Source organism: Danio aesculapii, chromosome 22 (assembly GCF_903798145.1).
Source record: "Danio aesculapii chromosome 22, fDanAes4.1, whole genome shotgun sequence".
NCBI classification, from domain to species: domain Eukaryota; kingdom Metazoa; phylum Chordata; class Actinopteri; order Cypriniformes; family Danionidae; genus Danio; species Danio aesculapii.
The window spans coordinates 32211181-32283269 of record NC_079456.1 but is presented as its reverse complement, the minus strand read 5'-3'; the positions used below and the strand labels follow the sequence as shown (position 1 = coordinate 32283269).

General features: G+C 38.3%; 1 protein-coding gene across 14 annotated transcripts; it reads left to right on the top strand.

The window, feature by feature from the left end:
• The first annotated feature begins 30961 nt into the window (after positions 1-30961).
• Positions 30962-64269, top strand: abi3bpb (ABI family, member 3 (NESH) binding protein b). Of its 14 annotated transcripts, XM_056447910.1 has the most exons (22): positions 30962-31181; positions 40403-40582; positions 44365-44433; positions 44638-44770; positions 45497-45678; positions 45774-45826; positions 47120-47153; positions 47658-47729; positions 47944-48018; positions 50284-50484; positions 52461-52628; positions 53069-53134; positions 56333-56401; positions 56551-56667; positions 56795-56884; positions 56972-57181; positions 58279-58384; positions 58944-59023; positions 60820-60849; positions 61463-61621; positions 61705-61827; positions 62956-64269. In XM_056447910.1, the coding sequence occupies exons 1-22, from the start codon at positions 31091-31093 to the stop codon at positions 63069-63071; spliced, it is 2424 nt and encodes an 807-aa protein (XP_056303885.1). In that variant the 5' UTR covers positions 30962-31090; the 3' UTR covers positions 63072-64269. The 14 variants fall into 14 exon arrangements, with proteins under 14 accessions (XP_056303885.1, XP_056303887.1, XP_056303890.1 ...); XM_056447912.1 differs by lacking the exon at positions 47944-48018; XM_056447915.1 differs by lacking the exon at positions 50284-50484.
• Positions 64270-72089: the final 7820 nt, after the last annotated feature.

Below are 72089 nucleotides of genomic sequence, written 5' to 3'. Positions count from 1 at the left end.
TCTTGGTTTTGATTTAGTATAAATAATCACGTAATTGGTTGCATTTTTATTGTATTTTTTTCATGCATTGATTTGGAAATTAAAAGTGTCAACACACTGACCATAAATTTCCTCACATACTGTAACAAGAAAAGTCTAACAGTCTTATCACTGTTTGGCTTATGAAACAACAGGCTTTTATTCATAGAGGTGTTTTTATCAGTCACTCCAGGAGATCAGCTCTTATGTAATGTCGGATTACACCGAGACTCAATGTAAACCTCATGCTGGGGAATAAAGAACGGGCCAGTTTTCATCCAGCGATTGCTGTTGTTCGTTACCGCTCCCTCTGTGACTGATATTTGTGGTATCTCAGCGTGCTTTGGCTATGATCTCACTCCATACAATTCACAAGTTGTTGGGGTTTGATACGTTTTCGAAACTTTGTCACACACAACTGACCAAACCGGTCCACACATCTAGATCCTAGATGCAAGATACTATTTCATACACAGTGCTCCAAAAAGACAAAACACCACAGTAAGTTGAAATGAAAGCCAAATATTTGGTAAGGAACTTAAACACACGATTGCGTAACAGACTTTGATCTGCTGTGCCTTGCTATTGGGATCGATCCAGTCCGGGGCGGCCATAATGGCTCCTGCAGACTCCGCTATAAACTGCTAGCCGAAGTGCGCCAAACTTCTGGAGCTCTAGCTGACCGTAAAACCCACCGAGCTGGCAGCACATTGGCCTGTCAGAAAAGCATAAATGATGAGGAAAGAGAGATGGAAATGAAGGTAAGGTATAGATAGATGTGAAAAGCTACAAAGAGTTTCAACTGATTTCATTGTTTTTTTTTTTGTGCGTAAGATATTAGCCAAAAATTGAACTTTGCACAAGTCCTAAGCCATACATGGTCTTACTTCAAAAGTAACTGGATCCTTGCGCTATACACGATATCCCCATAAATCAAGTGTGAACTCATCTCTGGAGAGGCGTTTCAGCTTGGCATTGATATGCCAGATTCTCTTAACAGAAATCATATCCTTAAGGAAGCAGTTCTTCCAAAAAGAACATTCTGGCATCATTTACTAACCATTGTGTCATCCTAAACCTGTGTAAAAGACAAAAACTTTACGCAAATGACTGTCAATATCAGGGGTCAACACAGATACCTGGAAGTTTCAAGTATAGGTCTTTGCACACTGAAGTCCAAAATTTTCGTATGCGGTTTTTTTTTTCCGTAGTATAATGCAAAAAAAATTGTCACATACATAAATCTTGCACACTGAGTCCGATGCGTAATAATTAATCCAGCATGAACAAAACGCAAAACATTTCAGAGTCAGTTCAAGCAGTGATACTTTGTTCCAAAGTAGAAAAGGAAAGTGGAATAGGCTACAAATTGTGTTCATTCAATATTGGATAGAGAGAAAGGAGAGTTCTGCTCATTAACAAAAAAAGCTGTGCAGGATTATCCTGAAATGCAAAGTTTATTTCATGAAATCTGTGGAATTTTGATACATTGCTTGTGGTACTTCACGCATATACTTACATAATCAAATCCTGAACAGAGACTGGCAGACAGTGTATCTTTTGGTCGTTGGATTTTCATTTTAAAAACGGATATTGGAAAATGAAAAATGAGGCGCTTTTTGATTTCGTTTTAAAATTAAAAAAACGAATATTAAATTACGAGGCGTTTTTTTTTTCATGGTGAAATACAGAAAAACTAAATTCAAAAATGATTTGATTTTCAGTTTTTATTTCAAATAAAAAAAAATAAAACCCCCAGAAAACAAAAACAAATAAAGGCTTGTTTTTATATACCGAAACCAGATAGGCCGACTCATTCACGGTGACGTAATGCTGCCACACACAGGCTAGCCTACTATAGACAATTTTTTTCCACATTATAGCCGGTTGTATATATAATATTGTATATATTATTTTAATATATACATATTTTGGTTATATATGATATATAAATATCAAATAATCATTGATCCTGCCACCGTAAAGGTTTCTTAACAAATTAAGTTAAATAAAAGTTAAAAAAAAAAATTTTCCTGTCAAGCCACTTATGCACAAGTTTTAAAAATGACATTGATGTACCTGCTCTTTCTGGGAAACCTATGCTTAAAGTGTAGCTCACTTTTTTTGGGAATGTCCTTTTGTTCAATCTTTTTGGATTAAAGTGCTTTTTTAAAAATGCTTTCATTATACAAAATAATCTTAATCATTGTTTTGGGTTTAACACTAATATATATTTGAAAATATCATATCTTTAAATGTAAACCCATTTTTAGCATATTTAAACAAGAAGAATTAGCCTAAAGAGTGATGTTTAAACTCATAAAATTTGTGCTTATTGCTTTGTATTTAATAGGCCTATTCGTTTATGTTTATATTACCCTCTCTTTTCCGCTTATTACTCTCATGCGTTTGTTATATATTTAATTCATAATTCCCTTGTTGTTTAAATATGAACTATAGTTTGTAGGGACTGTATTCTGTTTTATTTGTAAATCGTTTGTTGTTATAAATAAAAAAATGATGATGATGCCATGTGATCGGTCATCATGACTGTCGCAACTTTGAGCCCCGAAGCTTCGAAGTTGACGGCTACATTTTCAACTCTGCCCACGCCTGCGCTCGGCTAATCTCGTTGATCACCGGCAGCAGCCATGGTTAAAGCCGAACACACCTATTAAAAAGCGAGTGATTGGTCCATTTTTTAAATTTGTTTAATCCCCTCTTTTCACAGCGCAATAGAACAGAATTTCGCATGCTCAAACTTTTGTGTGACCATGGCATAAGTAGGATCTGAAGGAGCACTCGCTAATTAAAGACAGGTGTGTTTGATCAAGGTTGCAGCTGAACTCTGCTGGTATCTCCATGAACAGAGTTGAGCTATAGCAGGGGTGTCCAAACTTGGAGTGCCGCTGTCTCTGGCAAGTGTGTTGAAGCAAGTTGAAGCTAAACTCTAAAGAACACCGACCCTCCAGGACCGATTTTGAACACCCCTGGCCCAAAGCAACAATATAACAATTGTAATTAACTGGTCAAATCAGGGACGCCATATTAAATATTTAAAGATATTGTTATTAGTTTTGTAGGGCACTGTACACACATGTTTCTTATCACTATTAGTTACAATTTATATGATATATGCGATGGTTTAATATCTAGGTGAACTAATTATGGATTCCAAAATAAATCATTAACACTTGGAGCAATGTCATTGTCATGGTTCATAGTGACCACTTTTGAGTTCAAGACTTTCCAACACTAGACACTAGAGGGATGACAGTTTAAGACAGAGTGTTTGATGGTTTCCTCCAATCTCTTGGCTTTAAAGCTGATGTTTAATCTAAGGACTACATCTGTGCATTTAATTTCCTGCTTACTTCAGTTCAGCTCAGGCCTCGCATTGCTGCTTACAACTCCTTTTTTTTGAAAAGCAATAAATTATGGGCAGCTTGGCAAGCTACATTTCAAATTAGCTTCCCTAAGGCTAATAGCTGTCCTTGATTAACTTTGATTAAGTATAACAAGTACCTCATTCTGCGAAACACAATTTTTCAAGCTAGTCTGACTATCTTTAGAAAGAGACCTGGCAATAGCAACGAAAACCCTATTGCGCAGCAGCAGCAGGAAAATCAAAATCACATGAGCTGAGAAAACATCAGCTGTGTAAATACATACAGGACATCTCTGTGGAATGAAGGCATTACTGAAACTTGGCTCTCAAGGAAATGTTTTTTGGAGACCACCATTTTTTTTCAGGTTAAGTTGTTTTCGTTGGCGTTAGCCATATATAACATTATGTTCTGCGGTTGTCATATAAGGTTGTATGGTTTTGTAAGATTACTTTGCAATACATCTACAGGGCCTCTTTAATTGTGACACAGAAACAACTGCAATCTTAACATTTGATATATGACGTTACCTTACATTACTAAAAATAATAATACATTTATTTGTAAATAGCGCCTTTAAAACTTATTTCTCAATGCACTTTACACTTAAAAACAATCAAGACAAAAAAAGAAAAAAGAAAAAATGTGTTAAAGGAAAAACCTGACCCGAGACACACTGTAAAAAATACTGGGTTCCACACAATTCCTTCAAGCTAACATAGTCAGTTTTACAAATTTAAGTTGATTGAACATAAAACATTTAAGTTGTCCCAAAAGAACCATAAGAATTGTGTTGTTTCAACTGATTTTAAATAAGTAGTTTGAACAAGCAACAAAAGTCGTTTTTTGAGTGCAGATATAATGAATTTCAAGAGTTCACACTTAGCCAATGATTGCTTGTTTGGCATGTTGTCTTGGGAGAGAGCCCTGGCCTTATAAGATCCTGGAGCCCTGGGATCCCTCCCATTAGCAGGGTGAGAGGAGAGTTTGAGCTCAGTTAGATCTCGATTCCCCGACTAGTTAATGGCTAATGACAGATTGTAGGGATAGCTATACTGCTTACTAAGGGCTTGTCTATAGTGCCAATCTGGTGTGGTCAAATTACTTATATTGCATGTTTTTGGACTGTGGGAGGAAACCGGGACACCTTGGGGAAACCCACTCGAGCACGGGGAGAACATGCAAACTATGCACAAAAATGTTGACTGGTCCAGTAAGGACTTTAAACTAATTACATTTTTGCTGTGAGTCAACAGTGCTAATCACTGGGCCGCCGTGTCGCCCAATCTAGGAGGGAGGAGTAGGGGTGGAAGGGGGTATTCTTCGAAGATACTGAGGTGAGAAACTGGTTATTCATAGTGAGTTAGGAGTCTTCTGATTGGTGAATCATGCGTTAGCACGCGATCTCTTGAAATTCGCTTATAAATAAATTTCACTTAGTCCCAAGTCTGACCTGAACTATATTGTCTGACTCTGAACTATATTTATTGTTGAATCTGACTAGATCCAAAAGTCAATGTCGTTGACGGGTCCACTTGGAAAAAGTACATTTATTTAAAATTATCTGAGACCCAAGGCAACACAAAAAGTTTTGGACCCAACCCCACTTTGGTCGTAGGCTAGACCAGGGATTTTCAGATCCAAGTGGACGCATGAAGACCTCTAAGAATAGTTTAGAAGTATTTACTAATGCTCTGGTTTAAAGGGAAGATGCACAGATCAATCATTTAACTCCTTAAGGCCTCAAGGTATTATAGGAGCCACGGGTGTTCATTTTGTTTTGCCTGTATATGTTTCCTTTGACTCTCAACGTGATGGTAGACTTGTACGTAAGATCAATGTTTTCAGCTAAAAATCTTCTTTGATGTTCTGCTGAAGAAAACTAAATGTCACCTAAATCACGGTCAGCCTGAGGGAAAGTAAGTTAACAACTAACCAGTTAAGTAGATGAACGATCCTTTCATCTGTTGAAAAAGCCTCAAGCTGAAAACAAAGTAAGGTAATTGCTGTTCTGGTGTTCTGTTGCATGTATGTTTGATGACATGAATGAAATATTCCTGTGGCTTGGTTAACAGCTTTACAAGTGGTTCAATTTGAGATCTTACAAGCAAACAGTCCTTCTTGACATTTACAGAACAATACATCCTGGTGTGTTTCCAATTCACTGACCTTTCTGCTTTTTTATACAGTACATATCCAGTTATATATAAAGACTGTTTATTTCTGTTTACCTGCAGAAAGAGCCACCTGCAAACTCTCATTTCAGCCATGGTTTTCTTGTCCAATAAATACATCCACATCCAAACGTCTGGTACCTGTAAAGTGTGATAAGTCTTGTATTGATTGTTTTCCATTTGGCAGGTTTCACGTCTGAGATCACTGCAAGCATATGGTTTCCAGATGCACTTCATTTATCTTATACAGTGCAACGAGTGGGGAAAATCTTGAACCATTTCCAAAGATCACATATGAGATGAACACCTTTCACGAGGCCTCGCCAACCAGCCACATCTATCTATCAGACACTGACAGTGGCTACTGTTGAAACAGGATTGAGAATTTAAGTAAAAAGATACAATTCACTGGTATGAGCAGGTGCTGCGTTTGGATCTTACATAGGTCAGAAACTATCTTTGACTGGCATGCTGTGTTGTTTGGAGAAGCAAAAAAATGGAACTAGAGAAAACAAGTGTCCCTCTACACCCTCACCCTGGTTATCATTAAAAAAAAACTGTATAAGAGTCAAAACCCTGTCAGCGAGCTTCAACTGTGTCGTCACTTGGTGCCATAATTGAATCACCTCTTCTATTGAAATTCAATCACTCGGAGGGTTTTCTCTACCAGGTTCTTGTACTCTTTCATTGAAAAACACTGTTACATAACCGTTGGTGCCTCAATCAAACAACAGAAATATGCCAGACAACTTATTAACACCATCTGTGCAGGAGATCCTTTTGCTGATGTGAATTGGAACCTTGGAATTACTGAAACCTTGGAGTTATAGATGAAAATAAGTTGTAGTTCACCCCGATTTCAAAAATGATGTCATCATGTCATGATCACATCCATCTGAACCCAAAAGACTCATTCATCTTTGTAAAACAAATTGTATTTGTAATCAGATTTTTTTTTGTACCTCCATTGCCTGCACCCAAAACTCAATAAAATGTAAATCCATATGAATAAAGCAGTTTATTCCAGGTATTTTGAGTTTTGTGTGAATAGATTTTCAATGGAGGGACTAAAACTCTCAGATTTCATTACAAATATTTTCATGATTTATCTGAAAGATGTATGTACAACTGAGAGTTGATTCCAAAATCAATTCCTCAATTCCAAGGTTTTGAGAACTGAGAGTCAATTCTAATGTTTGGACTTGATTTCACAAGGGGAAATAGACTGCTCTTTTTATCTTAAATGAACTAATTCATAATTTGACTCTATTTTGCTAGTATTGATCAGAAGTCACTTGCTATTAGATATTTTTCAATTCAATTCAATTCACCTTTATTTGTATAGCGCTTTTTACAATGTAGATTGTGTCAAAGCAGCTTTACATAGAAGATCATAGTAAATTAGTAAATAGTTCAGTTTTCAGAGTTTAAGTTCAGTTCAGTTAAGCGTAGTTCAGTGTGGTTTATTAATCACTACTGAGAGTCCAAACACTGAAGAGTAAATCCATCGATGCGCAGCTATACAGATCCCAACCATGCAAGCCAGTGTCTGAGCCTCGGACATTATCACGAAGGCTATTCCAGAGTTTAGGAGCCATAAATGAAGGCTCAACCTTCTTTACTCAACTTTGCTATTCTAGGTTCTACCAGAAGCCCTGAGTTTTGAGATCTTAAAGAGCGCGTTGGATTGTAGCGAGACAGAAGGTTGGTTAGATAAACAGGAGCTAGATTATTTAAAGCTTTATAGGTAAGAAGCAATATTTTCAGTTCAATACGAAACTTAACAGGCAGCCAGTGTAAGGAGGATAAAATTGTGGAGATATGATCATATATTCTAGACCTGGAAAGAACTCTGGCAGCTGCATTTTGTACTAGCTGAAATTTATTAATAGAGGATGCTGGGCAACCAGCAAACAGTGCATTACAGTAGTCCAGCCTAGTAGTCATAAAAGCATTGACTAGCTTTTCTGCATCTGACATGGATAGCATATTTCGTAACTTAGCAATATTTCTCAGATGAAAGAAGGCAGTTTGGTAACACTTTATAATAACTACACACTATTAATCATTTATTAAGCATTAGCATCTAGTGAATATATTATTTGTTAAGCATTAACTGTACATTAATAAACGTTAGAAAGCAGTTTATAACTGCAGCTACAAATGCTGTATTCTTGACTTATAAGCACCTATATAATGTGCTTAATAATTGTATTTTCATACTTAGTTAATGATTTATTTTTCATTACTAAATTAAGTATCGCATTATTTACAAACCAGTTGTATTTAAGAGTAGTTGAGGGTTTTTAGGATAATTCAGAATGAGTTAGTAAATGATTAATAAACTATTGAAATCAACATTTATATATCTTATTATTCGGGCATATACTAATAGTTAACTAATATGTTAATAAATGCTTTATTAACTCAACTTCACGCAATTTTATGACCTAATCTAAAGTGAGGACTATTTATGCTTTATAAATCCCTTATAAATGACAATTAAAGGCTCAGAATCAAATGAACAATAATCTTTGCAATCTTATCTAAAAAATAAAATTACTGTTAAGTTTAAACATTGCTGAAGAACAGGAGTGTCAAAATACGACATAAAACTGGATAAAACAACAACAAACAATATAATAATTTAACAATATAATAAGATGCAATGTTTAAACTCTACAGTTATTGTATTTTAGATAAGGTTGCAAAGATTTATTTTCATTTGAAGTACAGTTTCATTTGTGTATCTTTAAATGAAAAGGAATGAATAATGTTATTTTTCCTGTTTAAAATTTAACTGAGCCTTTATTTGTCATTTATAAGGGATTTATAAAGCATAAATAGTCCTCACTTTAGATTAGGTCACAGAACTGGATGAAGTTGAGTTAATAAAGCATTTATTAACATACATAGTAACGCTTAACATATGCCTGAATAATAAGACACATAAACGTTGATTTCAATAGTTTATTAATCATTTACTAACTCATTCTGAATGCTCCTAAAAACCCTCAACTACTTTTAAATACAAATGGTTTGTAAATAATGCGATACTTAATTTAGTAATGAAAAATAAATTATTAACAAAGTATGAAAGTACAATTATTAAGCACATTATAAATATGTTTGTAAGTCAAGAGTAGAGCATTTGTAGCTGCACTAACGCTTATTAATGTAGAGTTAATGCTTAACAGATAATGAATTAACTATTTGTTAATGCTTAATAAATGATTTATAGTGTGTAGTTATTATAATGTGTTACCAGCAGTTTTTGTGACATGGGATATATAATTTTCAAAAGTTAAATTGCTGTCTAATATGACACACAGATCTTTTATAGAAGAGCTAACTTTGTATCCCTCTAGTTGTAGGTCGAGTTGTGAGATCTGCTGTGTACACGATTTAGGCCCAATAAGTAATAATTCTGTTTTGTCTGAGTTTAAGAGAAGAAAATTGTTAATACATTCAGTTAGCTTAGACAGTATATACATCTCATCAGGTTTAGTTGAACATATACAATTGAGTATCATCTGCATAGCAGTGAAAGCTGATCCCATGTCTTCTAATAATGTCTCCCAGGGGTAGCATGTATATTGTAAACAACAAAGGGCCTAAAACGGATCCTTGAGGCTCCCCATACTTTACTGGCCTGACTTGTGAAGGCTGTCCATTAATATTGTCCCTGGACACCTGTAGAATTTAAGTGATTTATGAGGATACTGTGGTCAATGTTGTCAAATGCGGCACTAAGATCGAGTAAAACTAATAGCGAGATGCACCCTTGGTCAGCAGCTAAGGGTAAATTGTTGATTATTTTTACGACTGCAGTTTCTGTACTGTGATGAGCCCTGAAACCTGTCTGAAACACTTCAAAAACACTGTTTGTCTGCAGAAAGGAGAATGATTGGGCAGAAACAACTTTTTTCTAGTATTTTAGACATAAATGGAAGATTTGAAACAGGTCTATAAAGTTTCTGGGGTCCAGTTGTGATTTCTTAATAACAGGCTTAATAACAGCTAGCTTGTAAGAATTTGGAACATGGCCTAAAGATAAAGATTTTTCTGCAAACAGATTCAGATAGTTTGCTTCAGTTAATTGGTTCAAATAACAATTGACTTAACGGTTGACTTACCATTCCTTGATTTAAACAGCTTATTATGGTATATCATGCTGAAATATCCAAATTTTAGACTTTTTAAACATGCATTCTGTCACAGTCAGGCCAGATTCTCCCCACTCACATTCACCCAAAGCCCCCGGCTCATAGCCACCACAATCATCTAGATCCCTCTTAATAATCACCCCTGCACCTGCATGTAATCCCCAGTCATCACTCCAGCCCCATAAAACACTGAACTCTGTTTCATTCAGTGTTTGGCCTTGTTGCATCAAGAAGGACAATCTCTCATGGTCAGTGAAACCTTATATGAGTATGAGTAAGCTGTACTTACTCATTTATTTTTTTTTTCAAGTTTATATAACTACTACTGTAAGAAAATATCAGCATTTGGTACATACTTTAAGTATTACTTTTTCTTAAAATTAGCTGATTTAATTCCGTTTATATGAAAAAGCCTGTTCCAGAGCTGGTTTGAGCTACAAGAACTGTTGCTATGACAACTCTTGGATGAGTTTGAAGAATGAAATAATCCTGGATCATGTCAAATCGTCAATAACCAAATCTAGCTAATTGAGTAATCCACGTACGAAGAACTAGTCTCAGTCTCCGATCTGTGACACATTCCTGCTTGTGTTTAATTCGTTTAAATAAATGGTAGTTTTTAAGCTAATTCCTGTACCTAATACATTTATACACATCTGGTTTTGTTGTAAGTGCCTTAAAAGGATTTACCATACATGTGTTGCCCTTTAAGAAGCTTCACTTTAAAATATCTTCTTTAAATATTTTAAATGCATATATTCCCTTTGTTAAAATGTGAAATTCATAATTTAATTAATTTACTTCACTTGTGAAAAGGAATACTTTTATTTTATGTTATAAGTTACTTTCTGTTTAGTCACTTCCTGTTAGTGTTCCTGGCTCTGTGTGGAAGCCATGTCAGACATGTGCTCTCTCGGACAATCTGAAGCATCTGCTTAAAATCATCATAGAGGCAATGCCGTAAGTTTATGTTTTGCACATTAGACATGTTAAAGACATTATGTCAGTGATTGTTTTGTAAAAAATACAACATTTTATAAGTTTGTTTGCTAGTGTAATTACAACTGCAAGGAGAACTGTAGTCTGTTTATGTTATGGAAAATAAGTGCAAATACCTGTCAAAACACAATTTCCAAGAATTGTTTAACTATTTTATTGCAGTTTTCACCATAAATGCTAATAAGAAGAGTGACATTAAATGACCAACCTTACTACGACTCTGTCTTTATTGGCTATGGTTTAACTCGTTGTTTAGTCAATCACAACACGCTGCACGAGAAAGCTACAATACAGAAAATTAATTATAGTCACCAACAGAATGTTTTGAGCTACACTCTCAATAAATAAAAACATAAACGATGCATGAAATCAAGGTTTTTTACTTTATGCTAGATTGAACTTCCTTTTAGCTCATTTACTAATAACATTTTTAAGTATAAAGTATTGAAAATGAAAGCGAGGAATCGATTATCGGAATTGAGTCCATTGATTCCAGAACTTGGGAACTTCAGTACTTGGTATTGATTCAATTCTCATTTCTATAGTGCGTTTACAATGTAAATTGTGTCAAAGCAGCTTAACATAGAAGTTCTGGTTAATCAAAATCGCGTCAGTCAAGTTTTTTTTATTTTTTTAGAGAAGTTTAGTTCAATGTGGTTTAAATTTCACTGCTTAAAGTCCAAACACTGAAGAGCAAATCTATCGATGCGCAGCTCCACAAGTCCCAAACCAAGCAAGCCAGTGGCCACAATGGTGAGGAACACACTTCACTAATTGACAAAAGTGAAGGGACCATTTCTCCTCTGGCCAAACGTTTTGTGCAGAGCTGCAGTCTAGGCACTGGAGGCTTGAAGCTGGACCTCAGCGAAGACTCGTATGTGCCTGGAGCGTCACAGGAATCAGTCTCATCCTCTCCACAAATCCAAGAACTGGAGAACTGCAGTCTAGGCGCCAGAGGCTGGAAAACACTGGATGTCCATTGTACAAAAACTTTGTAATAAAACAGCTCTTGACTTGTGGAATTGAAATGACATGACAATGAATAGCCAAGGGAATTCTTTGAGAGAATTGACACTTTAAACTTCCCAAATGATTGTTACGGAGTATATATATATGTATTTTCTGGTTAAAAATCTAAATAGAACTGAATTACAATGCAAAATCGTCTTTGCAAAAATGTGGATTTGTTCAAGCGCACCCACCACATCAAACATCTACTCTAGAAATAGCAACAAAAGCTGGACTGTAATTCAATTAATAAATTTGTCAAGAAACTAGGCTTTACCACAGCACACACACCCATTGACGTTCACTTACATAACTTTCTGGACGCGCTGTAGGGAAATCTATGATAGCTAATCGTAATCCAAACCCTGATCTACAGCTGCAAGTCAGTCTACAGCTGTGGAACAGTTAGTCATGCCTGTAGATAAGAAAAACACACATGATGAGGCGAATCCACCTTTACTCAAAAACCCTTCAACAATTTGCTTCTGTTTTCAAGACTTAAAAGAGACCCTCCAAAAATGATCATTTTGTAATCATTTACTAAACCTTATGTGATTTCAAACCTGAATGAAGCAGAATTTTATGATATGAATGTGATTAGACGATGAAACATTCTCAGACTAGAAATAACCACATTGTTAGGTTAATTGGGCATCATTGTACAGTAAGCTAACTAATAAACATAGGCACTTTTTACAAGCATTGCACACAGAAGCTCAACTTCAACGCAGCAGGCATTTAACAAGCTTTTGACAAACAAAGCCCACTTAGTGACGTGAACCTGCATCACTTTCTGGATGCGTTGCAAGGAAATCTGTGATAGCTAATCGGAATCCAAGTACTGCACTACATCTGCAGGTCAGCCTACAGTGGCTGAGGGGTTAGTCAGGATTGTAGATAAGAAAAACACACACCGTAGCAATGAACAAAAAAAAAAAAACACTTTGAGATAAAGCAGCTTTAAATGTAGGGCCAGTATTGTTGATGGCAGAGAGATTAAAATCACTGCTTCTGTTTTTCAGGCTAAGAAATTAAGTTCCTCCATCTCGTCTTTATTTGTATTTTGTTCCAAACTAAAATCTTTTTTATGTACAGGATCAGAAAACTTAGTAATGCACAAGTCATATTCTACTTTTTGACATATGTACTCAATCTTCAAAAGGTCTAGATAGGGGCTTCTGCACCAGAAGGTTGTTTACATAGTTCTTAGAACTAGTTAAAAGTACAAGGTGATTCAAAATGAATACCACAATTTTAAAAATCGAGAACCCTGCAAAGAAGAAAAGAACAGGTAAGCTCTTTCTGTCATCGATTTAAGGAAGCTCTGAAGTTTCACACTGAGAAACTAAAAGAACGAATAACTGCAGCTAATCTAAACTGTTACACCCGAGATGCTACAGAGAGTGTGGAACGAGTTCGAGTATCGGGTGGATGTCACTCGAGTGTCTGGAGGGGGTCATATTGAACATCTATGAACTTGTTTTCTACTGAAAAAAACTTTTAAGTACTACCATTGATTAGTTACCCAAGGTTCCATCATGTTTCTTTTATTAAATACTGATTTTGTTGTGGTATTCTTTTTGAATCACCCTGTACAATAGTATCCAAAATATTCTCAGACAAGAAACTAGAAAGGATTTTAGTTATACACTCTCAGAAATACCTCTTCAAAAGGTACAAATTTGTACCTATAAGGTCCATATTAATAGGACCAAGGGTACAAATTAGTACCTTAAAAGTACAAAAGTGTTCCTCTCAAAATTTTAGGTACCTTCTGAAAAGGTACCACCCCAGTGACAGCTCGCGTTCCTTTATTTTTGAGAGTGTAGAAACCTCTTTTAGGGAAACTAAATTAGCTCTTGCTTCAGAGTATGGCCTAACCTGGGATGATAGGAACTACTTGTAACGTACAGTAAATTACTGTGTAAAAACATGCCATACCAATTACCTGAACATCAAGAGCTAAATTAGTTTTCCAAAAAGAAGTTCCTAAACTAAAATCCTTTCTAGTTTCTAGTCTGTGGTGTGAATATGGTATGAGTCGAGTTTTTCATTCATTCCTCACTTATGCAGTACAGCAATTTGCTATATGTGACATCATTTAGCCCTCCTTTTTCTATGTAAAGCCCAACTCGCATTGTGCACTTTTTAATAATCCTAAATGAGTGTAGCATGTTAGACTGCACAAACATGACACCCATGTCACACAGTATGATTTCAGTTGTCATAATATTAGGCTAAATGACAATTAAGGTGATTTATGTTATTATAAGAACCTCTTTTAGGGAAACTAAATTAGCTCTTGCTTCAGAGAAGGGCCTAATCTAGGATGATAGGAAGTACCTGTAATGTAAAAGCACAATTTTACCTGTACAATTGCCATACAAAAGCCATACAAATCACCTAAACAGTGTTACACAATATTCACATATAGAAAGCTAATATTAGCAGCCTTTACTCATCATATTTGTCAAGTTCTTTATTAATTCCTTACTTATGCAGAACAGCAAGTCATAAAATTGGACTGAACAACAATAAAGATGCACCAAACAGGAGATGCACCATCCATCTGTGATACATTCACTATCCCACATTCTGACAAGATACCTCACAGCAAACATAAACAAACTGTAGCTGTAATTTTGGTTCAATAATAAAACCAGGAAAACAACTGTTTTGTCATTTCCCTGCAGTGGTTTGAAATTGCTGCGCTGATTGTATCATCAGAATCCGCAGCTGAAGTCACACTACACAAAAATATCTAAAACCTTCTGACACTGCCAGAACTTTAGAGAGGAAATGTAATTGCAACAACTATTAAGCAACTGTTGCTTTATCTGCTTAAATTTGTCTCAGATAACTGTACCGGGCCTGAAATTTCATAGTGTTAGCATGACTTACGTCTTGACTTTTTTGTCAACACATCATCCTTGTTATCAAAGAACCTATGGCACACAATGAAAACACAGCTTTGATCATGCCATCTTCTGTTCTTCAGTTGCTGATTTACTCGAATGTCATGAAGTCATACAAGAGGCTGATCAAGGATTGGATTCAGTTTCCTTATCAGCCAAACTTCAGCCTGGCAATTAATACCATCATTCCTTACATTCTCCTGTCCGAATTAACCATCCATCAGTGGATATTTCACTTTCTAACAGACAGACAGCTGTAATTGAGGATGGGAAAATTTACAGCGAACACCTGCGCAATTAGCACTTGTAACACCCCCCCCCCCCCATCACCTCACCCCAGGAGTGTGTGCTCTCCCCACTGCTCTTCTTCCTCTGCAACAGGCATCCCAGACGCATTATAGATGCATACCCCTACAAACTTTTCTGGACAGCACAAAATCTGTCCCAGGAGGTAAGTTTTTTGCAGTTTTTGTTTAGGGAATTCACCAGAGGCCGTTGTGTATGCTTTTTCAGATCTCAAATTTCTTTTGTGAGTGCCATTCGCGTAAATCCATTAGAGGCCGCTGTCGACTGACTGACTGACTGACCAACTGACTGACTGACGATAACCCCCCCACCTACCCCCTTCCATGAACCCAACCAAAAGTGTTTTCAAAAGCACAGATTGACCCACCCACCGCCTTCCCTAAACCCAACCAACAGTGTTTTCAAAAGCAATCCAGAAAACAAAAAGCCCTAGCAGCCACCTGATTTTTACAACGATTTCAGATCTAACCATATTCTCACCCTGTTATTTACTTGTTTAATTTTTTTTGGCCTTTAGTTTTTGTTTTACCTGCTTTCTAGAACTGTTCTTTGCCGCACTCAAACCCTGTCGTTGTGGTCAACTCCACTTTGCGTCTCAAGTCCGCCGACAAACGCGTCGAGCCACTGGACAAACTGGTAACAATGGAAAAGCCGTCCACACGGAGGTAAGTGGTCAGCTGGAAGCGAAAAAAGAAATAGAAGCCATTGGTGGCATCATACCGTCCTGTAGTGTCCGTTTTAAAGACAAAATGCAGCCACACGTAGCTCCCGCTATATAATTTGTGCTCTCCAGAAAAGCATGCGAGGTTTAACAATGAGTCTGTGTTGGGAATCAACAAATCTGTTCCTTGAAGGACACTATACTCATACAGAGTTTTGCTACTAATTAAACACATTTGGTCCAGCTATTCAAATTCTTCATACTCATTAGAAACTTCTACATAAAGCCATGATTTCGTTGTCTGAGACAAATACAGGAAATCCTAAAAGATCCCTATAATCCTAGGCTTAAATCTGTAGTCTTTGATTGTTAATTTGACATGTTCACCGACAACCACTTAATGGCCATTGCAATTGTATTGAAATTCTGGCAAATTGTCAGAAGATTTCACTCTGACTGCTTTGGGACTTCAGCTATGACAGCCATTAAACCAAGAAACAATACGATTTCCAAATTTGATCAGCTCTACAACTTCAAACCACCTCGGGGAAATGTAAAAACAGCTTCTTTCTGGTTTTATTATTAAGGCAGTGTGAGTCTGTGTTGTGAATCTGGTTGGAGTTAACTCTACAGGATATTGTCACTACAGGAGCACCCCTGCTTTAGACCTATGAATGCACAACAAAAGACCACTCTGTCAAGGTGCTCATCACCACAGTCATTGGCATCATTCAGGACAGTGATAAGTTAGCATACAGAGCAGGGTTGGATGACTTCAGTGTTGGAGGTTCAGCTCCATCCCTAATCAAACACACCTGAAAATATATAACCTGTCTTCAGGATATCATGACAATTACAGGCAGATGTGTTTGATTAGAGATGGAGCTAAACTCTGAAGGATAGCGACCCTTCAGCACCAGAGTTTCCCACTGTTGAAACACAAGGTATGTTGAGTACTGTAGATGGCTGTCTAGAAACTTTGGCCTGAACACATCCTCAAACAAGTCAGGATAGTGACCTTCAGAAGGTTTGAACACACCTTTATGAACAGCAATGTGACAGCAGTGTCATTCAAGTTGCTGATCACTGCCATCTCTCATATGAATAGGAGTTTTACAGATTGATAACATTGAACCTGCATGGAAGCTGCAAAAACTTCGCAACCAAATCAGATATCAGAAGACTCTAAAGAACAGCCTTACCTCTGATTTGAATATTTTTGCTCTTTTGCACACATGTCAGGACTTGTGTGAGAGGGGAAGAAAGCAGGCAAAATCATCACCTCCACTTACCCTGGCTACAAATGATTTGAACTTCTGCCATCTGGCGTGTGACTCAGAACACCGGGCACTAGAACATCTAGGCACAGGAACAACTTCTTCCCGTTCAACCATCTTCCTCCTGAACTGTTAAATGGCTCCCAAGGCTCCTCTTGGTGAAACTCTTTAGTGGAATATTACAAAACATCTCTCTTATTTGTTAATATTATTATCCACAATTCTGTAAACATGTATAAAAGAAATGTTTCAACTCTGACTTTTAATTTTTTTTTAATATACTGCTGTGTTGATGCATACTGAAAGATTTGTTTAAAAAACTTTTTGGCAATTAAGATCTTTCTTATGTCTTGCTATTTTGTGAAAATTACATTAAACAGCCAACTACTTGTTCCATCATTATTTGTTGCAGCATGGAAATAGAATACCAAGACAATAAATCAATGTGCACCTATTGTATTAAGCTTTTAGCCTTTTTAGAAAGTCAAAATAAAATAAGTTTTTATTTAAACACAAACCCCTTGAACAAACAAGTGGTTACTCTCACAAGTAGAAAACACTATTAGATTACAAATTCCTTAATTCCCTAAACATATTTTTAATCTATCTTCTGACATATACCTTAAAAGCAGGAGTGTCCAAACTCTGTCCTGTAGGGCCGGTGTCCTGCATAGTTTAGCTCTAACTTCCTTCAACACACCTGCCTGAAAGTTTGTAGTATACCTAGACAGCTTGATTAGCTGGTTCAGGTGTGTTTAATTGGGGTTGGAACTAAAATATGCCCTCCAGGATCGAGTTTTGGCACCTCTGCCTTAAAGAGTTAGTAACAACTTCATTCAACAGTTTTGTCTCATCAGTGTCACCTGAAATACTGATTTATCGGACAACAGTACACGTTTCCACTGGGTGATGGTCTATCCAAGATGCCTTCAAGCCCAGAGAAGTTGACAGCCCTTCTGGACACTGTTCATATAGGGCTTCTTTTTGAAACAGTACAGTTTTGACTGGGTCAAACCTAAATTTAGAAATCGCTACTTTCTTTGCGTTTTTCATACTGCCCCAACCTTTTCTGATTTGGGGTTGTACATTTTTGTTTTATGCATAACAATTCTACATTTCGCATATCATAACAGATCATTTTAACAAGCAGTACTGGCAGTACCACTCATGCCCAGATGCTTATCCTGTTAAATGTAAATGTAAACTAACAAGTAGAAATGTGAACTGTGAGTGAGAGCATTCTGTCCTTGGCCGTGTCTTTGTTTATGGATCGTCAAAAATAGTTTAGTGTAATAGCTACGCTTTACAACATTCAGTGTTTGCTTCCACAAAAAAAAAAGAATACTTGGGTTACTACCAATGATAAAATCTACACCATATCTTTAACTACAAACTGATGTTCAATAACAATGTACTGAAATTGATAGAGGTCTGCTCTAGTACAACGTGACGTACCCCCAAAAAATTCCTCGAAGTTGCTCCAGACAAGACATTTCTGTGTTTTTAGTACTTCAAGACACTTGGAGAGGAAACCTAATCTTTTTGTGAACCTTGGTTGTAACATGGGAACATGGATGAAACTTCAACAGTACACAACACTGAAAAGCAGAAATGATCAGTGGAAAATTACAGTGGAATGTAATGAAAACAGATTTTAATTAAACCCAAAATATATTTATAAGGTGTGTATCCTTCATGTTCTGAATTAACATAAAACTTGTATAAAAATATTTAAAATGCTGCCAGATTACAATAACATGACTGGAATTCTTCAGCAATCAGAGTTTGTGTATATGTTTAAGAAAGGTTTTTAGATCCATTCAACATGTGGACATTACAGTTGGATTTAGAAACCTTGTCAGCGCTTGGCTGAGAGACTGGTACAATCTAGTGGAACATATTTTTAAACGTTTGGATCAGGAAACAATGTTCTGTATTTCTAACCATCTAAATACTAACCAGCTACTTTATTAGGTACGGATTGCTAGTAAAGGGTTGGAGCCCATTCTGACTCAATTCCTGGCATAGATTCAACTTGGCAATGATATAGTGAATCATAACACAAAGCTAAGTTTATTTAATCATAAACTTATGATGTAAATCTCTTGTTCCAGCACATCCCAAAGGTGCTTTAGACCTGGTGATGTGTGGAGGGTTTTAAGTACAGTATAGTGAACTCACTGCCTTGTTGTTACAGAAACCAGTTTCAGATGATTTGATCTTTGTGCACACTGTGGTCCTCTAAAGAGCTTGTAGTGTTTAAATGATGTTCATCCGTTACACCATCAGGAGCATCAACTTTTGATAAAATGCAGGATGAACCTATGCTCGCATGTTCCCATGCAAACTGTAGCATCCGTTTCTTGACCTTGGTGTGCTTTTCTGCTTCTGTTGCTCGTCTGCTTCAAGGTCTGAGGTATCGTCCATTCACAGATGCTTTGATGTAGACAATGAGTTGTTTCGATCAGCTTGAAACAGTCAGCTCATTCTCTGCAATCACTGGAATCAACAATACATTATTACAAAGGAACTGCCACTCGCTGGATATTTCTTTCTTTCAGACAATTTTCTGTAAACGCTAAAGATGTTTTTGTGAAGCTTCAAGTTGATCAGCAGTTTCTGAAATACTTAAACCATCACATATGGTACGACCAACTATGCCATGTTTAAAGTTATTTCAGTCTTCTGTCTTTATTCTGATGCTCAGTTTGGCCATGTCTGCTTGCCTAAATGCATGGATACAGTCATACCCTGCATTACAACAAGCCACTGAACAGGTGTACCTAATAAAGTTGCAGTAAGAGCATATTTTTTGGTATTGTGCTTATGTTTGTTAGAGAAAACTAAAATAAAAATGATTAAGTAGATGTTTTTTATATAGCGTAGACATTCTGATGGGCTTTTAAAAATGTCCTCATATATTAAGCTGCGTTTACACAAAAAACTTTTCTCTTACAAAGAGTTATCAAAATGATCCACATTTACACATCTGCCAAACCAACATCCTTATAACCAATCCCAGGCTAGTATTTGGAGCTGTCACATTGTTAGTAAACATTACCTGTATGTAAGTGAAGACCTGTCTGTCCATGTGTATGTAGAATTTGTAGTGTGTATAAGATTGATTTCCGCAGTTGGTTGTAATGTGATTTAAATCCAAACTTTGCTGATGAATCGATAGCAAACACTTGGGCTACAACAAGTTACACTACCATGTACTCCACCATTGTGTGTTTAGCCACGGACACACTGCACTTTTCAACACATAGACTTCCATTCATATGGATGCGAATGTGGCAGACTGTAAACGCAAGTTTGTGTGACAGGTTTCGTAAAGTTAAAGCTTGGTGAACTCATCGGACAATAGATCAAAACATGACCTCTCAGTACAAATGTTTTAAACATGGAGCAATCGCTTGCTTTTTTTTAAATGTCTAATCATCTTGTTTAATCCTACCCCTTTTCACAGCGCTGTAAGAGTTTTGCAAGATCAAACTATAGTGTGACCGCAGTGACTTTTGTTTGTGCTCCCTCCAGGGGTGGCACTAATTGTGAAATGTTAAAATGGATTTTTATCATACAATGTGCTATCCCTACTGAAAAATCCAGCTTAAACCAGCCTAGGCTGGTTGGCTGGTTTTAGCTGGTTGACCAGCCTGGTTTTAGAGGGGTTTTGGCCATTTCCAGGCTGGTTTCCAGCCATTTCCAGCCTGGTCTTAGCTGGTCAGGCTGGAAAATGACCAGCTAAAACCAGCTTGACCACCTAGACAGGCTGGGAGCCCAGCCAAAACCAGCTATGTCCATCTTAAACCAGCTAAGACCAGGCTGGAAAAGGCTGGTAACCAGCCTGGAAATGGCCAAAACCCCTCTAAAACCAGGCTGGTCAACCAGCTAAAACCAGCCAACCAGCCTAGGCTGGATTTTTCAGCAGGGATTGAGAAATAAAATTTACCAAGTTTATCTTCTTGGAGTGAAAAAATGAGCTAAAATAGCCATACAGTAGTCAACATTCATAATGAATAATTATTTTTTTCAAAATTGTCCTAAAGCCAGAATGGGTGATAGGTTTTAGGATATCTTAGATGAAAGGTGATAATCCACTTCAAATGTTGACTACTATATTTTCATTAAGGACAGTCTGTTAATCAAGTTCAATCTTTTAATTGGTGTTTAAGTACTGTATGCTTCCCCAATGCTTTGCAAAATAGGTGAGAAAAGGTGGGGTTAACTATTTTTATGACAGTTTCAATTGTTAGTCAAAGTTGTCAGGTTATTAATTTGTTAAGGTTGGCAAGGTGACTCAATGGTTAGCACTGTCACCTCACAACAAGGTCACTGGTTTGAATCCCAGTTGTGCCAGTTGGTGTTTCTGTGTGGAGTTTGCATGTTCTCCTCATGTTCGTATGGGTTTCCTCAGAGTGCTCCGGTTTCCCAAGGGCAACTTGGTGCAGACCAAGAGCAACAAATGATACATTGTAGCATTTTTCTGCCGTTTTTGGGTCCTTTTCACACCACACTAATTGCTTTGTGACTATCCATAGCACTCATTGGCCAGATGTTATTGAATGTATTTCCTAACCTGCTTTTCGATTGGTCAGAATTAACGTGCGGGAAAATGTCAATGGAACTCCTGCAAGTAAACAAACCAGCAGACACAAAAGACGACTGTGCTTGCTGGTTGTATCCCTGGTCATAGTATACTATATTGTTTGTATACATCACTTTAGACAAACTATAAATTTTGAGAATGAAGCGCATCTGTGGCTGGAAAACAATGTTTTAATGCATTGCAAACAGCAAAGGCACATTGCAAGCCACTTCAGGAGGAGGCGTGAATTAATTTAGCTAAACTGCGACATGGTAATCTTCTGGAAATATTACCAATGATCTATCAGGTAAAGTTTTCCCTCTCTCTCTCACTTTGTTTAAAATTGTAGGTAAAGCACTGTCAACAAATATTTTTCCTTCACAGCCCATAAGATGGAACAGTTCATCGGGCTACAGCAGCTGGATTAGTCCTAAAATATGCAGTACTTTTTGCGGTTGGGTCTGTTTTAGTTTGGATCATGTTCTAATCACAAACAAACTGCTCCAGGGTTTGTTTAAAAGGGTGCCAAGACAACCTCTTCAAGGAGGTCTCGCTTTTAGTGCGCACTCGAGTGCGATTTGCTACATTCACACCTGCCCAAATGAACCGCACTTATTTTCCAATAAGTACAGTAGGTACAGACGTGTGTGTGTGTGTGTGCTTGTTTTTATGTGTATAAGATGTTGTTTTTATGTGTGTAAGATGTGTTTAGACTGTTAAGATTGTCATCTGCACATTGTGTAACTAGACACAATATATGTTGCTACTTTTAGCTTTATCTGCTTTCATGTTATTGACCCCTCTTGGCCTATCCGACACCCCATGTCCAAACTGCCTTTCTGTAACCAGTTTTCAGATTCATTCATTTGCAGTCCCAAAAAATGGCATTGTCATGTAAACAAACAGAAAAACGCATAACATTTTCTTGTTATTGGCTAAAAAAAATGCTGTCGTGTAAACGGCCCCTTGGTGTCATATTTAGAGTACTAGCATATTTCCGGATCTTCTTCTTTCTGGTCCATCTAACAGAAATACAACCCCAGGCCTGCAGCGCTCTTGTGGATGGTCATGGGTGATGGCCGAGGTCACCGTGAATGAAGACTTGGAACATTTAACAAGGAAAGGTAGAAATCTGAGTTGAGGGAAACTTTCCATGAAACCGTAAAATGGCCGCAGTGGCTTTGTTGAGAGCATCATCAGACAATGTGATTTATTACTCTCAGAAACCACCACAGCTTCTGCAAGATGAAGAGGTTTTGGCAATGGATCCTAGATAAGGAATTTCACAACGTGGGAAATGTGGGAAGAGTGCATATTTGAGGCTAGATTTGGTGTCAGTTCTTCCACAGAGCTTCTGTATTTGAGGACGGTTTGAGCTCATGTTTCAGAGTAGGCTGAAATCAAGATCTGATCATTAAATAGCACTTTATTGCTTGAAAGTATCTTGGGATGGCTGTGGCTTGGTGGTAGTTGGTTAGTGAATAGTTGTAGGTGATGCATAAGATATCATCATTGTCGTTTTTTTTAGCTAGATATTTGTTTAATGGCAAAAGGTCTGGTCAAGATTTTGGATCAATTATGACATGGTTTGATTAAAGCTACTCCTATTTCAGCAGTCCTCTGCTGTTATGAGTGTGTTTAAATGTGTAAAAAGTGCAAAATGCAAAAACCTTCAAGTGTCATCTAAATTTCTTCTAAAGTTAACATTTTTTTCTCAGGTTCCTGTCTGTATGTTCTGTAAGTTAACTTTTATGGCAAAGCTTTTTATTGCTTTTAAAGTGAAATAACCCAACAAAAACATGAGAAAATGTGAGACATTTAAGCTAATTTAAGAAGAATATACAGTTGAGGTCAGAATTATTAGCCCCTCTTTGAATGATGTTTCACAGAGCAAGGAAATTTTCACAGTATGTCTGATAATATTTTTTCTTCTGTTGAAAGTCAATTTTTTTTTTATTTCGGCTAGAATAAAAGCAGGTTTTAAACACCATTTTAAGAACAAAATTATTAGCCCCTTTAAGCTATATATATTTTTTCCATAGTCTACAGAACAAACCATCATAATACAATAACTTGCCTAATTACCCTAACATGCCTAGTTAACCTAATTAACCTAGTTTAAATGTCACTTTAAGCTGTAAAGAAGTGTCTTGAAAAACATCTAGTCAAATATTATTTACTGTCATCATGGCAAAGATAAAATAAATCAGTTATTAGAAACGAGTTATTAAAACTATTATGTTTAGAAATGTGTTGAAAAACTCTTCTCTCCTATAAACAGAAATTGGGGAAAAAATAAACATGGGGGCTAATAATTCAGACTTCAACTGTATATCATTTATTTATTTGCATTTTGTGTAATTTTAAGCAAATCCACATACCAGTTGCTCCAATGTTGACCTTAACAGTCAACCAATGAAGCGCCACAAAAACGGTCAATAAGCAACACGTATAAGTAAGTTAACAAGCAAATTAGGCCAAATTGTTCAACACCAGACCATAGTACAGCTACAAGCATTTTCCAAATCGCTAAATCTGCAAACCAAACAAAGATCTTCTGAAATATAGCATATTGCTTGATTACTATAGTTTTGCCAGTGGAAACTGTCCACCTGAGAATTTTTTATTTTATTTTATTAAAGATAAGCTATGGTAACACTTTATAATAACTACACATTGTAAATCATTTATTAAGCATTAACAAATAGTGAATTCATTATTTGTTAAGCATTAACTTTACATTAATTGATGTTAGTAAGCAGTTTATAACTTCAGATGCAAATGCTCTATTCTTGACTTATAATCACCTATATAATGAGCTTAATGATTGTATTTTTATACTTTGTTAATTATTATTTTTTCATTACTAAATAAGCATTGCATCATTTACAAACCAGTTATTTAAGAGTAGTTGGTAGTTTTTAAAAATAATTCAGAATGCATAAGTAAATGATTAATGTTTTTGCAATCAAGTTTTTGAGGTTAACATTAAATAAACAGTTTAAAAGTGTAAAAATTTTGGATGTCACCCTTCCTGTGCTGTCAGCTGCCCACATGTGGGTTTCACTAAGCACACTTCTGTCTGTAGTGTTAAGTGTGCTGAGAGTTTTGGTGTGAATCGGGCCCCTGAAGCGAGAGAAGTTAAAGCGTGACGCATTGGAGTCTCTTTCACCCGTGAACATGTGGAACGTGTAAATTTATGCACAAGATGTCCAGAGCATTAATAGCCATTAAAACCCACAGGGTTTGGGTCTCTTCTGAATCTCAAAAGCAGAGAGAAAAGACATTCTGACCTACATCCACCCAACGATCTTCTTTTCTCCTAGATATGCAAATAAAGTGGTGGAAAATACCCAGCATGCCGTTCGTGCAAAGGAGCTTGGGACATTTTCTTTTGGCCGATTCCAGATGTACAGCTGGTCCTTCCCTGACCACGGTATGAGTTAAGAAATGGTTATTGTAACCCTACCTCTAAACTCAACCATCATAGGAAACCTGTGGCAAATTTTGCGTGTCAAAAGACCCCGTTAATTATGAATTTAAAGTATTGGATTACAAGGACACAAGGCATGTCCTCAAAAACTACCCTAACATTGCTTTACAAACATCATACCCATGTCATTATACAAATCTGAGTCCTCGTAAACCATGTAAACAAGCACACACAGATTGCATCACAGTCACACATACTGTACACAAAAAGGCTCATTAAATTTGATTTAGGTTTAAGGTCGGGAAACTCCATGTGCTATCTGAGTACTGGCTGGTCTCACTTAAAACCCTCATTTTCATTCACCGAAACAAAGCGTTACCGTGTCATGGTCACCATCCACTAACATGCAACAATTTACAACAACTTCCAGCTGAAAAAAATATAACAGACTGTTCTTTTTCTAATCCTCACACAAATCTTGACAGCCCAGGGTGATCTTTAAAGTAACAGCTGGGGTACAAGCTTGAGAACATGTCTTGCGATTTACTCCAGCCGATAGAGTACAGTGATTGATGGTTTAAGAATAGAGGTTAATGTTCATGAGCACAAGCTGAGATTCTCTGAGATCAGTGTGTAGCTTCTGGGTCACAGAGGAAAACACGGCACTTGAGGGTAAAAACGGACAGATGATGAATGGATGTCACAAAATAGGTGAGGTTTTTCCTTGGAGGGTGATGATGATGATGGGTAAAAAAATTAGGGTTTGTGTGACTCAGCAGGGAAATTCAAAGCGTTTTCACTTTTAAAGATGCTCACAACGTCAAACACACACATGAGAGCCTTTCCCGGATCATAAAAACGAAAGTTTTGACATGAATCGTTGAACTTGTTGGACATTTGCACTAACATGCAGTAAAAAATTTCCATCTCGCATCAAAAATGAAAGCAGAAAAAGAAACGGTTTTATATGCCTAAATATATATATATGCCTAAAAATAATTGGTATTTGAGTGATTCCATGAAAGCCTTAAATGAAACACTCCACTTTTACAACTCCCTGAGAGTTAAACAGTTGAGTTTTACCTTTGAGTTTGACCTTAGCTTATGTTAGTGTAGCATAGACCATTGAATCAGATTAGACTATTAGAATCGCACTTAAAAGGTTTCGATTATTTTCCTTTTAAAGCTTGACTCTTCTATAGTTACGTCATGTAATAAGATCAATGGGAAATTAAAAGTTATGCAGAGATTGAAAAATAGAAAATAGTCCCCAGCTAGCTAAAATCCAACAAGAACAGCTCATGCTAGCAGGTGGTCACATTGGATATATTGGCAAAAGTTAGCCAATTTTCAGGCACTGCGTATTAACCTTGCACCTACTGCAGCAACTGCAGCACATTCCCTTGATTATTACACCAGAATGAGAGTATAGTTTCTATCTGTGTAGTAATAGTAAATTTACAATGTAGCAATGGTAGCCACAGAACAATGGCGCCAATGCGCTGACCGCATACCAGCTATAGGTGGAGTGGAGAAACAGTGATGGAGCCAATTCGGCTCGGGCCGATGGAGGGAATTTGAACAGGACACCAGGGTTACATCCCTACTCTTTATGAGAAGTGCCATTGGATTCATCTGAAAAATGGTGCTCACTGACAGGATAGTGTCTCCCTCACTTTACTGGGGTATCAGGACTCATACAGACTGCAGGTTGAGCGGCTCTGCTGGCCTCACTAACACAACTTCCAACAGCAACCTAGTTTTCCCATGTGGTCACCCATCCAGGTACTGACCAGGCTCAGCCCTGCTTAGCTTCAGAGAGTCTTGGGCTGCAGGGTAATATGGCTGTGGCTATCTATGCTAAGCTATGCAAAGCTAAAAGTGCTCCCACCAAACCCAAAGATTGACTGAATAGATTCAAAAATCTTACATTTCAACTTTTTAACTCTATGGGAGTTATCACTTTTAAGTTCACTCACTTGAAAACGGCATTTTGAAATGCAAAATGTAAACTTTGAGACAATAACGGTGTTGTTTTGAACTTGTTGTGCAGGAATCCATTTTCCAAACTACAACAACAATGGCAGATTACAAGACTATTTGTGTGGTACAAGATACTAGTGACATAACCATCTACTGTTCTAGACTATACAGAGGTTATAGTCATTAATGTGATATCTGTGTGAACTGGGATATTGTTGACAGCTTTTCTGTTTTCGGTACATTATTGTCTAAACGTAACTTTAGACAACAATTAGACTTTGAAAGCCATTTCTTTGCAACCTTGCCTTTCTCAAGCTAAATGCATCTACTGGTAAATCAAGCGGCTGGACTTCATTGAAAGTCAGCAGAGGGTGTTGCTGAACATTTGCTCAAGTAATTCCGAGCTGCTTTGAGCTGGGCTTAATTTTAGCATGAAATGTCTCACAGATGGGAAAAAACAATGCTTCTATGTGCATATATATATATCAAACAGGCCTTGAAATCCGAGGAACAGCTTGAATTGTGCAAGCCGAATGTCAGAATAAAGTTTAGAATCAGAAATGTGGCCTTAACCTAAGGTGACATTTTCATTGGCCATTTTTTGCAGTAATATAACCCATGCAAGTTCAGCTGTTCAGAGCAAAACCAGCTTTAGCATTTCATCCATGTGGAATACAATGGAACAAGCCCAAACCTGAGCGGCATTAATACAGCCTGTGTCAGTGATACCTGTGAGGAAGGCAATTCAACCTGACAGCTAAGTCATGGAACATCTCATTTATATAATCCGTTATAGACTGTATGTATAGCAGGGGATGCTGGGGGGGAGGCTTTAAATGTTTGTTTCCTTTTTAGAAAAATTTCATAGATCCGCACCGCACTCCATCTGATGCCATTCGCTCAAGGCTAAAAGACAATGGCTGCATTGTAAGCCTAAGAATGATTTTTCCCTTCTAAGAGGCTCGATTTGCAGGCCAGGCATGGTGAAGCTGTTATATAAGCCATGATTTCTATGACATACACACTGCATGGAGCCCGTCATGTCTTTCCTGAAGTTTCAACACTCATCATCTTGATATGTAGCAGGAGAGGCCATGAGCCGACTATGTCATGTATGTATGGGTTCCTCTGGAAGTATGGACTTTCAGTAGGTGATATTAAAAAAGAAAGAATATTATTGGAATTTTGGAGGCACGGTAGCTCAGTGGTTAGCACTGTCACCTCACAGCAAGAAAGTTGTTGGTTCAGGTACTGAGTATGCATGTTTTCCTCGTGTTTGCGTGGGTTTCCTCCAGGTGCTCCGTTTTCCCCCAAAGTCCATGACATGTGCCATAGGTAAATTGAATGGACTAAATTGACCTTGGTGTATAAGTGTGTGTGAATGCGAGAGTATGGGTGCTTTCCAGTACTAGGTTGTGGCTGGAAGAGCATCCGCTGTGTAAAACATGCTGGAATAATTGGGAGTTCATTCCATTGTGGTGACCCCTGATAAATAAGTTACTAAACTGATGAAAAATGAATGAATATTATCGTAATTCAAGTCAAGGTCTGCTGTTATTTTGATTATTACTTAGAAATGTTGTGCATCAAAAGTCAACAGAGTACAGATCAAGGTCTCATAATGCAATTCATAACTGAATCATGAAATATGGAACCTTTTTATTAACAGATACATTTTTCAGTGTAGGTTATTAACACACTTTGCAGTGTACTGTAGAACCCAACACAATCTCATGGCAATTTGCAACTTTTTGATTTAGTGTTTAATATGTAGGAATTTGTAAGATCTTGTTGGTAAATTTTAGTACAATTTACTTATCGCACCAACGCAGTCTCAGTGTGATAATGTACCTTCATGAACATTTCTGGAAAGTGCAAGTTATGTAGCCAGAGCTTCGTATGGCTGTATTTCATCTTTAAACAAACGCTATGGTGTAGTGACGCCACTGTCGGCTTCTGTTCCTTTTTGCGCCAACAGCTGACCACTTACCTCAGTGTTGAAGGCTTTTCCACTGTTACCAGATTGCCCAGTGACTCACCATGTACGTTAGTGGACTTGAGACGAAGAGTGGAGTTCACCGCAACTAGAGTTTGAGTCTGGCAAATAATGGTTCCAGAAAGCAGGTAAAACAAAAACAAAAGGCAAAAAGAAAATAAACAAGTAAATAACAGGCTGAAAAGTGGTAAGATCTGAAAACGTGGTAATCTGAAAACTTCTTTTTCTGGACTGCTTTTGAAAACACTGTTGGTTGGATTTAGGGAGGTGGTGGGCTGGTCAATCTGTGCTTTTAAAAAACACTACCAGTTGGGTTTAGAGAAGGGGGTGGGTATGGAGAATTGGTCAGTCAGTTAGTCGATAGTGGCGTCTGGTGGATTTAATGGAATGGAACTTGCAAGAGAAATTTGAGATCTGAAAAAGCATACACAGCAGCCTCTGGTAGATTCGCAAAAACAAAAAAAAAAATGCAAAAAAAATAAGTACCTCCTGGGACCTGTTTCGCAATGTCCAGAAATGTATATAGGGGTACGTATCAATAATGAATCTGGGTTGTTATCACCCAATGAGGGTTAAGGTTAGGGGTGGGGTTATGGGGCATGGCTCCTTTTAAAAAAGTTTTCATTTTCATATGGATGAAATCGTATGAATTGTTTTGAATTAGTCTCTTAGACAATTTATATAACAGTTTCCAGATGAGATCTGGCTGGTTTAATCTAGAAAGGTGTTGGCATACTAACATTGAAGCTGAAGTATTGCATAATCCACTGCTCAGCTGAAAGGTGAGCTGCTTGAACTCAGGGTGATAGTTCAGTAGATAAATGACAGTGTAACAATTTGAGGCATGTTCCTAAGGAAGGTTATAGGTCAACATGTTTTCAGCAGGTACGAAAAACAAAGCAGTAATGTATGATTCTTGTCTTTAAGTCTTCTCTAATTTGTCCAAGCCTCAGCTTTATCCAGCTCTGTCTTTTGAAGTGACTCATTAAGGGTTTACAAGGCAATTATAGAGCCTCAGAGTGGTAACAGCTGTAGAAACCATATTTATATGTGAACTAGAAAGAGGTACGCAAAGTTAAAGTTCTTGCCAAAGGCATTGTATGGCCTGTTGCCTTGATTCTGGCAACATTCTTCATTGTAAACTGCTGTTTTGGTAAATCAAGCAACTCTAGACAAAATTACAGTTACGAACTAGTGACGTTTTGTTTGAGTTATAGTAGGGAGTGGTTTTCTAAATTGCTTGTTTAAGTTTGTTTTAGTAGAAATTCTCTTCAAAGCAAATTTTCTCAGAGCACGGGACGTTCTAGAGTACACCTTGTTTTATGGTTCTCTGATGCTGAACTACGAGAAACATGCTAGGGGCTGTCATTGCATAGTTTTGGGGTGGCTTGATTCATGAATATGCCTTTGTTCACATCCTGTGGGTCAGATGAGGCTCACTGGAGCGAGTGCTTCCCTTTGCACGTCGCATGCAGTGGCACGTGTTGGAAGCGCTTGTTGTTAGAATCATTTCCCTGGAGGTGAGGTTTCTTGGCATAGGGGTTTGCTGCTGAATGCCCTTCTAGACGAGACGTAATTTACAGTGGTTAGCAATGGGCACAGATAGACAAGTGCTTGAGTCTGCTATGATGAAATAGAGAGAGACTATACTTTCCACCATGTCATATTTCTGGAAGAAGTGAGGCATATGCCATCGACCTGTCCATCTTATGTCTTGCTCATTCATTGTCATCCTGGAACTCAGACTCCCTTTGGGCATTTTGCCATTGTAGGAGTGCACCAAGTCCATGTACTAGGTCCAATCAAAATTTGGAGGGAATTGTCTCACACAAGCACAGACATGCACACCCACAAACACACAAAGTATTAAAGAAAAATACTTGCTGGAAAAAAAAAATGAGAGAGCATGTGGTCGAGCAAGACCAGCAAATGAAAGCCATGCTCACCCCCCACAAATGTGTGTGTGTGTGGATTGGGGAAGGTGGGTGTGATTGAGGCACGCATCAGCAATCTCCTCCCTCCCCGGTCACTATACATCCTAGAGGACTCCTCGCATTGTCTGTCACTCAGCAGAGGCACACAGTGAGCTCAAGAAGACCTGAAACCAGCACCAGCAGAAGAACCAGCAGCAACTCTTAGAGAAATCAGCCAGCATCCCTTCTCGATTGGAGCAAAGCACCATGGCAGGCAGTACTGTCCTTCACTTGGGCTTCCTTCTGACGCTCGCAGGAATTCTCCTCTTCGCATGCAGTTCTGCACAAAGAGTTAGAGGCAAGTTCACCACCATGGTGCCACATTCTCAAAATGTCATGTCCTGCAACAAAAGGTCTTGTGGTAAACTGTTTTTTTATATGATGCCCCTGTTTGTGTTGGAAAATGTCATGTATTTCTGCAGTACTTCTCGTAATATTTATTTGAATGTGATGCTGAATAGATTTTTTGCTGAAGCTGCAGGTACTGTTTTTTTTAGCTAGTGGCAGGTTCATTATAATTTCACCTGTTGCATTTAATTGCAAGATCTCGTGGACTGGCCGTAGGTTTGAATTTTGATTCATTTTATGAACATGCAATTTAGTTTGTGCTTGCAGGTGCATATATGCATGAGATGCAATTGAGTGGGAATTAATTAAGGTGAATTATATGCAGTAGTCAGTCTTACATGATTATAGATTGGGCGAAGCCAAACTCTGCAAAGAGGGAAAAAATGATATCTGAAGCCAGAAAGCTGCTGGAAATTAAAGCATATGTAATTTGTCCGGTACTGTCCAGATTCCAACTTTTAAAACCAGCCAGGCACTTAGATTGCTGCCTTTTCTAGGTGCAAAATGACCTTTAATTTTGGTAGTCTAAAATCCAGAGTGATAATGGTTACCTCATGGTGTATGCAGCTGGCCAAAATCAATGTTTCTTTTGTGCATGGTTGTGTGTATATATTTTTTAAAAAGTGTTCTAGAGAATATGTGTATGCGCGCAAAATGAATGCATTACACCCAAGCATCCCTGTGCATGTCTACTGTACATGTTCTTGTACCATCCTTTTTAGTTCCAAAGGAGTGTGTGTGTGAATGCAGCATGTTTCTCTCTAAGATTGTGTGCTCTCAGCATACATTTGTGCTCAGATTTAGCTTGGGCATTAGTAATACAAGCTCTCGGTTCACTCTCAGCGCTTGTTCGTCAGCTATTAAAAACCACCTTCATCTCCTGAGGGGATGAATGTCTGCACTGGCTCAGAGCCCTGTCTCTTGTACCAAGCGTCATTCAGCACAGCTAGTCAATCAGCCAAGCAGCGCTCTGTGTTTATATTTTACTGGCCAACTTCGTTTCCTTATGGATGTTGACAAAGAAGACAGCAAGAAAGTTTAATTATGAGCTGGGATTGAGTCCAAAAGGGGTGAAGATACGTTTTACAATTAATCATCTCATCCTTGCTGAAAAGAAACTTGTCAAGTCTGGTTTGGTGGTTTAAGAACGGGTTTTGAGCACTTTCACCTGGATTGAAGAAATAGTTCTCTCAAAAATGAAAATGTACTCAATATTTATTCACTCACATAGTTTTAAACCTTTATTCTGTTGAAAACTAATGAAGATATTTCTAAGAAAGCTGAAAATCTTTAACCGTTGACTTAAATAGTAGGAAAACAAAACTATGGTAGGAAGTGGTACAGATTTCCAGCTTTTATCAAAAATATCTTCTTTAGCATTCAACAGAAGAAAGTGAAATGGGTTTGGAACAAACGAAGGGTGAGTAAATGATGAAAGAATTTTCAGTTTTGGGTGATCCATCCCTTTACCAGTTGAATTTTAGATGGTCAAGCTGGGAGACCTATCCAACAAAACCAGATATGACCAGTTTGCTTACCTCGACCATGTAAAACCATGCATTTTCTTTATTTGAGACTTTATCTTCGAGTTCCCCTGGCTCAACTAAGGTAAGACATGCTTGACCAGACCAGCTAGACCAAGTCGAACCAGTTGAAACCACCGAACCCATAGTCTGGTTTATTATGTCCTTCATTTCAGCATGAATGAACTTGATTGATAATTGGCGCCTTAAAAGGAAACAGCAGTCTGAGCTGTCTGCATGCTCTCCCAGCTCATACGTAGCTTCTACATGTTACTGTACTCCAAGGTGCCTTGGGACAAAGACAGCTTAACAACACATGTGCAGGCAGCTGTACTGTAAAAGCAGCAGGTTCACAATGCACCCTGAGAACTCCAGCCAAATGCTATCAGGGGCAAGGAAAACATTGAATCTAGAGTTTGGAAAAGGTATTAGCAATCAGGGGTATGATCATCTGTTTGGTACTGGTTATTAGTATCATATGAGACCAGGAGAGCATTTTAGAAAAGTCAGAATAAGACAACGAGGATGAAAGGATTTGGGGGGTGAAAGGGAGAGAAGAGCAGCTGTTGAGTGCAGAGATCAGTACTGTTGTAAATGTGCCTGAAAGACGAATGATTTGCTGAAGTCTGGGAAAACAGTAGATTTACACTCCCTCCGAGGTCTAAGGTGATTTGCTTCTTCTGAAGTTTAGTGCCATTTTTAAATCATCTGCTTGGAAATTTGGGTCACGTTCATTCTAAAAATGTGGTGTGAAAGAGAATGGGGTTCTACTTAAGGACCAGATTCTGGGCTTTTCCATGAAAAGTGCTGACTTGTAAGAATTGTTCAGCCAACAATTAAAATTTTGTCATAATTTATTCAAATTAAGATATTTTTTACGAGTTTTTCAACTTTTTGACCATGCAATGATGAAACTGAATTGGAAGTTATGCTTTTATTGAATGGACAAGCATTCAATATCTTCTTTTGTCCTGAAGAAATTAAAGCCTGACAGTTCTGGAGGACATAAGGGTGCAAATATGTGATCCAAGACCAAAATTATACATTTTCTAACGACAAAATTCATTAGAATATTAAGTAAATCAAACTCAATTAAGACATTTATTAAATTCCTACCTTAAATGTATCAAACCTGAATTTTTTGAATTTGATCAATAATGTGGATTGCTGAGAAGTTAATTTGGACAATTTACTTTGAACAATTTTCTCAGCATTAAATTTTTTTGAACCCAGAGATGCCAGATTTACAAATAGTTGTATTTCAACAATATATTATCCCATCCTAACACATTATACATTAATGGAAACTTTAATCAGTTTACAATGATTTTTCCAAAAATTTAAACTTATGTCTTCTTGTGTTGTCTATGGTTACATATAATTTCTTTTTTGGAGATGCATCCAGTTTTCTTGACTTATTCTTGAACATGATGAAAAAACAACTCAAATAAGACATTTGATTTGAAGTGGACTGATTTTGAATGCAGACTTGGCAAGCGCCTTCTGTAGCATGGCTTCAATCCAGAGAGAATGCTGCAAATCAAACCAAGCCCTTCTAGAAATCAGTGTGTTTGTAAAATATGTTTCAAGTGGAACAAGTGCCAGATGTATAATAAATACTGGACCGTATTCATGTGAAATGCTAAAAATGAACCGTATCTGACACAATACAGTTTGAGGCAGGACGTTAGATGTGATGTTGATCAGTTTAAGTCTGGAAATCATTCAACGTTAGCGCCAAGAAAGAGCATGCATGATTACGCTTGTCAGGGGTGTCAAGTTCGCTTCCATATCTTCCATATCTTTGCTATTTGACCACCCGCTGTGTTTCTAGCATTTCCAAGGAAAAACATCAAATCTTTTTTATTATAAGATGCAGAATCACTAATCACATGGATCGGATTACTTTTATAAAATATATTCAACGCAAGTGCCTCAGAACAAAAATTGAATTTGACAGTTACTTAATTAAGATTTTATTTGCAAAAGTACACAACATGACTTGGCTAGAAAACCTCAGTTAGGATTGGAAAACTTTTTTTATTATTATTTGAAGTGATTTGTATCAATATCAGAATCAATGCTTAAATACTGTATTTGGAATGATGAGCAAATGAAGTCCATCAACACTGGCAAAACTTTACCTCTCTATGTAAATGTAATGTAATGTGTATTTATTGTTTTTGCGTCCAACATTTTTTGTGCGTTTTTATGTGCGTTCCGCATTAAAATGTTTATAGTAACATTTGGCATATTTATATGTTAATGAATGTTTAATGATTGTCTTATGCATATTATATGCTGCTTTTTTTGCTCGTTTTTGTTTATGGATGCGTCCGAAAACGCATACTTCCAAATTATATAGCACGTTAAAAACAGTATGCGAGAAGTACCTGGATGACCTACTACTTCCGCCGAGATTCGGAAGTGCAAATCCAATGCACGCTACACTTTCCCATGATGTCCCGCGAGAGAATTCATGAAATGGGAGTAAAGCTACGCAACTGAAGTGGGTAGGTCACACGATCATGACAAAATGACGGATGTAGTACGTCTGCGTTCCATTCATACTACTCACATTCCTACTGTATGGAGCATACTTTACTAATGGCCGAGTAGTACATTTAATTCAAATGCAGTGCCTACTGATTAGTAGGCGATTTTGGACACAGCTTCTACAATTTTACAATGCATAATAGCATCCTTTCATATAACAGTAAAAAGATGGAGGGCCTGAAGATTCTGTCAGTGGCCATGAAGCATTGTGTCATAAATGATGAAAAATGTCAGACAAAAGCAGCAAAATGTCACAAATAACAGAAATGACATAAATCTTTGTCAATGGCATTAAATAAAAACGTTTAAACTTTTTTTATCCCCTCAGTTGTTGTTTTTTAAATTTAGGGGAGATTTGTATTGTACAATAAGTGTTTATGTATTATGTGTGACACGCTTGTACAGTGGGTGACAGTTCAATATGACCATTACCTCTACACGTGACGCTGCGGCGAGACTAAAGGATTAAGAACATGTTTTTAGGTGTAACAGCATTTTGCGACTATGCCACCAAGGGGGCACAAAGGGAAGGGATGCGAACGAACAGAAATATACAGTAGCTGTAAATACCCTGCTACATGTAAATAAAGATGAAATAACAAAACAAAGCATTATAATTCCTTCATAAATCATTAAAAACTTGTTAATAAGCTTTATCATCATTGTAAACTTGTTAAGTGCAATGTGGATTCATTTTGGAAATTAAAATTAAAGAAATAAAAGACAACTAAAATGACAGAACAAACATAAATAAATAAATAAATAAATAAATAAATAAATAAATAAATAAATAAGGTGTTTTACCCTAAATTTTGATAGATGTACTGTGTTTTTTATGTCTTAATTATTGTACATAAGTAATAAATGAATAAATAAATAGGCCTAAATAATTATTTATTTAAAGATACCACCAGCAAAAATGGAGAAACGATCCAACGCATGGTCTAAAGGGCCCTTAAGTTGAATGCTACTTCATCAAAAGCATAAAAATAAGGGTTAATAATCTATATTGCAAACAAATTGCCTTCAGAAAATGAAAAAAGACTAACAAACTAACTAAAATAGTTAACTGTGCACTTTAATATGGATCAATAGAAGTCATCCATTTGAAAGTGGATGAAAAAGTGAATCAAAGTTGTCCTCAGACAAGAACGGGTATTGCTTTTAGTTTTAGGACAACTTTGATGATAGGTTTTGATCCAAAAATTGACTAATGTACTTACAGACAAGTACTGACATTACCCTTCAAAATGCTCATGGTTTGACCAACATAATTTTTCCCCAAAAAAGTTAATTTCCCTTGACCACAGAGTTTAAACTGCCCCAGCCTCCCTCCACTAACATGCTGTAACTGGAAAGCAACTTTTTTACAACTCTTGTCAGATGTAAAACTATTACATTTTTGGGAAAGGGAAATATCCCTTAGCTGCAGCTTTTAAAACCTCTGTGGTGACAAGCTGGTGAGAACAGGTAAACCAATAACAGCACTTAACCGCATGTGTGAAGCCTGTCCGTGACTCAGAGTCTTGGCTCCAGTCTAAAGCTGCATTGACATGGTTTATGAATCGAATAATCAAGCTGCTGAAAGAACAGGTAAAGAAACAAGACTGCACTTGCCTTTTAATTATACTTAATCAAAGTGATACGGTACACTGTTGTAATAGTAGGGCACATCGAAAGTAGAGTTCATTCTCAAGAGCTCTTCAATGAAGAAGTTTATTTTAAAAGTGATCCCAGTGATTCAGAAGTGTGTATTTTTTCCCTTATACAAATCCAGCAGCTCCCCATCCCACACACACATCCTCTTTTCTGTTTGTTTAACTGATTTCGCTAGATTAAGAAAACGAGTTACTGAATTAACTCGTAGACTCTCTGCTTTAATATAGGGGAATCTGAAAGGTCCTCCTTTTCTATTTTTATTTGTAAAAATAGAAGAAATAAATGTGCATGTTGGCTATTCAGTTAGATGGCAACAACATTTTTAGGGGCCTGTAAATACAAACTTCTCAAATCAAGTTCGAAACAGGTAGTTGTAGATGTTTATTTCATTACAACTATTACTATAACTACAGAGAGATTTAGTATAGTAATGAATATGTACAGTATATGGCAATTTTGATGTGTTTGGTCTTGGTGACACAGATCTGCTATGCTGTTGCTGCTTTGATTATTGGTGCAGAGCGAGAACCGAGACTTTGCTACTGCCAGTGTATTTACAAACAGGCTGTCTGAGAATATAACACACTGCTGCAGTAGACATAACATTCAGTACATGAAAGCCCTATATCAGATCTATACACAGGTGGAGCTGGGGTGAGGAGGGTTTCTGAAAACACACTGCAGATTGTTTATGAAAACAACACTGGGGTATTTATATGTTGAGGAGCAAGCTCATTGGCTGCTGAAACCACAGCAACCAATCATCTTCTCCATGTAGTTAAGAGCAGAATGTATATGACTTGTCAGCCTGCACCCAATAAGTTTCATGACAGAACTTTGTATTTACACACACACACGCACAAGATTTAGGCAGTTTTACTGATATGTGAATGATGATCAGTAAAACAACAAGTTTGTACAAAAATATTTTAAGAAACTCCAAGGAATGTAGTTTAAATGCAACCCAGGCTCATTCCGAGAACGTAGTCCCGGGGACGTTTCTGGAGACCGCGAAATACGTCCCGGGAGGTACGTATTTGTGCAGTTTTTGTTTTCGCGAGTCCGCGAGAGGCCGCTGTGCGCGCTTTTTCCCGCGCCGTTCTCGCGTAAACCCGCTAGAGGCCGCTGTCGAACGACCTTCCGCCTGTCTGCCTGGATGACAGAATGATTGACCGTGCGACCGGCCAATCGGCTGACCCACCCTCCTCCGTCCCTAAACCCAACCAACAACAGTTCACAAAAGCCGTCCAGAAAAAGAAAAGCCCTCGTCCGATTTTTACCACGTTTTCGGATTTTGACCACATTCTCACCCTGTGACGAACTTGTTCGCTTCATTTTTTGGATTTTGTTTTTGTTTTCTTACCTGATTTCTGGAACCGCTCTTCCCCGGACTCGAACCCGGTCGTCGTCGTCGTGGTCAGCGCCTCTCTGCGCCTCGAGTCCGCCAGAGTACACGAAGAGCTAACCGGACAAACTGGCTGCAGCGGGAAAGCCCTCCACACGGAGGCGAGCGGCCGGCTGGCCGGCAGGCCGGCAAGCGCCGAAGGGAACGGCGCCACACCGCCCCGCAGCGTTCGCTTAAAAAAATGAAATGCAGCCGTACGTATTTCGCGGTCTCCAGAAACGTCCCCGGGACTACGTTCTCAGAATGAGCCTGGGTTGTTTAAATGCTAAATTAAGTCATTGTTTAGTCCCAATTGTCTTTCCAAACCTGCTTGCAGGTACCTTTCCAGTTCTCTGTTCCAAACAATAATATTACAAGTGAACACTTCACTTTAACTAAGACATAAAATCCATGAGATTACTATATTCCACTGTGTTTTTTTGAAGTCATACAATATTGATGTGTGAGGATGGTATGGACTGAATCTACATCAATATCAAATGAAAAATCCTCACTCTGAAGAGCTGTAAACCAAATCATTAAACTCAAAAACTGTATAAAAGAATGAATCATCTGTTTTTTTGTTTTGTTTTTTGAGTTGCAGGTGGTAAACAGTTAAAGAATGTGGTCGACAAATGTAATTTGAGTAGCAATCATTGTGTTTTCGTACAATGTAGTGTGCTTTTTATCTAATGTTTACATTTAGCCAAGAGGTAGTGTACAGTAGTTGTTTGTTTTTTGTTTTTTTGTGGCAGTTTGAAATAATTTGACCCAATGAGCATTTACATTATAAAATACATCCAATCTAAAGTGTTTTTATGACCTCTGGAAGTATTCGAAAGTGAATATGCTCAACACATTGTTTACCTCGTGTTTAAAATTGGTCATTTGTGATCAAATTCACTCACAAAAAATCTTAATAACAAGTGTAAACTTAATAAATGGCAAGATAGTCAATAAATACTCAAGCAAAGCTTGTATGACTTGATTAAACTTATGCATTTGAACATTATTTATGCCCTTCTTTAGTAGTCCTGTAAGCTGGCATTGTTTAAAAAGAAATTAGCCTGAAAATATATGACATTAAATGGTTTTGGAATGGCACTAGGCTGAGTAAGTAGTGACAGAAGTTCCATATTTGAGTGAACTGCCCCTTTAATAAGACTGATTCATGAAAGCTCCTGTTAGGGTGGTACTTCATTGTAGCGTTGACAAATTCGGGTGATGATCTTGACCTGCCAAGCTTGCAATTACTCATGAAGTTAAATACACACATCACTTTCCAAAAGCCCAACCGACCAGTTTAAATCAGTTTAAGGAGGACGTTTCGTGTCCTCTTTAACTCAGCATAATCGTTAAACTGTTCTGATTGATGGCGAAAAGGTGGAAGTGGAAAAATCTTCACTCAGCCTAGGTGGCTTATTGGATTTAGGAACGGGCCTGAAACTGACTTAAAACATTTTCCACGCTGCAAATTATCCAATGAAATGGCAGTGAAAGATGAAGCTGGTATAAAGGAGGTCATTTATAATGAATTGCTTGGCGCAGGATTGAAAAGATAATGATCAGATCACTTTAAAAGTGTGTCTGTGTCAAATTCCGAAAACGTACAAGCGCTCATAATTTCTCAGGATATAATGCAGCGTAACAAATATTGGAGGTCCATATGCTACTGTGCTTTGAGAGAAGTGAAGAGGAGCTCAACTGTGAAAGCCATTGCCCTTGATTTACCTCAACGGTGATTTTCATGGCACACACTTTTGCACTCCTCAAAAACAGCGCTCCTCCATTCCCCTTTGGTCACATAAATCAATAAACTTTGTAAATTCACAATCCCCATCCAACACATGGGAAACATAAAGTCTTACTCTTTACTCTTTGAGTAATTAATCATTTATTCATTGCTGTGTTCTGAAAGTCGCTCTTTTTGAGCAATTACGCCTTACTGCCATTGAATGTCAAACACAGAAACTGAAAACATTTGAAGAGCTGCAGCACTGGTTCATGAGCCAGTAATTCAAACACGTTTTGTTTTTCCGTTTTTTGCAGTAAGAAGACAGAATATGAAGGTTCGGATCAATGCCACCGGAGATACGATTGTTTTGAAGTTTGTTCGACCCAACCCTGATGTCAAACTTGAGGGCTACATCTTAGGCTATGGCTCCAGCATGTTCTCCAAACAGTTCATCCAGCTCCCAGAAAACGGAGAACCCTATGAGACCGAGATTGGTAAGTTTGAGCTAAACCACAGGCAGCCGCTATTTCACTTAAGAGCCTGAAGGAAGCCCACAACACAATCGCTAATGTTGTTTTGTGGGTTAGCACGCGGATGAAAGAGTAACCACAAATGGTCGATTTCTTACCCCGTAGAAACCGCGGTCTTGATTTGTACACCTATGTTTGAGCCAATTCTTCCATTATTTAAAAACATAAACTGTAACTCAAGCACAAATGACTGCTATTTGTTAAAGCTTTCGTAACCGCAGTATTTTGTCATCACCAAAAAGTTACAGATCACATTTGACAAGATTAAGAAAGGTCACATTTTACTCCCGGTGACGTTAACCTCATTTACGCTTTCTGTAAAGTAAGTTCCTGTTGTCTATTTATCATTACATGTCCCAGGAGCTACAATCCCAGAGTTCATTCTGGAGGGGTGAGGGTCAGGTTAAAGAGACCCTAAAGCTAGTGTTAGTTACTAAATGACCTTCGCCAGGTGCTTCAGTTAGCATCTCAAGTTATAACAGGGCGCTGCCTCTGCTGCTTGTGGATAACGGTGGATTTTTTGGTACAATTTTGATTCTAAGTTTATATTAGAGATTTTTTTATTTAGAATTAGCAGAAATTTTGGATTTGTTGGATAATAGGGTAACACTTTAAAATTTATTTGTATTAACTTACTAACATAAACAAACAATTAGTAATACATTTATTTAATCTACATTAACATTGGTTAATGTTATTTTAGTTAAAGTTAGTTCAGGTTAACCCCGTGCATTAACTAATATTAACAACCACAACTTTGTTTGATTTTAATAATGCCTTAGAAAATGTTGAACTATGGTTAATAAATGCTGCACATGATTCTTCATACTTAATGTTAGTAAATACATGAATTACTTTTAAATAATGGAGCATTATTCTAAAGTGTTACAGATAATTATATTGGAAAATCAGTCCCTATAAGATTTTGTTACTAAAATGACTTATTTTGTGGTAAGTTTTCACAAAATGTGCTGCATTTCTTTCAAAAACATATTGTCATTAACCTGATGATTTTATTTTTTAATGTTTAATACTTTAGTTTCAACAACAACAAAAAATCATCAACTAATAAATGAACATAATTACTGGCTTGGAGAAGAAATCTAATATCTTCCATTTACTAATATAAACAAAAATTGTAAATTAGTTGTGCAGAAATATTAGCAAAAACATAAAAATAATGATCAGATTTTGTAGACTTTATATTAGCCACTCATTAGTTATTGGCCATAACATGAAAATAATTTTCGACTTTGTATCAGCCAGAATTATAATAACCAAGAAAAATGTAGTCTTCCAGAAAAACATAATTTATTTAAAAATAAAAGATTATTGTAGACAAATCTCAAGAACCAGCCGCCAAATCAAAACCTTTGATGCTCTTCACAGCTGAAAGTATTGACGTACACTGAATAAAATTACACATCGATGGTTACACGCTTATTCAGAAGCTTGCAAACAAAGCATTGTTTGTTCCAAGAGGAAGGACCTCTAAGCTTTTGGCTTCTTCACCTACGCAATCCAGCATAGGAACACTTAGTCACATCATTATTTAATATTGGCCGACGGCTGAAGGATCACTGCTTTTGAATTTACTGTGTGTGCAGAGGTTTCAATGCGATACACGTGCACAACAGATGGCCTAAAAGGCTAAGGCGTATTATTGGCCCTTTTCCCAAAATGACATGCCAAACGCACAAACACTCATAAATGTCCAGACAGTTGCCGACTTTGCTAATGGCACATTTTGCATCATCCTAATGCGCTTTCTATCTAAATAAGTTTCCCTGTCTACATATTTATAACTGTTGTAAAGGCATAAAGCAAACGTATCACCGCTAACAAATCAATTTCTGGCAAACATGCTGTTTATTACTGTTACATTGGAAACACAGATGTTTAGCAAACCCCTGTCATCACAAAGATATAAACTGTGTGAAAAGCTTCACATTAAACAGTTCGACATTTTACTAAACAATAGTCTAGCAATCTTTTGGAATTGTGAATGAATAAGAGCAATGAGGATCTAGATCAGGCATGGGCAAACTCGATCCTCGAGGGCCGGTGTGCCAACACTAATCAAACACACCTGAACACCCTAATTAGTGTCTTCAAGATCACTACAAAGCTACAAGCAGGTGTGTTTGATTAGGGTTGGTGCAAAACTATGCAGGGACACCGGCCCTCCAGGATCGAGTTTGCCCATCCCTGATCTAGATCATAGGTCTCAAACTCACAGTTTTGCTCCACCCCTGATCAAACACAGCTGATCAAACTAATGAAGGTGTTCATGACTCTTTTGAACCCCTCGATTATTTGGTTCAGCTGTGTTTGATAGGATTGGAGCAAAACTGTGCAGAGCTGCGGCCCTCCAGGAATTGAGTTTGAGACCTATGATCTATGTAGATTAAACTGCATCTAATAACATATGACCTTTATACCATTTTCAAAGAAATATTAAATTTAATTAATAGGTTTTTTATCTATGTAAATGTCTTTAATATATTTTTAAAGATGTATTTTATTTTTTACATACTAATCTATCCTCAACATGTCTGTTTTTATGAGATGCCGGGTTCACAACAAACACAGAAATAAGTATTCATGCAAGTAAATTACTTTCAAAGTCAATGCAAATGTGCAGATAGCTGAAAATGATCATCGCATGGCATGAATGACAGAATGCGAGATGCATTTGCCATGAACATGCGCACTCATTTACCTTAACGTGTTTTTCACGTTCAATACGTTCAAGTTCAATAATGGAACTTAAGTGAAAAAACATTGTAAAGGGAAAAACATCCCATTAGTAAACTAGAGCTAGTGACACAGTGTTCTGATTTGCCATGAAGTTTACACAAAACTTGTGCACTTGAGATTTCATTTAAGTTGGTTAGATGTTCATGAAAAAAAACTTGCAGCACATTATGAAATTGCTCTTTTTACAACATAGCTCATTCTGAAAACGTAGCCCTGTATACATTTTCTGGAGATTGCTATTTATGTATCCAGAAGTACGTATGGCTGCATTTCGTCTTTTAGATAAAGGCTACGGGGCAGTATGATGCTGTTCCTTTTCGCGTTTACCAGCTGAACGCTTACCTCCATATGAACAGCTTTCCTGCTGTTACCAGTTTGTCTAGTTAGCTTGCCATGTACATCAGCAGACTTGAGATGCAGAGTGAAGCTGAACACGATGACAGGGTTCAAGTTCAGCGAAGAATGGTTCCAGAAAGCGAGTAAGGCAAAAACAAGCCAAAAAATAAACTAAAAAAGAAAATATCAGGGTGAGGAAGTGATAAAACCTGAAAATGTGGTAAAAAGCTTTTCTTTTTCTGGATAGCTTTTTAAAACTGTTCGTTGGGTGTAGGAAAGTGGGTGGACGGCTCAATCAGTGCTTTTGAAAACAATATTGGTGGGTTTAGGGAAGGAGGAAGGTGGTCAGTCAATCGGTCATTCAGTCAGTCAGTCAGTCAGTCAATCGGTAGACAGCGGCCTCTGGTGGTTTTATAGAGAACAGCAGGCTCGAATGGCACTTGTTAGAGAAATTTAAGATCTCAAAAAGCGAAAACAGTGGCCTCTGGTGGATTTCCCATAACAATAACTGCAAAAAAAAAACGTACCTCCTGCGACGTATTTCTCAATTTCCAGAAATGAATATAGCGATAAATTTCAGAATGAGCCTGGTTTGTCTTTTTATGCTTGTGTTTGAACCCTTGAATGACTTGAGTTGCTCGCCTTTACAGATGCCGAACCCAAGTACCTTGTGGCTGTTCAGCCAATGCCAACCAATGATGTGAAGAAGCACTGCACAGGTAACATGCAAAATGAATTCGAAAATAAGGAGATTTTGGCAATGGATTAAAAATCAAACCAGACTGTGAGACTATTGCTGGAGACATTTGTATATTTAGTGGAAAATGCACAACAGATGTACTATTAAACCAATGGGTACACTTGAAAACCTCTAGGAACACACATTGCTCTGTTAAATATCAATAACTCTGGGTTTGATACAGGTAAGGTGAACCTGGAGAAACCTCTCCACCTGGTGATTGATTCTGTCACACCGACATCTGTGCTTCTATCCTGGGGAACCTACTTAAAGACACCCTACGAGGGAAACATCATGAACGACTGCTTGGAGGAAGGGTGAGTTACACACACAACATCTGGATTTTACTTTTTCCTCCACCAATATGTTCCATATGAGTGCCCTGAATCCCTGAGGAAGACTTAATTTACTTTACTTCATATTTAGGGGCCATTTAGCCTGGAAAAAAAACTGGAAAAAAGATAATGAAATATCATGGCACCCTGTCTCCAGTATTTAGGGGTCCGGTCCTCAGAAACATTGCAGTGCAGGTTTTTATTCAATATTCTCACTGCACTGACAGCAGGCTGGATTTATGGTGCGTAACCGAGAGAGCCATTCAATGAGCGCAAGGTTTTTTCTACACAGACGAAAAAAATGTGTGGGATATGGATCCCTGCCATTGCAGGTGTGGTGTGAGTCTACATGTTTAAATGCTTTTTGAGGATACAGGCACTGTTGGGACGCACTGACATGGGTCTCTAACTCACTCTGGTTTTCATATACAAAAGTATGTGAATTTGTTTCCTCCGTTAAAGGGAGACTTTTGGAAAGGCCATTGGAAATGTTGACCTGCACCAAAACAGTTGGGAGCTAAAGTCATGTACCATTGCTCTTATTAAAGCTAACATCAGCCTCTCTTTTCAACACCTGACTGCTATAATAGTGAGGGGAAGCCAGTTTACTTCTTATCTAAAACTAGATGATTTCTTATAACTAGCCAAATCTAGGGTCTAGAGTCTGGAGTCTTTTGTTTATTAGATACTCTAATGTCTTTGAATCAGGCACTACACCATCCGCTACAGAGAAAGAAACAGGAAGTGGATCTACCAGACCTGCTCCACCTCTGATACTGTGATTGACAACCTCAAGCCTAACACACCCTATGAATTTGGTGTCCGACCCAACAAAGATGACCGAAGTGGAATGTGGAGCAAGCCAGTGATCCACAACACCAACATGGGAGGTAACAGACGCCATCAACATCCCTTCAACGTTTTTCAGGGGTTACGAATAAAAAGATGAGTAGTTTTAACTTGCATATTAATGTTTTGTTTTCAGATAAAATCATGCAAATAAACTACAAGCACAACAGACCAATTGCAAAACCTTTGGTAAGTACTGTATTTTGGTTTTATCTCAGCTTAATGACTTTATTACAGTAGGCAAAGCCATGTCATACACAACTTGTTGTGCTTTGTGATTTATTTTAAACCATGTTTGCATTCTGACACAAAATAATTTGGCTTTGGGACTACAAACAAAACACTGGTTCTGGTTACAAAATAATACTGTAAGGAACCAACATGTCAGGTTAAGTAACCACCTGACATCAATCCTACAGTATAACCATATTAACCATATTACATATACCCTGATAACCATTCTAAACACTGTTGCAGTGTTTAGAAGATTATAATATTGACCAAAATGATCATGGTCATGCTTTTTCAATAATTGAGCAGCCCTAGTAACAACCACCAAAAGCTCCCTACTTGCAACACAACAATGATCTGATAACCAATAAAATACATTGGTAACTGACACAACTGACACTTAGCAATATTCTGGTAACCACTAAGAACAACCTAGTAACTACTGTAATAACGTCTATGAATGTCAAAGTAACTGCATAGCCAGTTCTGGGATGACCACCAAGAGCATACTGCATAGCATACTGTGATAATGACTAAAACACCCTAATAACTGCTTAGTCATGTTCTGATAACTACACAAAACACCTTAGTAACTCTATAGCGACACCCTAATAATCAAAGAGAACATCCTAGTAACCATTGCGATAACTCCTAAGAAGTTAAGTAAAGCCTAGTAAAGCCCCATTCAAACCAACAGCGTAACTGGGAAATGCAAGGAAACACCTTGAAAACCAAACAAATCAACCCTGTAATCGTAATGTCCTGATTACCACATAGAACAACCTCATTGTTGTTCCTTGTTTTAAAAAGACAACATAAATGACTTTTTCTACAGAAATAATATCTTTCTTGCAATTAATTTTTACTTTTCACACCTTTCATGTCCATTCTTCTACATGCCCAACATGCTTTTCCAAGACTGCCTCCTTGTCCGTCCTGGTCTGTTTATGATCTGTCGTAGATGTACAGAGCCTTGCCTGTGAGCAATCTCTTTCTCACATATCCTCAATCTCTTGAGTCGAGAATCCAGAGGTTGGCATGTGTATGTGTGTAGGGGACTCAATATTCTCAGTGGAGGCTGGAAATAATAGATGCCTGTCAAGACATTTCAGGAACACTTTAGACACGGTGGAGAGTCCCTGATTATAGAGATCTTTTACATGATATGAGGGCTGAAAGCTGTTCTGTGTTCTTTCACTTTACACTTTGAGTTCGGAAAAAAAAAAAATGTGTGTAACCCTCTTTTTACAGGGCGGACCTCACAGCCCGTTCCCACTTCGACCTGGTAAGACCATCAACTGCTACTTTTAAAAAATGACCCCATGTGTTATTAAATAATACATTTACGCATCTGTCATCATTTACTCATATTTTTGTTGTTTCTTTATGATGTTTTTTAAAGTTATGGATATCTTGTTTTGGTGAATTTTCCTACAACATGACCCATTATGATCATGTGTTTGTATCTATCAGTAGTTTGAATCAGTGAATAGATTGCTGGCAAAACTTTTGTGGTTGTTCAAATGCCAAAAATCATTTTAGCCCACTTGATTTGATTTCTTTTTTAATATTGACAGCCATTTTCATAGCCCTGGACAAACTCTGGTTTTTACACTAGTTGGTTACTTGCAAAAGTAAGAGTAAGTCATGACAGATTTACTCATTTCTGGGGGAAGACTTTTCCTTAATATATGTTTCAGTGCAATCCAAACTTCAAAATTCATTCAGTCTTTTCTCCATTTGAACATGTTTTCTGTTGGTCTCTTCCTTCGCAATCTTTGTACTGTAGTTCCCAACAACATAAGCCACCCAGTGCCATCCAAAAACACAGGCATTTTTGGAGGTCCCAAGACATCTTTTGGTAATTTTCCTTCTCACTCTTTCAGCTTGCACTCTTCTTTTATACAGGAATTGACTATATTCCAGTCATTCACTTAAAACTGGCATTTGAAGTCATGCTCACAGTAAAGATATTTAATACTTTCTCCCTCTCAAGAGCCTTGTTGAGGATGCCCGCTCACTTTTTCTATCCCCTTATTTTTTCCATTTACAAAACATTCCATTATTTCCCACAGCGCCTCCAATGGGCCAGCAAGGAACTGTGGCTGCTCCAAGAGCCAATGAGCCAAAATGGCCTCAGCTCCCATTGGGTAACCGAGAGATGTTTTGTTCTAAATAGCTCTGCTTATGAGCAGCCATTTGGTAATCGCTTTGCTGGGCGTGGGCGGGGATTAAAGACATCCGCTGTTATGATTGGCTGCATGCTGGCATGCCTTGTAAGAAAATCGAGTTAGAAAGTCCAGATCCCACCGTGATGAGGATTCCTGATGGGTCGCCTCCACAGTGAGGAGGAAGTGTAAGTGTAAGTTTACCCAGGGTGCTATGAAGTAAAAGCCCCTTTGTGGTCACGCATGGTCACGCATTGGCACAGTCTCTCTAGGCCTGCTCACGCTCCACCCATCAGCACCAGTCAGACTCTGTGTCCACCAATCAGCTCTTTCCCTGTCATTCTCATCTCTGCCCATTCAGTCCCCTGTCATTTCATCACCTGTCAATCACATCATAACTGTTATAAATGTTTGGTTTCTTCAGTCCCCATCTGTTTTAATACTGTAGCCATAAATGGCACTCAATCTCTTTATATCTGTTCTTTCTCTTTCTGTGTCTCTCTTTGGCACTGTGGATATTCAAAACAACAGAAAGAAAAATGTGTAAAAACAGATTTTCACTCAGAAATTGCTAGTATATTCAAAAATAATTACAAAAAAAATTAAAAAATGTCAAATAATTGTACCGAAATGCAGATACTTTACTAAACAACAGGCATGTCCAATCATGTTCTTGAAAGGCCAATATCCTGCAGTTATTGGCTTCTCCAACTTTTTTGGTAGTTGCCAGTGAGTGTAAATGGCTTGACTACCTGCATATTCAGGTTTGTTTAATTTAGATCGGAGCTAAACTTTGCAGGACAGCTTTTATAGACAAATATATTTTTATAGAAAAATATCAATACATTTTATAAAGTACAGTTTTTCGTAGGTAGTGAACAATGATGAAAAAACGTTTACTACTGTAGTTGTTCTAGTTTGTAAACTTAAGCCTCTTTCCTTGAACCTTATTTTTCATCTTTCGAGTTTCTAAATCACCTTCTTCTTTGACCTCATCAATGCTTCAATTAATTTTCAGAGTTTTTTTTTTTTTTTTTTTTGCATCTTGAATCGCTGGCCTTCATTCAGTCTGCATGAAGTCACTGCATGTTGAGAAAGAGACAGTCCCATGTTTTTAGTTCTAGCAGGGAAAGGCAGAATTCTGGGAGTCTCACCTCCTTTCCTGTCTTCCTCTGTCTCTGAACTCTGGATAAGATAACAGTACAACACACTCTGTGTTTTTCCACTTGAAGCCAAACTGATTATGAGACCAAAAGTCATTGAGTTTATTGTTAATCCCTTGACAGGACCATTAAGACAAACGGTCAATGTCAGTAACAGGCTATCGAGCATCCCTGCCATTATGCCTTAATGGAATAAAACTGAGTAACTGTTACAAATGTTTTAAAGGTCAAGGCAAAGCACCACCAAACATTCCTAACAAATTTTACTCTAGTGATGGTCTCAATAGTCAGTCATGCTGGAAAATTCAGACAAAATCAGCTTACGGTGGTTCAAACTGGTCTATGAACCGTCCTACCATCTAGTGGGACTCTGTAGGAAGGAGGGTGTATTAAAGAAAGCTTCTTATCTTAGGTGTTTAGATATGATACTTAAATCTTTAAGGAAATCTCATCAAATTCGACAATCCATTTTCAGGCCAGCCAATATTAAGTGAGCTGCTAATGAGTTAACCTAAAAATGGGTAAAACTGACAAGTTTAGAATTTCACTGCAAGGCAAAGCCGATACCATTTTTGCAAATGTAACATCTTTAGGGTTCTTCAATAGTCATTTCACCATTAAACATCTTTGTTCATTCTTCATTTTAAATCATTAATAAATGTAATGCATTGTTGGGCAGGATTTTTTTTACGTTGGATTTTAAATAATTGTGAAGTTAGCAGTAAGGTTATCCTAAAGTTAAGACAGTTTTTAGGATTTTTTTTGTCAAGTTAGGATGTTTCTGTTATACCACTATCGTATATTTAGTTAAAACACACTTAGGAAACACTGTTCTGTAATAGCCTTTGTCCTAAATGTAGTCCTCACTGAAATTACGATGGCTTCCAAACAGAGGATGAGATTTAAATGTTAGGATATGTCTTTAATACACCTCCAGGTTTGTTAACCTGGTTTGAGCTGCTAGACTATTTTGGCCAAGCTATTCAGCTGGATCCAAATTGTTGACCAACTAGACCACCTTGAGCTGGAATGACTTGTTGTTTTTTCCAGCATTGAGGCTCATCTGCTCCTTTTTCTTAAACAGATTCAGACAGCCATGTTAGAAATGACTCCTCTCAGCTGGTGGAGATCCCCCACATCCTTCCCCAACTCCTACCCACTAAACCCTCCCGTTCTTCAGCTACCCCTACTCCCCAATCCCTTACCAGCAGTACCCGGGCACCCCTACATGGACATCCTCAAAACAAGGCACCTAGTGCCACTCAGATGCCACATGGTCCCTCTGGTAATTCCTCCTTTGGTTTTCCTACTTATGTTCAGAGTTCATTAAACAAATACTATTTTCAAGATCTGATGGTTAACAGGTAATGAGAAAATAATGTACTGCTTTAGCAATTCACACAGATACTTGGTTATTTTATGTTGGCATTTATTATTCAACCTTTGGCTGCACATTCTACAATTAACATAGACTAAACACCAGAATATCAGACTTCAAAGCTTTATTCCGTTCATTTTGGGGTGGCTTTGAAGGAAAGTGATACACAGGAAATTAATGGACGTTCAAACCGCATTTCAATCAAATGCAGTAATTCTGTAACTTCAGCCACAAACAGACATTATTTCACACTCCAGCTCAATGGATTACAGAAAGAGCTGTCTGTAGTGTGTGTGAGTGCGACTGCCAGTAAAAACAGCAAAAAACAGTGACATCAGTTCACATAATCCTCTCATTTATTTGCTCTGTCAGGCAAACTATCACAACTGTCCCACTGGCGTATATCATGTCTGTGTTATTGTCTGAAATCACAGCTTTCCTGTGTCCTCCCCTACACCATGTTTTGCCTTCACAGGAATGCACTGCTGCACTTTACTGCCATCACCACATCAGATTTAGTCTTGCTAGAATCAAAGCATAGACACTACTCTTGTATCATCCAGTCTTAATATAAATGATTATGTCTCTTTTCCAAACCTTGAAATTTGCCTAAATAAACAGTATTTTTAGACATTGTTGGTATTCCAAAACATACTCAACATGATGACTGCGGGAAGAGGGAAATCAATCCCATACTGTTTTTGAAACAGAGATCGTGCCATGACATTTTGGTGAAAGATTATGGTCCAGTCCCAAATTGCACTTTATGTGCGTTTTGACAATGGCTGTCATGTGCATGTGTCTGTCAAGTTGATGAAACTACAAGGTATCTCATTCATTATTTTAGCTTTCAGGAGGGTGTTAGCGAGTACCCATTTTGTAGATCATATATGCCCTCAATGTGCACCTCTGCCAAGCCTGCCCTGATGTGAGCACCAAGTAGACTGTTTTACAGTCAAAGCAGCATTATATTACAAAACTGAGGACATAGAGGTGCCATTTGAGATTCTTGGCCTGTACTTTACTGGTAATTGTGGGTTTCATTTAGAGGTTAAAGATATCAGTATCCAAATCTACGCAACGAAAAATCCAAAACACTTTTGATATTTGTGCATAATCTGAAACATGACTAGCTGTAGGGGTGGGAGAATAAATTGTCATGATTCTTTCTCTAGAGCAGGGGTGTCTAAACTTGCTCCTGGAGGGCTGGTGTCCTGCAGATTTTAGCTCCAACTTACCTCAACATACGTGCAAGGATGTTTCTAGAAAGCCTAGTAAGAGCCTGATTAGCTAGCCCATGTGTGTCTGATTGGGGTTTGAACTAAATTTTGCAGGACACTGGCCCTAAAGGACCAAGTGTGGACACCCTTGCTCTAGACCATAAGTCTCAAAGTCGATTTCTGGAGGGCTGCAGCTTTGCACAGTTTTGCTCCAACCCTGATCAAATACAGCTGATTCAACAAATGAAGGTGTTCATGACTCTTTTGAGCACCTCGATTATTTGGATCAGCTGTGTTTGAAAGGATTGGAGCAAAACTGTGCAGAGCTGCGGCCCTCCAGGAATTGAGTTTGAGACCTATGATCTAGAGATTCTGAATCGAATCTCAAAAGTTCCCACAAACCATAACCTCCTAGATGCAGAGCATTCTGGTTAAAACGTAAAGTTGGAAAAATGTATATGCGCACCTGAAAAAATAGAAAAAAAATAGGTCAATTGTGAAGTCCCTAAAGGTTCCAACCCCTAACTAGCTGGTATTTCAAATCAACCTGTAAACATTTTAACACACAGCATCCCTCCCATGAATGTATTGTACCTGGCCCAGTATGTAGTTTGTTTCCCTGGCATAACCAAAGGCTGCTGTTGTTTGTTTTTTGTTATCTAGGTAAGAACATCCGGGGAGACATTTCTTCTCTTCCATCCAAACCTGCTAATTCAGTCCTAACAGTGACCACCAGGAACCAGACATCACTGGGCAGAAACCCTTTCTCTTTCTCTAATGGCATGAGACATTCTCCCCCCAGGCTCGGAGACCCCTCAAGAAGACATGGGGGTAAAGACATTTCTCCTACCCCTCTACCCCCAGTTTCTTTTTCTTTTTAAACTCCTTTCTTGCCCACATTTCATCTAGCTATTTTTCTCGCTTTATCTTTTTTCTCAACACGATTTTCTTTTCTTTTCTGAGTCACAAATACTTAAGTACATGTTTTTTTCACTCTCCCCTTTCAGTTATTTTTTTGCAGTTGCTGTCACACCTGACAGTTTTACTGTCAGCAAAGTATGAGTGATTTAGCCCGATGGGTACACAGACTGCCAACATTTGCACTAATCTGATCTTGTATGGCCTCTCTTTCCCTCAGGCAGTTGAGCGGCCACCTATAACCCTCTGCATAAACCACAGTTTTTTTCAGCTGCTGTGCAACACAGCAAAAACTATTTAATGCTACCTTAGTCTTTCCCTTTTCCATAACATCCACTCTTTTCCCCCAACAGCAAACGGTGAGCACCATAAAGGACTTTCTTTCCCCAAACCAGTCATCTGGTCCAGAGCAAGAATGGGTAAACAGAGCCAACTCGTACTCTGTGTGTGTTAGCCATCATTAACCTGCAGAAAGTCTGTTTGTGAAGCAGCCCATGTGCCCATGTTGGTGTCCTTCCCATCCATAATCTCATTGTAATCACATGTCTGTCCATTTGTCCGTCCCCTCATTTACCAGTCAACCCATTTGCTCGCAAAATCTGCCTGTTGTCTTCAACGTTTGTTGTTGTTTTGCAAGCTTCTGCAGATCCTGTGCTGCCGCGAGCTTTGTGGTGTAATTGTCAAAGCTTTTCCCCAGATTGGTTTCTTTCATTTCTAAACCCTTGTGGTGCTGTAGGACATTTATTTGTGAGAGGAAAAACGCCTTTTGGAGGATTCAGAGACCCACCGCAATGTCCTAAACTGTCTCGTAACATTCTGTGGCTCTTTTATTTGTGCATTTCAGCAATAATTGTTTGAAACTCCCCTCTGCAGAGGACTGTAGCTGCTTCTGGTTAAAGTTCGTTGTGTGCATGACTACTTGCATGTTTATTGTAGTCACGAGCTTCCATGTGGTATGGGGTCTGTTTCAGTCTGCCAAATTTTTATATGTGTAGCAAAAACAAAGGCTCAAAGAGTTTAAAATGACATAAAATTACAAAGTTAGCATGGCAAAATTCATACCTTTGCTAGATGACCTTGTAAAGGTCTGTTTACACTAAGAATGTGATCAACTGTGAACAAGAATTGAAATTATAATATGAACTGGGCTGAAACAGTTGGACGATAGATCTAAAGGCTGATTCATACTTCCGCGTCAAGTACACACGTATGGTCTGGCATAGCCTTCACGTGGTCGCATAGCCCTTGCCGTGGCTGTTGCCGACACTGACACGCATCTCTCAAAAAGTTTAACTACACGTCGCAACGACGCATAGCACAAGCTCTGTGATTAATCGGCTTGTAGCAGTGACGAGTGTGGGCGGTGCTGAGATCCACGAGCCCGATGGAGCGAGTGTTTACAAGTGTCATGTCCCATGAAGGAGCTCTAGATCAAAACTTTTGTTTTGAGTTTATCTTTTGATTAAAGTTGTTGCACGTCCACCGGTCCCCGGCTCTGAATGAGTGAGTTTTAGCTACTTGTAGCATTCAGAAAAAACAAAACACCTGCTAAGAACTCGACACAGAGGAACATTAAAAAACCTACTGCCAGCTAGTGTTTTGGAAGTGGTATTGCAGAGCAACACAAACAGCACGCATTGTATAAATGCAATACTATACACAAGGCCGATCACTCAACGCAGAAGTATGTATCAGCCTTAAACATCCAGCTAAATGACTAAATTGTCTAAATCATTGCAAGTACCACCACAAATTGTGTATTGAGCACAGCTGGCACAGAATTTTGGTTAAGATTAGACTTGGTTTCGGAAAAGACTTCCAAAATCTGGCATACTTTGCAAATACAGCATCACTTTACCATTGCCAATTAAGCACAGTGTTGTCACAGTGTACAAGCATGCCAGTAGTTGTCAATGTCACTATGCAACCCTAAGTGCACAGTGACACTGACCTGTGACCTGTTTTGAGTAACCTGTTTTCATTTTCTGGGCTACTTAAAATCTTTTGGTGATGTAAATGAATGACCAAAATATATTCAAAGACTTCTGTTACTAGCTGAAAGCCGAGTCATGTAAAGGGCCCCTAAACATCTGGATATTTAAATTGGAAATATGCTTTCTATTATTTGATCATTTGATGAATGACTGCTGCCAAGGTCAGTGGAAAACAAAACAATCGCAGTCAAAATCAGGACTGCAAAGTGATTGTCACAAAGTATTACTTATAGCTTGAGCAAAAACAGTGGAACAAATCCAAAAGGATCACTTAAATGATAAAACCTTTTATTGTGAATTCTCCGTTTACTCACCAAAAATCAAATATCATTAAAGATCGTGTGCAGTTGGTGGCTTTCTTTGGTTGGCCAACAAATCAGTCTTATTATAGATCACCCAAAACATCAGGAATCATCATCTCCTACCTCTGGAAAGTACTTTCTCTCTAAAAAATTAAGACATCTGTTGGTCTTCAGTTATTTTCGGCATAGTTTTGCTTTTTCACCACCCAGTTTTGTCATTTTAACTTCTACCACAAGGTCTAGGGAGCTGAGTTGTTTTTGATTGCCCTGTGATGAAGTGAGGGTTTCACAACTGGTGGCTCAAATATAAATTGAATCAGTTTTCCTGGGAAGGGTCCACATACTCTTGCCCGTTTGCCTTTGGCTTAACTGCAAGATGGCATTGAGAACTGAAGACTTGAAAGGCATTGAAGTGCCAATGTTTAGACTTCATCCATGCAATCAAAAAGTAAATAGTGTATTTTCTTTCACTGGTAATTGGCTTTTCAAATGAGCTTAACCTCTCAATTTGCTACTCCTGTTTAGCAAAGCATCTAAATTACAGGTTCTCTGTAGTATTTTTTACATTAAACAGAAAACATTACACTTTGGTATACTATTTTTAGACTGAGACTTGAGTGCAAATAGATTTGGAGAATGATTTGATAATCACTGTTTTCATTTGACTACATTGTGGTTCAGAACAAGGCTACTTTCCCTTTTGTTCCATCTTCAGAAATGATACAACAATTTCTGCTCTTAGAGAGGGTTGTATGTTTGACCCATAACATAATTAATTGATAACATTTTTATTTTATAGGACAACCTTCTGCACATTGAAATTGGCTTTTTGGTTTTGTTTCCATTTTTATTAGGATGACAGCAAATAAAGGTCAAACTTGGTCAACACCAACAACATAATCATAATAGATGCTGTATGTGGAACCTAAACGTACACATTTAGGTTGGTAGTGATGTGTTGCACTGTTTTTCCTGAGAATTAAACCTTAACCCTTCACAAGATACTCATTGGAAAAACCCAACGGGGTTAATGTCAAGTTAATTTTATGACTAAAATGATATTGTAATCAAAGTCAATGAAGTTACAATATGCAGTTCTTTGCCCGATAAAGGGTTAAGGGATTGTTAGGGAGATGTGTGAATAAAATTAGGATGTGTATTGATTACTCTAACCTCTTGCTGCAGTGTTACAGAGCTTTGGGTGCTGTTCTGGACTTGCCATGTCTATGTTTACATGTACTAATGAATACAGATAAAAGAAGAGGGAGAGAAGAATTGTAGACTTGATTTCATGCCATCTCTTTCACTTGTGTTATTCCAGGTTCTTCATCAGGACGCCCGAATAATGCACTTAAAAATCCTAATGTTGTGGGCATGCATGAAAGAACAGGTAGGTAAAAATTTCACTGAACATAAAAATACAAATATACCTCAGGGAACATCCCAAAAAATTATCTGTGATTTATAATAACTGACCATTAGACTATAGAAATGTTAATTCAATATGCGTTAAAACATTCATGTATTCACTTATGTAAGTAAAAGATATGAAACCAGACGTGAACCAGGACAAAGCTTCTATATTGATGCCGAAGTTGCCACCTGTTACAGCAAAGCCATCCAAACCAAAGACAACATCTGCTCCAGCAGTGACAGGTTTGTCTTCATAAGATGCTTTATGATTTTCTACTAGGACATTTTCGCATACATTTACATATAGTATGTATCCTGATGGAAAGAATTTGTTTCCAACCACATTGTGAAATTATTGACACTTCCCTAGCACCCAAGTATGAGACCTGGGAGAACTCTTCAAGTTTCAGCCCCGTCCCTGCTTCTAAAATTGATGCCATGGGCAAAGAGCGCTACATTGGTAATGATACTTTCTTATTTATTGTAGACATGCATGCCAAGCACTCTGAATAATGCTTGTTATAATCAAGAATGTGTTATTGGCCAGCTCCACATGTGGTCTACAAGACGGATAAAAAGCCAGATGAACCTTGCTCCATCACCACCTCTCTAACTTACTTCCCCGAAGAGGAGGGTGGGGAACAAAATGTCACCAATCCTCCAAAAACAGCCCCATCCAACCTCACCGTTGTAACAGTGGAAGGATGTCCGTCCTTCATTATTCTCGACTGGGAGAAAACAGATAATGAGACAACAGGTAGGAAATGTATGATTTAATATCGTTAAACCCTTTTGTTTCTGAGGTATATAATGTGTAATATATTGTGAGATCAAAGTCAAGGGTTTAGGGTATGGCAGAAATCCTAACCTGCAACTGTGATTGATAAGGTTATCCTGGGGGGCTGATGTCCTGCACAGTTGAGCTCCAACTTGCTTCAACACACCTGCCAGAAAGTTTCTAATATACCTAGTAAGAGCTTGATAAGCTAGTTTGTCTTATTGGGGTGAAAGTTAAACTCTGCCCGGCCAAACAGGATCAAGTTTGAGCACCCCTGTATTAAACAATAACCTTTTACTTTGGTCCATTTTGACCATTTGACTCAACAAACACCACCTATTGACTTTGATTGGGATCCAATATCCCTCCACCTTGGTCCACTTTAACCATTTGACCATTCAATCACTAACTGTTGACCTGACTTGGTTAAATACTAATCCTCTACTTTGATTTAGTAAAACACCAAGTTTCAACTCTGGTTGAAACATGAAGCCTCAGCAAACAATACCTATCTATATCTATTTTTTCAACTTCCATCAGTCAGACTAAGTGTTGACCCTTGCCATTAACCCTCAACATTTATGGTTCAAACTATAGCCTTCACTTTAGACTGAACACTATACAAACACTCAACATTGATCAGTAAGACATTTCATGATTTTGAAAAATTAATTTGCCCTCACCATATTTAATTAAATAACATAATATTCGGTCTTCTTTCAAAACGACTTTTCTTCATCTCTGGTCACATGAAATGCCTTTTGGACAGGGCTATCAGAGTGCATCTCATTCCTGCTCTGCCTTCATCCATTCGTCAATCTTCCTCCATTGTGTTAGCAATGCCCAGCTTCCAATGAAAAATTGTTTATCGAAGGACAAAATCATGCAACATGCAATCATGTTGGATGTACATCACAATATGGGAAAAAATTACAATCTTAACTTCCATTTCGTGCTGGATTTAACCCTCAAACCCAATTTGTCAAATTTAAATAATTTAACCACTAACCCTCAACTCTAACTATTCCCTAATCAAATTTTTTCTGCAATCCTTTTTCTTTTTGTTCTTTTAATAGAGTATGAGGTTATCTCAACTACCAAAGGTCCTGATGGTGAACAGGTTTCCATTCTGACAACCAACCAGACTCATACCGCTGTGGAAAACCTCAAACCAGAGAGCAGGTTCAGTATTAATACAGAACTCCAACCACTCTATGCAAGGCACTCTGCTGAATTTGAGAGATGTATTTTAGTTGATGTGGGTGTCAAATACCTGGTGTTAGGACTTGCACACATCCTGAGGTCTGGACAAGATCTTGGACGTGTGCTCTGTGATTTGGCTTGGAGGGGGGGTTTAATGAGGCTGAATATAGGCTCAAGATTTGGTGACACAATATAAACCAGGGCTTCCTATGGACTGCGTCTTGAGGCACGTGGGCTATGGTAATGTCTCCACATCACACATGGAGGATCCATTAAAGGAGGCCACAGACGTTGAGTCCTCAGACTCTGCTGAATAAATATATCAAGTGTCAGGCATCAGAAAAAGGGAAATAAAAACCTCATTTTGCTCAAATTTGACAAAAACTCAACAGGTTCCCAATACAGAAGTCCATTTTAATAATTTTGGATTAAGCAGACTTCTTGTTATGTCGGTTTATGTGAAAAGAATATTTTTTTTTTTTTTGTGGATCAAATTGAAACTTAATGTCCCATCACCTGTTTCTGTCTTAACTTACAGTTATGAATTCAAAGTGAAGCCCAAGAATGAGCTTGGTGAAGGGCCGTCCAGTGAACCTGTATCCTTCAGCACAGAGTCTGGTAATTCAATTTGTTTTCTTTTTCTTATAGAACTTGTCTTAAAAAATCTAAATTATTTGAAAAAAATATTTAGACATGTGATATGATACTTGGAAAAATACCCCCCCCTGGAAATTATATAAGTTTAGGCCCATGCAGACACTAATGACTAATGACCATGACTATGGCTATGTTCAGACTGCAAGAAATTTTGCCATCCAGAAGGTTTATTGAAACTTTTTGCAATATTACATTATGGGTGACATGGTGGCTCAGTGGTAAGCACTGTCACCTTACAGCAAGAGGGTCTCTGGTTCGAGTCCCGCCTGGGTCAGTTGGCATTTCTATGTGGAGTTTGCATGTTCTTCTCGTGTTCGCGTGGGTTTCATCCAGGCACTCTGGTTTGCCCCACAGTCCAAAGACATGCGCTATAGGTGAATTGAATAAACTAAATTGGCCGTACTGTATGTGTGTGAATGAGTGTGTATAGATGTTTCCCAGTACTGGGTTGCAGCTTGGAAGGGCATCTGCTGTGTAAAACCTATGCTTACTAAGTTGGCAGTTCATTCCACTGTGGTGACCCCTGATGGTACTAAGCCATAGGAAATTGAATGACTGAATGAATATCACATTATACATTTTCAGTTTTAAAACCATTTTTTGAACTACCAAAAATTCTTTTTTTTTCGAAGGCATTCTTACCTCAGAGCCCCTTATAACATTTGTTTCCAAGAGAATTAATAATAATAATAAGCAACTGGCTGCAACCTAGCTTTCCTATGTAGTCTCCCATGCAGGTACTGACCGGGCACAACCCTGCTTAGCTTCAGTGGGCGACCATGTGGGAGTTGCAGAGTTCTAGCGGCCGGATTAGATTTAATTTTGTCATAGGCATATTTTAATATATATTAAGATATTAATAAGAAAGTGATGTCCTAGACAAATCTCAATGTTTGTTTATTTTAGTCATAATTTAACCATGAGTCATTGTATCTAAACCAAATCCCAGTATTAGGTACACAAGTGAAATATCCATGGGGAAGAGTTGCAAATTGTTTTACCATATCTCTCTATGTGGCTCTGCTGTCTGTGCAAGTCAGCCAATATTTGTGACCTCTCCTTTATCTCTTGGAAATACATGTAATGAGTTGCTCGTCATTAACATAATGACTCCAGCATGTCCCGTACTGTTGTAACATTTGGCCCCATCAGCGCCTGCAGATGCACCCCTGGAGTGCTGTCACACTGCCAAACATTCCCTTTCTTACAAGCTCAGTAACAACATATCATAAATAAGGAACAAATAAAGAGCCATATCATCCACATGTTTTATGGGAGGAGGCTTTATTTTTGAAACCTCGTCTGGCTTGCAAATAGAACGAGGCTATAGCAACAAAATGGAAAGCAGGGCAAAGACAACTAGGAAGAAAAGAGAGTCCATATGTGCGATGACGGGAAAGAAATAGAGGAAAACTGAATGATGAGATTTTACCGCCAAGGCCCCTGAGGCTCAGTCTCTCCCCTATAGCTTTTGCAGATCCAGCAGGTTAGTTCATGCCAGCTGATCTCTCTTCATAACGGAGATTCAAAATCGCCTGGAAAAGCACACTATTTTCTGCTTGTTGGAATTTATTGTACTTTTTCTTTTCGCTCGAGGCACCTTGCCCACCCATAAGCAGCCAATGTAGAGTTGGACAATTTGTGTCAGTAACTTTCCTACGGTCTACAGATCATTTTGATAGTCTCTACGACTGTGGCTGTAGTACAAAATCATAATTTCTGATTTCTCCTCATTTGCGCTCTGTTTTCTCTTGCAGCGGATCCTCGAGTGAGCGAAAACGTTTCAGGTAAATATTTCATCTTTGCATCCTATTTCTCTCAGGTGACAAATTCCTATCTGTTGAATAAATGGATAATCTAACGAGCAGTCCTAGTAGAGGAAAAATAAGTAAAAGAATGGGTAAAGGAGCTGTGGAGACTTCCTATGAGTTCACTTCTTCCATACCAAGTTCTCAGCCAGACAAAACATTTACCTAAGAGTGGCAAATGGATAACACCATCCTCCTTTATTCCTGCCTCAGTTACCATCTTGCACTCATCAAGTTACAAGAATGGGCAGGCTTGAAATAAATCTCTCTAGATTTCTTCCTGTGCATTGTCTATTTGAGGCAAAATTGACAGAGTAATGGAACAATGTATCTAGAGAGCAAAGTAAGCCAATAGTAAGACAAGGTTATAACAGGAGCCAATGGAAACAGAGACTAATGGAACAGCCCCTTGGCTCTTAATGTCCAGCAGACCTTTTCTAACACATGTATAAACAAAAAATGGGGTCTGTACTCCAGCGAGTTTTTCAAAAAGAGCACTGAAAGAAACATTGTTTTGCATTAACTGTGCCAGAACATAATATCTCATCAGTTAGTAAAATAACATTTTGTGGTTTCTCTGCTTGTTGTTCAGGTAAAGATGCCATTTGGACACAGTTCCCCTTCAAAACCGACGCCTATTCTGAGTGCAACGGGAAACAGTATGTGAAAAGGACATGGTACCGCAAATTTGTTGGTGTCCAACTCTGCAACTCTCTGCGGTACAAGATCTACCTGAGCGACTCCCTCAATGGTCAGTCTTCTGAAAAATAGATTATACTTTGTGTCTTTTTAGTGTTAGAATATATTAGGAGATCTCCTTTTTCATCCCTTCAGGTAAATTCCACAATGTTGGAGACCAGACCGGTTTTGGTGAAGACCACTGCCAGTTTGTGGATTCATTCTTAGATGGCAGAACGGGAACTCAGATTCCCGCAGACCAGCTACCATCCAGACCAGGTACAGGAACTACATGAAACCATGTAGTAACAGTAATAACAGTGTTATTGTACTGTTTATGTGATGATAAACTGAAACTTTAGAGCATGTTGCCCGGCATCAATGATGTCATCAATGGGCAATCAGGTGACAACTAATCAGGGCAAGATACCAGATACCATTCTCAAAAAGAAAGAACATTGCTCTAAATGTCTAAATTGTCAAAAGATAACATATGTCTTTAACTAACCTTAAACTCAGTCCTGGAGGTCTGGTGCCCTTAAGATTTTAGCTCCAACTTGCCTCAACACACACGGATGTTTCTAGAAAGCCTAGTAAGAGCTTGATTAGCTAGTCCAGCTGTGTCTGATTGGGGTTGGAGTTAAAATCTGCAGGACACTGGACCTCCAGGACCGTCATTAAGAACCCCTGTGTTAGATTATCCAATCACAGCACAAACCCGTTGGTGCTGTTCACATAGCAACAGATTTTCAGAACGAGTTCATGATCCTTTCACAGCAGTGAAGAACTAAAGGGGAATATCATCAGAGGGGGGTGTTGGGGGGAAATGAAAAAGTGTCCCCCCTCAAAATGCAAGTAAACACCCCCAAGCACCCAGTAGTAGCCCCTGACCTCGACCTGCTCTTCAACATCGAGCCCCTGCCCCTCGAAAGGTCTCTGCACAGAACAGCTTCTAAATATTTGATATTGAGCATAAATTAATCTTATTTATGAAAAGTTTACCTTGGTGTCCTTTTTGAAGCTTAAAATCTTAAGCCTTTATGCAGGTGTATGTTGCTTTCACAGCTTGCTGTGATTAACATAATATTAGTAGTATTAAAAATATTAGTAACAAAGATGCTGAAGTGCACAGCATCTATCATCAGTTGATTATACCTAGCTTGAGGTCAAAGGACTGAGGTTTAGCCACACAGCTCTTACTAGCTGTTATACTCACCTAGCTATTCCTTGCTTTCATCCGGGTCACAGTAACAATGTAACCCTAAAGTTCTAGTTGGCCTGCAATATGCAAGATATTAAGTGGGCAGACCTAATAAGAATGCTGAAAACTTCATCCTCTAGCATCACTTGCATTAGAATAAATTTTTACTTGGGTTAGACTCTAATTCTTTTCTTGATCATTTTCAGGCTTCTACAGGGCCGTCAGACAAGAGCCAGTTCACTTCGGCCAGATAGGTGGAAACTCCCATGTCAACTATGTCGCATGGTACGAGTGTGGTACACCAATCCCAGGGAAATGGTAGGATTGAAGCAAGCATCCACATGGAACCCTGAAGAGCAACTCTCATTGGTTGGGGTTGATGCCTACTAAGGTCACATGACAGGCTTTATTTACTGTTTCCCCCACCAGTGATGCTGAGTTTGGTCACTCCTCAGCCTACGTCACAGAAGTTCATACCATGTATAATAATGTACAGGATCAAAGAGTCAGGGAATACTTTTGAGTGCATCTGTGATATGTAATAAAAACAATGCCTCACCGTTTTATTTATCATCTAATAACTAATAAAAAATGGTTCATTATGAGAAAATTACTTCAGATACATTGAAGTGATGAACATAAAGAAAGGTAAAAATACTTGTTTAAATATTGGGAAGCTGGCTCCCTGAAACTATTTTGATATTTTGTGTAATATTATTTATCAAAGTGTGTGGTTTCTTCACTGGCTTTCTTCCAGTGGTAAAGGGCCAGGCTTTTATTAAGCGCTTTAAGGACAGCCTGGAATTTGTCTACAACCAGAGGCAGCTGTATTAATTTAGGTCTCTGATATGTCAGATGATATGTATAGCTTGGACTTTTCGCTACGTTGCTTTTACAAACACATCGTACTGGCTTAACACGTCAGTTTTCCCACACTAGAATAGAAAGAATGGACTCAAGACGACGACACGTCTATGTTTACAACAGGTTGGGATGAACATAATCATTTTCTTTACATGCGCACACACATTTACACACACAAAACATGTCAACTTTCACTCAGATACTTTTTACCATGACTGTAGTCTTCCAATGGTATGTTCGATGGTTCTAGATTGTAAGGACGACCTTACACTTGCAATTTGCACAGCACAAATGTATTTATATGTATATGGAGAAAGTATTTTTTTCAGGAAACCTAAGAGAGAATTTAAAAATCCTTTCCCCTCAAGCTTGTGAAATACAATACAAGTAAAAAATAACTAGCTTTTTTGAGTGTTAACACATTCAAAGAGTCTTGAAGATCTTAATACTTCAAGGAGAGCTTGTCTGGGTCCCATAATTTGTACAGTTGGTCCCTGCCAATCTCTTGGCAGAGTTTCTCTGGCTTATCCGTATTTTCATGGAATTTGTTTGTAAGATGAAACTGTTGTTTGTTGTTGTTGTTATTGTTTTGTATTTGTTTTTCTCTGTATGTATTTTACAGTAATAAATAACAGAAGTTTGGTTTCTTTTTTTAATCCTGTGTCCTAGTTTCTCTGTTGTGGCAGAAGAATTAGTTTCCCATGAATACAATGAACAAACTCTCAGGTGGGTCTGTTAACACTTGAGCCTCTTTCGACCCTTGGGAGTTTGAACACAATTAAACCCCTTTCAACTTGCCCCACTGCACCAACTCAAATTATAAAAATAAACATCAATACAAGCTTTACTGCATTACTATACTTTTCCAGATCTAGAAAAAAAGGAGTATGCCTGGCCAAACCCAATACAGGGACATTCTTCGAAAACCACAAAGCTAAAGGAAAAAAAAAAGACTATAAAATTCAAAATGCCTCATGGTGACTTTATTAGATTTCCAACCAAAAGAGGGGGTGCATTTAAAAGATAGAAAGATATAAACATTAGTTTTGGTTGAAGACTGCATTAAAAGCCAATAGACGTGTCCAAATCAGCAAAGCAATCTGGTTGCTCACTATTTTCCACAACTTTATTTACATAAAAGTTTTGCAATTATGCAACATAGCGTTCCTTAATGATGTCTATATTAATTAATTCATTTTCTTTACGGCTTAGTCATTTATTAATCCGGGGTCGCCACAGCGGAATGAACCGCCAACTTATCCAGCACATGTTTTACGCAGCAGATGCCCTTCCAGCCGCAACCTATCTCTGGGAAATGATGCTTTGGCTATTCACCTTATTCTCTGTGTACGAGCGGGCGCAGCCATTGAAAGCTTTTTGGCTCAAGACTTCCAGTCTCATTCACTTCCATTCATTTTTAGACGTTAAAAACAGCTCGTTTTGCTGCTTGATGTTGCAAACCGATGTTTTTTTATTATCTTATTCTACTTTGTCTGTATAGTCATGAAAATACTTCCATGTAGAGCAAGTAGTTTGACCATTTTCTGCCGTTTATTATTACTAGTAATTTTTCCCATAGGCAGCTGAGTCGGAAGTTCTAAAACAATCGCAAAAATGAGTGCACTTCCGCATCGACGAATAACGTCAATAAGGAAATGGAGAAAAAGTCCAGATTAGGATTATAAGGACTTTATAAGAAAACAATGATGAATGACTTTAAATGGGGCGATGATAACAACTTCTAATGTTAGAAAATGAAAAGGTTACCTAAACCTGTCGACTGCAGGCCACCCTCGCAAATTTACTTGACAGTGAGGCGTTCACACAAGTCAACAGCTCTCTTTGTAGACTTTACAGCTCGCTTTCATGCCTTGCTCTTCTCACAGCTGTGTTCAAAGTAGCCACTGCATGGTCCGTGTGCCTGGTGTGTCAGCAAGAACTCAGCCAGGAAGAATTAAGCTTCCTGCAACAAGTCCAGTGTCCAATTTAGTTCCCAACACGTGCTTGGAGGATCTCGGGAATGTTCACAAACACACATTGGTTTCTTATTAAAGGAGCCTTTGATTTACTGACAAGTCTTTGGTTGCAAGTTTAAGATTTTATTTAACAGAGCTGCCAAAGTACTAAAGGCACTATAACTATAATGATATCTGTACTTGCTTCAATAACAGTGCAGGTTACTGAAGTGTGCTGCAGTTTAAATATATGAAGGTATAGTTCACCCAAAGATTTAAATTCTGTTACCATTTATTCATGACCTATTGACTTTCATATTCATTCTTGCCAGCAACCAGCATTCTTCAAAATATTTTATTTTGAGTTTAACAAAAGAAAGAAACCCATAAAGGTTTAAAACAACATGAGGGAGAGTAAATGGTGAAGTAATTCTCTATCTCTTTAAATACACTATTTTAAGACTTTAAGACAGCAATCTGATAAACTGTCAATTATGTTATTATATTTAAGGTAATTTCAATGATATATTTTATGTTGCTACATGTTGAGAGTCATGTTTACACTATAATGATGTATAAAAGCATGTTTAAAAGATGTTGTAAAGGCAACAATATTAACAAACATGGGCATTGCTAGTCCTAAAAAATTATAATTTTTTTTTTTACCTCAGGAGCTGAGCCCCCCCTAAAACAAAAATCCTAAAATCGCCCCTGTTTACAAAGTAATCCTTATTCACGTAAATCTGCAAAAAGGAGTATAAGCACTGTAGATTACGCCGAGACAATAGCCGCATTTCCACTATCGGGCCAGTGCGAGCCAGGGCTTTAATCGGGCCAGGCCGGGCCAATAGCCCGGGAGGTTGAGAAATGAGGCCGAAATCATGTCGCGTTTCCACTGTCGGGCTAGTTGCTCGCAGCGCGTCACGCAAACACCGCCCCCAGAACGTCCCCCGAATCAAACGTCACACAACCCGTCACACAACCCGCCCACTTTAGGAACAAAAAACTCAAATTATAACCACAAACACAACCTGGCATCACTACGAGAGCTGGAAGATGGAGAACACCGAAGCGATTGCTTTTTTACTGTTTGTGGTCTGTTGGTGTAAGGCCAGACAGCGATCCCTGGATAAGGACATTCAAGTTCGGCGGCATTTACTTCGAACACAGATTTTGGCTGCAAGGCGCAAAAGAGCAGCTGAGCGACGAGAACGACGATAGCAAAACAAATGTAAGCATCTTGTCTCCTCTTTACCTGACAGGAAAACTCCGCCTTTGTACGTAACCCCGCCCCGAAGCCCCAGTTGGCCCTCCTTGGCCCAAGGTATTCGGCGGGCCGAAAAAGGCCGGACGCTGGCCCCAAGGAAGCCCCGCTTTGGCCCGATTATGCCCCGGAAGTGATAGTGGAAACGCGACTGGCCTTGGCTCGCCCTGGCTTGCTCGCTTTAGGCGCGATAGTGGAAATGCGGCTAATGATCCAAAATGTTTCCAAAAGTTTCCAATTTTATGATACAGAGGCTTTTCATGAATAAAAATTTAATACAGTTGGACAATTTACCAGCTACCAAACATCATCTTGGCTGATGACTAATAATATGTGAAGTCATTTAATTAACATTCAGTAGGCTCTGTAGTCAACCACTGAAATGCGTATGATGCTTATAACACACTTGTCATTAGATTGTTGCTACAATCCTTTGTCAGCCCTTTGAATATGTTACAGTTGCTTTTTTAGGGCTACTACTTGGTTTCCCACAAACTGGTGGAAAGCAAAATTAAAGGTGCGATATGAGATCTTGGAAAATGCTAATGTTAGCCTGATAACACTGAAAGCCTTTGTCCCGCCCTGCAAATTGCCATCCACGACTTCTGAACTCATGAAAGCTATTACAGTTAGTAATTACAATACCAATTCAAGAGTTTACACTTAGCTGATAATCAATAAAGCGTATTTGGCATGCTGTCCCGGGAGAGAGAGCCCTGAGCTCGTAATATCCTCGAGCCCGGGGCTCCCTCCCGTTCGAAGGGCGAGAGCGGAGTTCGAGCTCAGGTAGGTCTCGAGGACTCCCCTGCTTGTCGCCGCGTGAGAAGTGTAAACTAGTGTTGTTTTTGGTGATAATTTGGTTTAGTCGATTGGCTATAGTTTATGTTTTTGGACGGTGGGAGGAAACCGGGGGACCCGGGGGAAACTCACGCGAACACAGGGAGAACATGTAAACTCCGCACAGAAACACCAACCAGCCCGATAGGAGGTTGGACCAGCGGTGTCCTTGCTGTGAAGCAACAGTGCTAGCCACTGGGCCACCGTGTCGCCCTATCGGAAAAAGGGGGAGGAAGTAGGGGTGGAAGGGGGGGAAGCTTCAAGACGTAGATAACTGGAGTGAAAAACTCTGGATATTTATAATGCTTCCGCAATCATCTAATGGGTCAGATTACGGAGCTAATGTGGAGCCAGCCGTGTTGATTATAGGCACGTGATCCTCTCGAAATTAGTTTATAAATAAACCACACATATTTAAAAAGATAGGTTGTTGATGTATGCATACATTCTCTATTGGGAAACTACCAATGATGTAATCCATTCTGGATGGAAAGTAGGGGTGTCAAAATTAATTGTTCGCGATGCAGACCAGGACAGTTAGGTATTGATTCAGTATAGATCCTAACCGATTATTACGTACTGACGTCATTTATCTCATTTGCGCTAAATTGCGTTAGCTTACTAAAGTGAGGGAGGCGAGTGCTCCAACTACTTAAAAATACTTTAAAAATGCAGAAACTCTGCACACATTTCATCTTCTCTCGATGATACTTGTGGATCCAGACATGAGCGTGTCTGCAGAGCGAGTTTTCACCTCCACGTCCATTATGGATTAGCTGTGATCGCCGCTGCCGTTTATCAGTATCACTCATCATAGCACAGTAAGGCCCAGGGGTGAGTGGTTGAGTTGCGGATGAAATTGTAGATCGGGTAAGGGGGGGGGGGTCGCAGATATAACTGAGGACGCGGGTGGTGAGGTAGGTGTCGCGGACTCTCTATTCTGCCGCCCTAGGCCCTAGGTCGCCTCTATGGACGTGCCGGCACTGATCGCAACCCTTTCTGTTGAGCGTGACCAATCACAGGGATGTAAGAACTCGCCTGACTACACTCAAAAAGCAAGCAGGATAATATTTACGCTTGATTATTTGCTTTAGAGGCTCATATTGTTCTGTGCATGTACTTGAGTTTTCTTTGCATTCAAAAAGTGTGTTTTCTTTGAACAGATCAAATTAAAGGTACAGTTCATAAATCTGACTGCTTTATAAGACGTATTAATAAATTAATGCCATTAATTTTAATGCAAGAATTCTTCTGCTGTGAAGTAAAACATAAAACTGTGTATGGAAAGCATCGTCAATGCACTGTGATGCACCGAGATATCAAATTGAACCAAATTGATGGCATGATTATCGTAACTGAACCAAACCATGAGGCCAGTGTAGGTTCACACCCCTAGTGGAAAGGGTGCACAAGGGTATGCAAGTTTGATTCATATTGTTATGTCTATACTGCACGTTTTGATTGGACAAACTCTTTTTTGTCCTACACCTTCCACAAAGTATTAAAATTCATAAATACATTTGGACCATTTATTTCAATGATTGCTATCAGAATGTGATGAGACTTGAAACCAGCACAAAAAACATTGTTTCTGAAGACAACCATTAAACCTCTAAGTAAAGTAATGATGTATTATGAACAGTTAAGTTCTACTCAATGGATAAAACAGACATTAGCTCCTTTCACACATACAGACATTTTCGGAAAATACTGGCAATTTTCCGGAAAGGTCTGTATGTGTGAACAGGCCCTTTTTGGTAAATTCGTTCCGGCTTATTTTTCGGAAAGAGAAGTTGCAACATTTCCGGTAATTTGCCGGAATGCTGTGTAAATAGCCCTTAGTTATTTAAGTTAGGTTTCATTATTAACCGTTTATTCAGACTTTATTTACTTCTTTATTCCTTTAAAGATAGTTGTGTTTATGTTGTATTTATTTAAACTCCACTTTGCACTTTAAGTTATTTAGCTTATAGAGATCCTTATTTTGACGAGCGGCTTGCCGGAAGAGGTCAGGTGGAGACCTCGAGCACGAGCGCGCGCAGATCACGGATGCACGGAGATCGGAGAAGCGCGCCTAACACAAGGGAAAGAGCGATCTCTTTCACGAAGAAAATTACGGAGCTAAAGCTAAATTTAAGGAATTATTGAAGAGTATTTAATGGATATTTGAGTTTGTTTTTTGTTGTGTTCGTCTTCATTGTTAGAACACCTGGTTGGAGGGAGAACAAGGTAGATGAGGACATGTATACACATATTGCAGAATGTTTATGTATCTGTTAGCTTGCTGATAATTTAAATAGTTATATCTTGTAATATATTTGCATTATCTTTACAATATTGTCGCAAAATTAATTATTTTGTCTCATTATGTGATTTTTATTCATTACATTATTTCTATTTGTGTTTATTCGTCTGTTATTATCTCTTACGTTGTTGTACAGTCTATAAGGACGGCAATCTCAACAATAAAAAGCACAAAGGAAGACAGTGCAACATCAGTGCATGAGTTTAATCCTTTATTTCTCCAACTGGGCTGTGACAGTAAGAGCTTGCACCCATTGACATCATTTGCTGATGTAAATGATGACGGATCACAGTTCCAATTTGTGCACTCCTGCAAAGGGAAACGAACAAATTAATACTGTTCAAATTAAAGAATTTGATGAAGAAATAGAAGTTCAGTCTGAAGAACTAGACACAAATAAAGTATGTCGCTCTGTCCATGAACAAATTCAAACAACAGACAGGATGCTTGCATAACAAAGGGAGGAGTCTCAAAAGGCAGAGAGAAAGCTTATGCATGCACATGAAAAATGGAAGGGTGAGGCTCGGAAATCAAGAAGTCATTTGAAAATAGACATTTCTGAGAGTGAATTAGCAACACTCACAGACTCATTGGAAAGGGAAAAGGACAGTGTGATGAATGCATACATAAGGGACGTAACTCCACCCACTGATATGAGAAGGAAAATTGATGCTTGTGATGCTGTTACAATGGATATCGTTAAAATTGTGTATGAGAGGTTCTCGGGTGTAGTTGGAGGCTTTAACAATGAAACCGTTAAGGGGCATCTTCGTGAACTGCTTGAACGAGACTACGCTTACTCTGGTTCTACTGTTTCACGCATCAGCTAAAAGTCCAGTAGGCCTATTAGTCAACCTTCTCCGAATTCCATACTAATGGATAAACGCATAGAAGCAGCAGCGGAGCTATCAGCAAGGGAAGCAGAATATGCTACTGTAATAAAAGAAAGGCAGCAAATTAAAAAAATTACGACTTCTAGAAGAGAAGCAAAGGAAAGAACTTGAGGCTCAAAAAAGTGAGTTTGAAAGGCTCCAAGCAATAAGGTAGGTAAGAGCAGCTAAAGCAAGACTGGAGGTGTATGACAAGGAAGAAACCGTCGAAACTGGTAATTAAGACGAAGTGCTGCAGCAACCTGTAAGCACTCCCATGCACTAACCAGTATACTTAACATTTCATCACAGAGTCCCAATGTGTCTCAGTTAGCGCAGGCTGTCCAAGATAGTATTACACTAAACAGACTTCCTATGCCAGAGCCCACAGTTTTCATTCACTCCATAGAGTGGAAGGCTTCATTTCAATCACTCATTGATAAAAGACATATCTCTTCAGGAGACAAGTTATACTAGAAGAAGTATGTTACTGGACCTGCTCTGAAAGTCTTAGATGGTATCTTTTACAGAAATGATGAGGAGGCTTACAAGGATGCGTGGAAGAGGCTTCTAGATCGCTACTGACAGCCATTCATTATACAACGAGCATTCAGAGAGAAACTCGCATAGGACTCGGTAGGACTTCGAAATTTCTCTGATTACTTGAACTCATGTAAGGATGCAATGCCACATGTAAAGGGACTGGAATTATTGAATGATTGCGAGGAGAATAGGAAACTTGTAAGCAAACTTCCTGATTGGGCAGCTGCTCGTTGGAATCGTCAAACCACACAAACGCTAAGTGACTTTCCATGAATTCGCCCATTTCATGTCTGTTGAGGCTGAAGTTGCCTGTAATCCCGTCACATCCTTTCATGCCTCTAATGTTTCAGAACCTAACAAACAGAAAAATTATTTCAAGGTCAGTAAAACTGAGGCTAATGTCTTCCATACAAAGACTGTCACAGAGCATGATAATTCAAAGCCCACTGGAAAAGTAACTAAGCCATGTCTGTTCTGTCAAAATGGTGAACATCAAATTCATGAGTGTTCTAAATTCCCTGCAAAGTCTCTTGAAGAACGTAGACAGTTCGCAAAGTATACAAGGTTGTGCTATGGATGTTTAAGACTTGGTCGCGCTGCCAAAGACTGCCGCTCCAGACATTCCTGCAACACCTGTAAGGGAAGACACCCTACCTGCCTACACGATGACAGCTTCAGTAGAAAGGTGAGGTCATTGCAACCA

Excerpts from the sequence above, each read along its gene's own strand:
- abi3bpb (XM_056447910.1), top strand. The coding sequence starts at position 31,091 with ATGGCAGGCAGTACTGTCCTTCACTTGGGCTTCCTTCTGACGCTCGCA. Across the intron at positions 44,434-44,637 it reads TGTGAAGAAGCACTGCACAG|GTAAGGTGAACCTGGAGAAA; the intron begins GTAACATGCAAA and ends GGTTTGATACAG. Across the intron at positions 50,485-52,460 it reads GATGCCACATGGTCCCTCTG|GTAAGAACATCCGGGGAGAC; the intron begins GTAATTCCTCCT and ends TTTGTTATCTAG.